Genomic DNA, 72,089 nt, shown 5'->3' on the forward strand with positions numbered 1-72,089 from the left:
AAGTCGCAATATCAAGTCGCCAACGCTGAGCATGAAATATAAACATTAGAATAAGCATTTTGAAAAACAATTGTCGCCTCCTAGAGCCATTTATATACACAACACTTTTGTAAATAAAATCAGTTCATATTTTGAATTCAAAGAATGAAAATCGTGTTTTATAGTTGTGGTACTAGATTCCCCTTCACATACTATAAACCTATTAGCATTCCACTAAGTATACCCTGCACTCTCTGCACTTGAATTCAAGGAATGAAGATCGTGTTTTATAGTTGTAGTACTAGATTCCCCTTCACATACTATAAACCTATTAGCATGCCATTACTAAGTGTACCCTGCACTCATTCCACACTCATCATAACGTTGCGAAAGCAAAAAGTCAAAGCTTATCACAGAGGGCACCGCCACAAATGTCATCCGATAACCCTTAGGCGCATAATTGCCATATGGACATTCTCCAGACTTAACATTCCTATAAAATGGTGTCGAGTTCGGTACATCAGATACCGAATCGCCAAATTCATTAATTTATATAAAAACCCTTCTGCAATATTGTATACATTAAAAAACCATAGACTTAAATGTGTAAACAATTGAGATAATTTGTTGTTTTCGATGCCCTCAAAAATTTCATAAAGATTGTATACTGCGAAATTTAATTGAACTTTTGTCCAGATTGGGCATACATTTTTTGACCGTTGCTCAATTGCTCGAAATTTCAAAACTTTCTGTTTGTTTTTTGCCATTGTTTATATTTTCGCTGTGAAATGCTCATTCGTTATAGTGAATGTGAAATTTTTAGCCTTGCATGTCGATAATATCAATAAAAAGGTTAATCAAGGCGCCATAGGAACGTCTCGTTTAGATGGTGATATTCAGTTCCACTCTAAACCTCTCGGAGACAAGACGTGTTACTTCTGCGATTACCTAGGTGCCGAAAGAGCAATCCAAGAAATCGCACCAACTAACAAACAAACATCAAACAAGTGCACAAAACAAAATACAACACACACAAAAATACAAAAACAACAAACACACTTCGTAGTGCAGGGCGCGAGCCCCAAAACAACAACAATGGACAAACCGCCTAAAATACACAGACTTACAACAACTCCAATTTCCAGTAAACATACAAACCTAGGCAACCCAAAATATATCGTGATTAACAGAAAAGACAACGCTTCATTTAAAAAAGTATCACCCTTTGTTATTAAAAAATCAATAGACTACACATGCGGAGGCGAAGTAGAAAGTTGCAGAAAAACCCACGCCGGTTTTTTGTTAGTTAAAACAAAAAAATACACACAAGCAACAAAACTACTTAAACTGAAAAATATGGCAGATATAGAAGTGACAGCCTCTGAGCACAAATCCCTTAACCATTCTAAAGGAGTTATATACAGCAACGAGTTACGCAACGTCGACGAAACAGAAATACTAAACGAATTACAATCACAAAACATAACCGAAGTGCGCAAAATACTAAAAAAACATAACAATCACGTTCGCATCGCATACTGTGTCAGAGTATATAAAAATTGGATACGAGAAAGTAAGAGTCCGCCACTACATCCCAATGCCTCTAAGGTGCAGAAAATACCTCCGTTTTGGCCACCCTACAACTATGTATATGCATTAACCCTGAGGAAATCTGCAAAAACTGCTCCAAAAAAACTCACACCGTGGAAAACGAAACCTGTACCAATCACAAAAGTTGCATTAATTGCATTAATAATCCAGAAGTCGACTACAAACACAGCTCACTAGATCGAAAATTTTTTTTAAATAACCTCCAAGCCGTTTTAGAAACTTCACTCACACCTACGTTAGTCACTGGGTACTTTAACAGCTGGCATAAAAACTGGGGCTCAAACGCCAACAATGCTAGGGGAAAACTTATAGAAAAATTCATCGCCCAATCAAACTACATCCTACGAAAAGACGGATCACCAACACATCTCAGCACCCACAACACACTAACAAACATCGACCTAATCTTTAGCAGCCCTATACTGAAAATTGACAGCTCATGGCGAACAGAAGACGATCTTTTTGGAAGCGACCACTTTCCAATAATAATATCCCTTTTCACCTCTACAACAACAAACACAGAATACACCACAGGCGAACCTAACTTTATCACGGACAAAGCACACTGGACACAATTCTCTAAATTAACAGAAGAATCAGTTAACAACACACATAATCACACCTATACCGCCAAAAAAAGAGCATTAGAAATAGAATAGCCAATAACCCTCATCGAATTTAGAGCAGCACTCAACACGCTAAAAGGCAGCACACCTGGGTTGGACAGAATAAACTACACAATGATAAAAAATCTCGACAAAAAAACAATTAAAAGAATCATAGACCTGCAGAACCTATACTAAACAACTTCATTCCCCAAGCCTACAAGAACAGCATAACTATTCCAATACCAAACCCCAATTCAGATAAAACTTCACTAGACTCCTACCGTCCTATATCACTTAACCCATACCTATCAAAAATCCTGGACAAAATAATAGCAAAGCGACTTTGGTGGTTTGTCTCTAATAACAAACTTATCCACAACAGTCAAACTGGTTTTACAAAGGGGAAATCGGCTGTCTACTACTAATCTACTTTTTGTAGACCATCGACTAGCCAGAAGCATCTCCAAAAAAACCATACATCCATTATTTCCCTTGACTTCGCTAGAGCTTTCGACAGAATAGGAATCCACGCAATCCTCGATTAACTAACAGAATCGAAAACTGGGAAAAAAAATTCTAAACTATGTCAAAAACTTTATGACCAACCGTAAAACAACAGTACGCATACGCACAGCCTTCTCCACTTTTCACCCCATCCCCAACGGCATTCCCCAGGGATCACCGCTTTCTGTAGTTCTATTTGTCATAGCCCATAACAAACTTACAATAATTCTTAACCAACATCCGAACATCAGCCTAAGTGCATACGCGGACGACTTCAACCTAATATTAAAACTAAAAAACAGGAAAAATTTAAATATTAACCTAATCCCCATTCATAGCACAATAACAAACTGGGGCGATTACTCAGGCGCTATGCTCTCCGACACTAAATGCAACTGCACCCTAACTACAGGACAAATACAAATTAAAAACGAGACAGCAATAAAAATACTTGGCCTGTATTTCAACAACAAATACAAATGGAAAACTCACGTAGAAATATCACACGCAACTGACATAATAAAATGCCTATCAAGCCAAAAATTTAACTGCAACACATCCACCTTGCTAGACATAGCCAAAGCAATCCTTATCTCCAAAGCAGACTACGGACTCCCCATATACGGTAATAGCCCAAAATCTTACTTACGCACTATCAAATCCGCTATTAACACAGGCTTCAGAATTTCTTTCGGAGCATTCAGAACAACTCCCACTCAAAACATCCTCTAAGAAGCACACGTTGCCACATTAAAGGATAGAAGAGAACTCATGACTGCCAACCTTATTAAATTCCTGCTCACAGCCAAAAACTCTCCTATCATTAAAATACTTAAAGCATACCGACCTCCAAAAAAAACAGAAACACAATTCTACAACAGACAATATAATAGAATACAGCAAAACCCACAACTTACCCTACCAGCCCCCACCCTAAAAAATCACTGCAAAAAAAATACATCTACAGAAAATTACCGGGCAAACTTCAAAGCAAAGAAATCAGAAGATAGCAACAAATACACATATACATATATATACCGACGGTTCCCAATCCTACTCAACTTCCACTCTTGCCATCACATATGAAGGAACGCACATAAAGTCGAGCCTTCTTCCACACTACTCGTCTGTCTTTTCTGCCGAAACGATTGCAATCGCAGAAGCTCTAGAAATTTTCAAAAACAAAAAGGGAAAATACTGCATATGCTCAGATTCCTTATCCGCCATAAACGCAATATACAACGCAAATAACTGCGATTACTACAGCTCACTCATACGGAATACCATACAAGCAACATTCCCAAAATTCAAACTGCTATGGGTACCCGGACACGTAGGAATACTAGGAAACGAACAGGCAGATACCGCCGCCAAAAATGCAGCCAAAGAACCTCTAATAATTAAAAACAATTATAACATAAAAGACATACTGAAATATATTAAAAAAACACATCAGTCTAAACTACACAGCTATTTATCAGAAACCTCCACCTGGTACAAAAATACAAATTACAGCAAACACAACAGCTACCACCTGTTCAAAAACAATCCACTTTCTCTTACACACAACGACGAAATCAAAATAACAAGACTTAGACTCGGACACACAAAGATTACCCACAAATACTACATTGACAGTACACCCAGAAAGTGCCCATATTGCAACCAAAACATCTCAATAGAACACATACTCGCATCCTGCAACTGCTTCGTAACAGAAAGACATGCAATATTTAATAACACCAACCCACTTGAATGCCTCTCACACCCACAAACACGCTAAAAATTCTACAATACCTAAAAAACACAAACCTGTACCACAACATATAAAACATGTAAAACATTAACATTAATCACACATACAATAAGTTAGCACTAAATTAAAACTAAGAAAACAATCTTTGTAAATATCTTTGTACATACATATCTAGACCTAGACAAGCACGAGCTGAAGGCCAACGCTGCCATAGCCATAAAAACACACGCTAGCCTAAATTTTCAATTATAAGTTAACTCTAAATATATAAATAAATAAATAAAGATGGTGATATTGATTGTAAATTTTCCTGTTCCTTGAATTGTGAAATATGTATGTGGCAATTGGGCTTTAATGCTAACAGTGTACCGAAGATGGATATTGTGGTAATCGTGTATAATACAATCATTTTATTTTCTTTAAAAAGAGTCAAGTTATCGATATTTTAGGAAAGAAATATCGACACATGTTCTTTAGTTCTTGTATATTTTCGTTCTGGAGTGTCCAGAAGTTGTACCATGTCAAGTTGGCAATGTTACACCAAAGCTGAACTATTGGCTATTACGTGCTTTGGAATGGCGTTGCGTTCAATAATTTCGTTGCATCCATTTTCTGGATTTGGTGTGCCACCAATGTTTGGTGATTATGAAGCGCAACGTCATTGGCAGGAGGTGACAATACATTTGAATGTTGACCACTGGTACAGAAATGGCACCCACAATGATCTACTCTACTGGGGCCTCGATTACCCTCCTTTAACTGCTTACCATAGTTACTTAATGGGAAGAGTAGCTAAATCGCTAGATCCACGTTTTGTTGAGCTACACACAAGTCGAGGTTTTGAGACTAAAGAACACAAAAGCTTTATGCGTTTTACAGTTCTCGCAGCGGACTTTCTAATATACTTGCCAGCACTTATATCTATGTGTGTCTGCATTAACAGCTCTTTCACAAGCAAACTTCCTATAATCATATTCATATTGACGATGATTTATCCAGGGCAAATTCTCATTGATAATGGCCATTTTCAGTATAATAATATATCGCTTGGTATGGCTGCTTTAGCAATTGCTGCTGCTCTGCGAGAGAAATATTCTTTGACTGCTTTTGTCTTTACATTAGCTTTGAACTACAAACAAATGGAACTTTATCACAGCCTACCTTTCTTTGTGTTTATTTTGGGCTCCTGTCTGGCACAACGCAGGTAATTAACATCGTAAACTTCGTAAAATTAAGAGCATTCTAACAAGCCGCATTTGGTTTGAAGCTCCCTCAAATATTTTCAAATAATGTATTAAAATGCCAAAAGCAAGTAATAACACTATGATAGTAGAAAAAAAGATGTCAAAATTCGATGGTTTCACCCTATTTCGGGTCCTGCGAATCGAACTGCATCATTAGTTTTTTAAGTTATCACGATGGTTTCATACAAAATTTTTTGCTGAAGTTTTTCATCAAAGTTGACATTTTTTCGAAAAGGGTCTTTTTTAATTTGCTCTTCCAAAATATTCATTTTTTTTTTTTACAAACTTTCGTCAGCAAAGTTTCTTAGAATTGAAAGGGCTACAAATATTGGAAAGACATGTAGCCTATAAATCCCCTTACATATTTAAATCTTTGTAGCCCTTTCAATTCTAAGAAACTTTGCTGAAGAAAGTTTGTAAAAAAATTAATATTTTAAAAGTTAGAAGAAATTTAAAAAAAGACCCTTTTCGAAAAAAAGGGCAACTTTGATGAAAAACTTCAGCAAAAAATTTTGTATGAAACCATCGTGATAACTTAAAAAACTAATGATGCAGTTCGATTCGCAGGACCCGAAATAGGGTAAAACCATTTTTTTTTTTTTTTTTTTTTTTTTTTTAAACTATCACAGTGTAATCGTGACCCAAAAAAAAAAAGGAAACTCAACATTGTCTTTTATAAGGTTCGTATACCTTTTTCCATAATACCATTAGAAAGCAGAAACACCCTTTCAATCGTTACCAATGCACAGTAGATCCGCTTATATGGAGCCGCGGCGAAAAATACTTCTAGTTGTGGTAGGATGAAATTTTTACCAAGGCTTACAAAAATTATTTAAATTTAGTCGTAAAAAGATGGAGGTGATTTAATGGAGCGCACGCCAGCCAAGCCCCTTCAAATCCCCACTTTCCAATTAATATAAAATTATCAACAGAACCCTCACAGGCTGTTTTGACAACATCAGCTTGAAGGTGCTGTGTTGATTTTGCAACTCGACTTCGGAGTAAGATTCGTACATAGAAATATTGTCCGGATATCTCTTTTTTTTCGCAGTGACTATACTTTGATAACTTGGAAAAAAATCAAAGGATATTTTGTTATTAACGAAGTCCCTTATCAGCAAATATTGGACTTTTGACATTCCATTAAAAGCAAAATAAATTCATTTGATTATCATTGCGTAAAGCAGAAACAACAGATTCATCGATCTAGCTCAGGAGGAGTGACAGGAGGATTCGCTGGGCAAATTTAACATTGACTTTTATTATCCAAAAACACAGATAAATAATGTGGCATAGATAATTTTTGGGGAATAGGGTAATACTACTAAAAGTTTAAGTTTAAAGTTTAAGTTAACATAAAATATCAAAGAAGTTAAATTCGGCCATGCCGAAGTTTATATACCCTTGCAGTCCTCTTTGTCTTGCGAAAACATCGGGTTAGAGGCATCAAAGCATTGGTATAACGAGACATAAACCCAAAAGGAAGATCAATGGTTACATCCAGAGTTGCAAGGAAGTTGTCTTCAGGGATATCTATAGTTGGTAGTTGGTATACCAACACAAATAATCAGAGCACACGCATTCACGCACAGACGCATTGCACCATAAACTGTAGGTGTATGCGTGTTAATCGCAGCATGCATGTAAAAGCTGATGGGGAAGAAGAAAAATAAATTGAAATGATATTTGGTTCTGTTTGTGCATTGATGAAATGAGTCACAGAAAATGTGCTTGGAACATGTAATAATATTATGGCTAAGGACTGCAAGGGTATAGAAACAATCAAGAATTTGTTTTTTGTAACTCCAGTACATATAAACCAGTTTTTATAAACCTATATGTTTGTACCGTTTTTGTGCATGTTTTTATACCCTTGCAGAGGGTATTATAAAATTGGTCAGATGTTTGTAACGCACAGAAGGAGACGTTTCCGAACCCATAAAGTATATATATTCTTGACCAGGATGAGAAGCTGAGTCGATATAGCCGTCCGTCTGTCGGTGCGTATGCCTTTTACTCAGCCATTTTATGAGCTATCGCGATGAAATTTTATGGGGGCTTTTTATTACCCGGGTGAGATAAAGTATGAAAATAAAAATAAAAGTTGGAGTATCCCCATGAAATTAACTACGATGATAGCATTGGATATAAAAACTCAGATTCCAAAATTTCAATCCGATCGGATAAATAGAACACAAGTTACAGTCAATATAAATCGGTTCAATAATCGCTGCCGGCAGCGCTGCTTGCTGCCTACTACGTCATCATCAAATCAACAGAGCACATGCATACACGCACAGACGCAACGCTACATGAACTGTATGTGTATGAGTGCGTTGCTTTGCTTAGGGAATGAGGAAAGAGAAGAACAAATTGTAGTATGAAGAGTAAAATTGTTTTGTTTGTTTATTGATGAATTAAGTTGCAGAAAACAAATTTTGAACATGTAAAATTATTATTGTTAGGACTGCAAGGGTATATAAACTTCGGCATAGCCGAATTTAGTAAACTGAAAATACTTTTGTTAACTTATGAATGGTCATATACAAGTGCATGCAAAAAAATAGTATCGCATGCCACTCGCCGATATTTATTACTATAACTCGCAAGATAGTATTCTGATCTGTGTAAAACCTCTATGCACCGTTATTTGCAATGTATAACACTTGTCATTGAATTGTGACCGGACTTGGGGACTTAACTTTTCTGCTATCGCGTGGACAAATACACAATAGAAAAAACAGACAAACAGATATTACTATAGCTATCTATTAACTAAATGGTATAGGATAGATGTTTTAAGCATATTAATAGAAAACTCTGGGCCGATTACAGGGAAAAGAAGGTTGTAATCAGAGCAGAGGACCCTAAAAGGTTCATGCAAGGCATAGTTAGAAAAACAACGACTAAGGGATAAAGGTATCAAAGGATGCCTACTCCGTCTACATGGTACCGACAGATTTACCTGATAACTCGGGCGAGTCGATATCACCAATTAGGAGCTTGGGCATAAAAATGACACCAAGCATAATTCTACGGTTAGTTATCGACGGAAGGTTATCTACTAGAATACGAAGGCAAATTGACATTGCGATCCCAGCTTAAGCCACGAAGATCAAATAGCAAGAACAGCTTTTGAACGGATACGAGTTTAATCTGGTGCGACTCATATTGAGGTGACCAAATGCAAGATCCATACTCTAAAATAGGACGGACAAGCGAAGTAAAAAGAATTTTAGTTGTATAGGGGTCGTCAAATTCTTTTGACCATCTTTTAATGAAACCCAGAACACTCATGACCTTTGCTACCGTGGTGGAAGTATGGGTGTTAAAATTTAACTTATGGTCCATAAGTACGCCCAAATCATTCATATTATTTAGACGTTGTAAAGGACTATTGTTTGGAAAGAAAGTGACCAGTTGAAAAGAGTTACGATAAAAAGTCATTACCTTACATTTGTTTGTGTAAGATTTAATAGATTAAACTGACACCAGAACTGAAAGTTTTTAAGATCAACTAAATGAATCTGTATCTTTCTAAGTAAGACAAAGCTTCACATCGTCAGCATACATAATAACACGCGCATGAACAAACTGATGGAAGATCGTTAATGAATAATGTGAAAAGCAGATGGCCAAGACGAAAAAAAAAGACTTAAAAAGTACCCACTGTTTTCTATTTGTTAAATATTCTCGAACCCATGAAAGGAAAAGGTGTGGAAACCCAATGTCGCTCAGCTTAGGAAGTAATAGAGTATGATTAACGGAATCAAAGGCTTTGCTGAAGTCAGTGTATATGACATCAGTTTGTTTAGCATTTTTGAACCCCTTGATAATTATAGAGGTAAATTCTAAAAGGTTAGTGGTTGTAGACCTACGTTTTACAAACCCATGTTGGGATGGCGAAATAATACAGCTGCAAAAATGTTCCAATTGTAAAGTTATAATTTTCTCAAAAGCTTTCGGAATAGCGGACAATTTTGAGATACCCCTGTAGTTAGAGGCTTCGGACTTTTTGCCATTTTTATGCAGAGGAATGATATACGACTCTTTCCAAATAGATGGAAAAGAGGAAGATTCGACAGACAATAAAAACAATTTTAAAATGGGTTTACATAATGCGTTTGCACAGAACCTGAGTAAACATCCAGGAAGACCATCTGGCCCCGGAGAATAATTAGGTTTAACTAGTTTAAGTTCGCTAAGAAGAGAACTTTCATCAATCACTTGATTGAAAATGCAATTAGCCTTTTCTAAATGACAAGGATACGGACTTTCTCGATATTCCGTTGAGGAATAGGTTGTTTTGAAAAAACTCGCAAACATATCCGCAATTGCCTGATCAGTGCTCGCTTTTTTATTTTGAAAAGACAAAAAAGATGGGTGCACAGAGGTCTTACGTTAGAATTAACAAAATTATAAAATTGTTTAGGGTCAGAAGAAAACTGAAGCTTACACCGCTGAAGATAATTCGTATAGCATTTTGTATTAAGCATCATGAATTTTGAACGAGCGACTGTATACAGAGCATAATCTGATGAACGCCGTGTTTTTTGAAACTTCTAATAATATCGTGTCTTCACATTTTTCAAATTGGATAACTCACGAGAGAACCAGGGAGGTTTGTTAAGCCGCTCCAGCCTACCAAGAGGCACACAAATATCAAAGAGTGAATTCAGAGTATCATAGAAAAAACGAACAGCTGAGTTCATATCTCTACAATTGTACAGATAAGACCAATCGGTAGTGGTAATGTTTTTATTAAGGCTGGCAAAGTCAGTCTTACGAAAGCACCAAGTTAGAGGTAACTCATTTGAACCAAGTAATGGTGAAAGCAAGGGCAGTTCAATTTTTAAATTTAATTCAATCCTAGAAACATCACAATAAGAAGAATCCAATACAAAAATAAGATCTAACGATTTTACATTAGAATTTAAGACAGGATTGACTTGGGATAAAGATAAGCCTAGAAGGCCATCAATAAAGGCATGTGACAAAGAGGGCAGCAACATGGTACATTCATCTGTTGGTGACCATGCTAAAGCGGGTAAATTAAAATCACCTACAATTATGAGCATGTCTTGACTGGAAACTAAAGAGGAGACAAACTGAATCGCCTCTAAATGATTTAAATATACCACCATGTCTGACAATGGTTGAATATAGGAACAAGTAATGAAAGCATTAAAAGATTTAAAATTTACTTTAACACCGACAAACTCAATCTCCTGGGTACTAGAAAATTTAATCATTTCAGATGATAAAGCAGCATCAACAGCTATCAGAACGCCACCACCTATGCGAGAAATCCGGTCACGTCTGAATATAGAAAAGTTTGTGGAAAAAACCGATGCATCAGCAATATCAGGTCTTAGCCACGTCTCTGTAAAAGCTAGAATGTTATGCTCAAAAGAAAGACTATCTACAAAGAGATTAGAAAGTTTAGATTTCAGTCCTCTAACGTTCTGGTAACCCAGGCTAAGGGATGAAGCTAGTTTTTTGACACACCAGCAGATGCTGATGTGACAGGAATAGTATTAGTTGTTGTTGTTGGCAAGCGAATCGGTTGCCGATTTTTTTTTTACAGTATATTCCTTAACTATTATATGTTTCGGCCAAAAGTCTTCTCGACATATAGTGTCGAAGATATTGGCAGAAACACTAATTTTAAAGGACGAAATGTCCCGAGAACAAGAAAATTTAAACTTCTTCTATTCGAGACGTTAACTTTCTTCCGAATATAGGCTATTACATCATCAGATGTGACAACAGGGTCTAGCCTAGAAACAAATATATGTTTCTTTGGTGGTGGATATCGGCAATATCCATTGGAATGGGTGATTGCCCGGAACCATCGGACACTACAATAGGCATCGTTTTTAAGAGAGCAAAATAATAGTAGTGAAGGAACTTTCCATGCAGGAAACTTAAACTATTGCTAGAAGGTTGGATTTTTTAAATCTATTTCTTGTGTCAAGTGTTCCCGATAGAAGATTCATTAAAATATTTCAATTTGCCTATTTAAATGGGCCGTGATATCCAAATATTTTTTAAATCTATTTCTTGTGTCAAGTGTTCCCGATAGAAGATTCATTAAAATATTTCAATTTGCCTATTTAAATGGGCCGTGATATCCAAATATCTTTTGAGAAGAGCATTCACAACAAAAACCTTATAACTGACGGCAAAACTTACAGAGAAGTCCGAAAAATGTTTAAAGGTTTTACAACTGCAGTTCAAAATGCATTAACAGATGAGAAAAAATAATAGTAAGAAGTGGCCGAAAGCTTAAAATCTCTTTAATTTGCAGTTCAAAATGCATAAACAGATGAGAAAAAATAATAGTACGAAGTGGCCGAAAGCTTAAAGAGATTTTAGAAAAAGAATAGTGCGAGCCTCAAGGCTTCGTCAGTTTGCATCTGCTGTGGAGATCTAGGAAGAGCTTAACGGACAGTGCGGGAAGACTTAACACTAAATACCTTGAATGCTCGCAGCCCTCGGAAAGAAAGAAGAACATAAAAAAACGAATTGAATACTCAAAATTGCACATAAATTAGCCTGTGGCGAAATGACACAACATACTGAGGTCAGATGACTCCAAAGTTGTGTTGTTTGTGAAATCTAGACTAAATGTTCGTCGACCGAAAAACACGGAGTAAAGTCCACCAAGACTATTAAACATGGTGAATGAAGTGTGTTGGTGTCGGGATGTTTTTATACCCTTGTAGAGGGAATTATAAAATTGGTCAGCTGTTTGTAACGCACAGAAGGAGTTGTTTCCGACCCCTTAAAGTATATATTATTGATCAGAATGAGAAGCTGAGTCGATATAGCCATGTCCGTCTGTCTGCCCGCCCGTCAGTGAAAATCAACTTTTGCCATCTTAGGAGCTATCGGGATGAAACTGATATTTGAGCTAAAGCAGATAAATTATGAAAATTGTCAGGAACGGACCACCACACCATAAAGTTATAGAAGAAACATAGATGTTGAAACTGGAGTATCTCTATGAAATTTTCTTATAAGATAGTTTTGAATATAAAACATCATGTGTCGAAATTTCAATCAGATCGAATACTACTTCGTCGTTGCTTGAAACCCATAGAGCAGCTGAGCACACGCATATGCGTGCCAATCGCAGAATGCATGGGGAAGAAGAAGAAAAAGAAATGTAAATGGTACTTGGAATGTTTTGTCTGTGCAGTGATGAATTGAGTTACAGAAAAAGAGTTTGGAACATTTTAAAATATTATGGACAAGGAGGAAGAGAGTAGCTGCTACACAGCCAATCGCCGGTAGTCTTCAGTAGACATGCCACTAATTATTAATGGGCTGATATTGAATTGGTCTTTGTTATTTTTTCCCTAAAATAATATTCTATACTTTGAAACTTTGTTGTGTTTAAATTATGTGCTACTATTATTTTGCTAGCCTCAACTTAGCACTATTGACACAAAATCTTCATTATTTTCGAAAAATCAAAATGGAGTGGTTTTTTTTTTACAATATAAATAATAACATGTCCAATAATAAATTTGCATACTAAAAAATCTTGGTCTAGCGCCGGTAACATAACTTTCTATGCTTTAAGTAAAATGGGCGATGCAACAACTATTTTTTTGCTCACAGCTGTATACATGTATATGTATACATGTATATGTATGTATGTATATAAAATAATTAAAACAAAAATTTTTAATTTTATTTTCAGCTTTTCATGGGTTGCAATTAAGTTTATACTAATTGCAACAATTGTTTTATCGACATTTGGACTTGTTTGGTACCCTTGGCTACGATCATTAAAAACCTTCATGGAAGTTATCAGTCGCCTTTTTCCAGTGAATCGTGGAGTATTTGAAGACAAAGTTGCCAGCTTTTGGTGTTCAGTGAACATTATTTTTAAATTAAAGTATGGTATATTTGAAGGAGTTCAATGACTTTTAATCAACTTAACCATCTTTTATAGAAAATATTTTTCAAATCATCATATGGCGTTAATTTGTTTGGGTACTACACTTTTTGCTTCGCTACCTACAAATTTGGCAGTTCTTCACCGAAGAAGCCAACTTGGATTCTTACTATCTCTATTCAACACTGCTGCTAGTTTTTTTTTTATTCTCATATCAAGTATGTATTTGTAGGCTGTTTTTTTATACCCTTGCAGAGGCTATTAGAAAATTGGTCCGATGCACACGCATACACTCAAACGCAACGCTACATCACCTGTATGGGTATGCGTGCCTATCGCAGTGTGCTACATGCACACATGCAAGGGAATGTGGAAGAAGACGAACAAAAAATATAAATGATATGTGGAATGTTTTGTCTGTGCATTGATGAATTAAGTTACAGTAAAGAAGTTTGGAACATATAGAAATACATATTATGGCCAAGAACTGCAAGTGTATATAAACTGCGGCACAGCCGAAGTAAGCCTCTTTGATATTTTTATACCATGCACCCATAGGGTGAAATAGTATATTAAAATCGCCAAAATGTATGTAACAGGCAGAAAGAAGCTTTTCCGACCCCATAAAGTATATTTATTTTTGATCAGCACTAACAGCTGAGACGATCTAGCCATGTCCACCCGTCCGTTTGAACCAGTAGATCTCGGAGACTATAAAAGCTGGAGACACTAAATTTGGTATGTAGACTCGTGCAGTATGTACAGTTATCGAGGTTGTTTCAAATTTTTACCAAGCCCCCATTCGCCCCCGCAAATTGAATAAAATCAATTTTTATAAAGACTATACTAGCTAGTGACACCGAATTTAATATGTATACTGGATTAGCATGCGCGAGGATTTTGTTTAGTTCAAAATTCAAAATTTCTTTAATTCAAAAAGGCAGGAGTTGGCCGTAGGCTACTGGCGGCGCTAAAATCCGCGTGTGTTTGTAAGAATGAGCGAGATTGCATATGCTACGATGAGTCATGTAAAATAATTTAATAAACATACATTTGGTCTTTCGAAATTTAAAATATTTGTTTCACCTGATGCATGGTATACCAAAGTTGGCGAAACGACTTACTTACTTCATTTTGTCTATTTTCATACTTTCTTCTCTTAAATTGTTCAGGTACACGAAAAAACAGTTTTGCTTATTACGTTGCCAGCACTCTGTTTATTAAAGTGGTGGCCAAATGAAATGTTTCTGTTTCTGGAGGTGTCGGCCTTTAGCATGTTACCACTTTTAGCTAAAGACAAATTATTAGCACCGTCAATAGCGACTATTATTATTTTCCACTTAACATTTAAATGTATTCGCTTTCAGTATAAAAGCAGTAATATATATTCGTATTATTTAAAGCGCGTTTTTAATATTTCTGAAATTGTTTTAAGTTTCGTTGTATATGGTTATGTATTTTTTGATCCTCCGCTTAAATATCCAGACTTTTGGGCTTCAATTATTTCGTTCATAAGCTCCGTTTATTTCTTTTTGTTTTTAATATGGGGAAATATAAAGCAAACACAATACATATAATAAATAAATACTGACATACAAATAAAAATTTGCAAATTTATGTGTATTCATGTAGGAAATGAAGTGTCAGGCAGGCATAATCATTGCAATCGTTTAGTACCGAGTGAGCGAGACAGAACGACACGCAGCGGCCGAACCTATCTGGTCGACTCACTCATGGAAAAATAAAGCAGAAGCGTCGATCGAAAGCACTCGCAATCGTACTCTCTCCTCGATCACATCGCACACCCAAATTTGTCGCTAAGGCCATCACAATAATTAATAAATATATGTTTTCTTAACACAAAGAAACATTGTTAATAAAATAAGTTTAAATAAGGAAATCACATCCTTAAATAATATTGAAATAAATTTTTTTTTTTTTTTAAAACGTTTAATATATATTTGTTGAATCTACTCTTAAATTAGAGCCTAACAACAAGTTTGAGATATTTTTCTTAATCTAGTACTTAAGATAAATCCTGGGGATATGGCAGGCGGACCGAATCACTTGTTATTGGGTTGGTCTGTCATTTCTTTTAAGACGAGTTCTATTATTAGTTCGCGTAAGGGAATTGGCAAGAACATTTGGGTGTGCATCCAGTTTCGCAGAATACTTTAGTTGTTGACTACCTATTTCAGGTTTTACGCTAGGTATATTTAGATCTTTTTGAATGTTGTCGTTCCGTATGTACCACGGGGCCCCCGTGATTGATCTTAAAATTTTCGACTGCGCTCTTTGTATAATATCGACATTGCTAATACTTGCCTTCTTATATTCCAGACGTAGAGGGGACCGAGCATTGATGATCCAATGTAGGCTACTTGCTTTCAGTTTAAGCTGTGACTTTTATGCTTCGATGTGCTTGCGCCAAGTTAGTCTTCTGTCTAGGTGGATGCCAAGGTAAGTGACATCCTCGGCTTGAGGAACTGGTACGTTGTTTAGCATTAGAGCTGGACAGTTTCTTCTGTTAAGCGTAAATGTAACATGTTTGCATTTCTGCTCGTTGACCCGGATACGCCAGGTTGCTAGCCATTCCTCTACCACCTTGAGGTGTTCCTCTAATTTTGCAGAGGCTTGTATTGGGCATTTGGATCTGCTGAGGATTCCCGTGTCATCGGCAAAAGTGGACGTTGTAAGTCCTAAACTCGTTGGTAAGTCTGCAGTGTACAGTAGGTAGAGCAATGGGCCGAGTACACTGCCTTGCGGTACACCAGCTTTGATTTCAAAATCAGCCGAGACGGAGCCATTACATCTTACAGCGAATTGCCTATTGTAAAGGTAAGATTCCATGAGTTTGTGGGTGTAGTGTAGCAGTTTTTGCCGGATTTTGAACATCAGACCCTCCAGCCAAACTCTATCGAAAGCCTGGGCAACGTCGAGAAAGACAGCCGCACAGTATTCTTTTAGTTCGAATGCTGTTCGTATTTCGGATGTTATGCGATTGACTTGTTCAATTGTACCATGTTTTTCGCGAAAGCCGAACTGGTGTGAAGGGATTGTGTTCTCCGATGCCAAAAATGAGTTTAGTCGGATCTGCAGGACCTTTTCAAAAAGCTTCGAAAGACATGGCAGCAAACTAATTGGCCTATAGGATGATGGCTGGGTTTTGTCCTTTCCCACTTTAGGAATCATGATGATAGTGGACCTTTTCCATGTTCTTGGGAAGTAGCCAATTCTTATTATAGCGTTGAACAGTTTGCAGATGTATTGTATGGCAATGATAGGGAGTTCCAGGATCATTTTCGGTGTGATTAGGTCATGGCCAGGGGCTTTTTTTGGCTTTATGTGGTTTTTAATAACTGCAGTGATCTCGTCCGATTGGAGTTCCGAGTACTCACTATCCGTTAATGTGCTCGAAGGGGGAAGTACAGATGAGTTTGATGTTGGATTTGGCTGGAAAACCATTTTAAGATGTGTGGCAAATACGGATGCCCTCTCTTCGTCACTGCGGGCCCATCCACCGGTTGGACTCCTTATCGGTGAAATTGTCTCTGCAGGAGCGCTTAAAGTTGGGTGGGCTTTCCACAGAGCATGTTTAGTGCTGGTTGGGCTGAGCTTTTCTATGTATTTTCTTTGAGCCCAGCTTTCCTCTTGTCTTAACGCCTTGGAGAGGTTGCGATTAGCATGCCTTAGGCGAAGTTTTGCTGCTGGTGAGCGAGTAATCTGCCATTCTCTTCTTAGACGTCGTTTTTCCGTTACTAATTGTTCTATCCGCCGGTTCGTAGGCCTGTCAACAGGTTTAGTGTAAGAAGAGGCAGGTGGAGAAGATACTTTTGCTGCAGCTGCCATCATAGACTCAAGTGCAGAGACGCACATATCAATTTCTTCTGCAGCATTCAGTTTCGGCGAACAGTCAATGTGGGCACTCATGTACATTTTAAATTTAAGCCAATTTGTTTTGTTGTTTGTAAGCCTATATGGGCGATCAAGTACTTGAGGTCTTGTTAATAGTGTGAATAGCACTGGAGAGTGATCGGAGGTTAAATCTAACAGTGTATCCGCAGTGATCCGATTACGCGGAATCCTCTTGGTTATTGCGAAATCAATCAAATCAGGAACTTTCTGTGAATCTGTGGGCCAATAAGTAGGCCTACTCGGTAAGACGTAATCCATCTTATTGAGGGTTGACTATTGTGTTGTACAACTGCTTGCCCTTATGATTCACCAGGCGAGACCTCCAGTGCGTATGTTTGGCGTTATAGTCCCCTGCTGCAATGAAGCGATCTCCGAGTGTGTTAAAGAAATCGGTAAATTCCTTTTCAGAGATTGAGAAGCGTGGTGGGCAGTACAGGGCAACCAATGTAGTGTTGCCGCAGCTGGTTTGGACGGTTATAGCAGTTGCTTGTAGGTGCTGTGTTTCAAATCTGTTGAGGAACGAGTGTTTTATACGGTTTTTGATTAGGATACCAGTCCCGCCATGAGCTTTTCCGTCTGGATGGTTTGTTGCATAGAAGGTATATTTTGGTATTTGAAAATTATTTTTTGATGTTAAATGTGTTTTCGAAATCAGCAAAACGTCGATTTCAATTGAGTCTAGGAATAGTTGCAGTTCATTTTTGTGCTTGGAGATGCCGTTAGCATTCCAAAGACATAGACGTAGCGAAGCCATTATTTATTCTCGATAAGCTTCTGGATAATCAGGTTTTGATTCCGTATCAGTTCTTGCATACAGTTTTGCATGAACGTCATAAAAGTGGTCATGTTTTGATTGAGTGAGATCAATAGGGCTTCTAAGCCACTTGGAGTTTGCTGGCCAAGCTCTGGTGCGCTAGATTGCGAATTCTGTAGATGGTGGAGTGACGGGGTCTCTTTTGCGGGCTCCGTCTGTCCAGTTCGGAGCACACTAGCGAAGGATACACTAGGACTGTATGTAGCAGGCATGTTAGATGATCTAACAGCCTTGGCGAAGAATACCTCCGGTGTAGTTTTAGAGGCGTTGACGGTGATTTTTGGTCCAGCTGGGGGTTTGCGCCCTTTTAGGTGAGATTTAAGATCCTTGAAGACAGGACATCCTCTGTAGTTGGCCGTGTGGTTCCCTCCACAGTTACTGCATAATCTTAGTGCGACATTGTTTCTGTCCTTGGTGCAAATGCCATCTTTATGATGTTCGCCACAGCCAACACACACTGACCTGAGATTGCAGTTGTTAGAGGTGTGGTTGTATTCCTGGCAGTTTTTACACTGCGGTGGTTGGTGTCTCTTATGGGGCTCCTCTACGGTGATTCTTCTGTGCAATAGGAGCTGTAGGTTGTAGATTGGGTGCACTTCATTTGGCTTCGACCGCTTTGCATCTGGTTGGAGCTCGATTTTAAAGAGCGACTTTGTTCCTGTTGATGATGTTGACAACGGATTTGACCGCAAACCCTTCTTCGACCAACGCGTCTGCTATTTCTTGAGTAGGGACCGATGGCTCAATCCCCTTTAACACAACCTGGAGCCCTTTACTGCTTTTTAGTTGGTAGGTATAGAAGTTGATGTTAGCATTACGGAGGTACTTTTCGATGATGCGGAAATTGTCCTCAGTTTGGGTTTGACATATAATTTCTTTAATGTTACCCCTATTGAGAGGGGTTACAACAAAGTTATTTGCCCCTACTGTTTCTACTAGCTTCGAAATCAGGGCGCTGCAGTTGGCTCCACGGATGTATAAGGGGGGTGGTCTAGCCGATTTAACTTTATCTACAGCGCCGGCTTGATCATCTTGCTGATCGGCAAGAATTTCATTTGGTTTGGTTATTTTCGGCGTGTTGCCACTTTTTTTTCTTTTGCGGGCTTAGCTTCCGCTTAGTTATTTTAATATATCTATCCATTCCAGTTTGGACAGAAGTCGTTGGGTTTACTATTGTGGCTGACTCAGGGCGACTTGTCGTTGGCGGCTTGAGGCAGGTCAATACTTCGACAGACGTTGCAGTAGTTGCTGTCAACGAGATGACGGTGCTGGTCGGTGCAATCAGTGACCCAGTTATCGTTATTGATGGAGAAACACACTGCTCTCTCCACGGTCTTTTGATTGCTGAGTGGCTGGCACTTTCGGTGTTATTGCTTACGTTAGCATTCAGTGGGGTCGGCGACACCACCGAAAAGTACGCGTTTTTGCGTTGGACCGAGAGTCGACGCTCACGTTGTTGTTGTACAATTAGTTCTTGTAGCTGTTGCTGTTGGGGATCGAGAGAGCTTGGGCCCGAATTGGTGGACATGGCTTTTGTAAAAATTACGCACTTTATTGTTGCAACTTAGATAGGGAAAGGTCATGGTTCACACTAAAAGATGTGGAGGGAAGCGTTTCAGAGTTTTGCGGTTTACGTTTGATTGATGTTGTACAATGGATTAGGGAGCTAGAAGAATGCGCTTTAACCGTACAGTGGAGTCAGTTACAGCTTTTTGTGTATGCAAAACAATTGTTAAAGGGAGCTCCATAATCGTTTATACGTAGTAAAAGAGATATTTGTAGTTAGGAGTCCCTGAAAGTAGCTTTGAAAAACGAATTTAGAGTAAAGGTTTCATCAGCAGAAGTTCATAGAAGACTGGGCAATCGACAGTTAAAGAGAGGCGAGAACTTGTATGAGTTTTTGTATTCGTTAATGGAAATCGCAAAGCCGATCGATTTGGATGACGAAAGTTTAATCGAGTATTTCATAGAAGGTATACCAGACATGAGAGCAAATAAGGCATTATTGTATCAGGCCAGAACAGTGGATGCGTTGAAAGTTCAAATAGAGACCTACTTAAAATCCTAGGATCCTAGAAAGTCGTCAAAGAAAACAACATTCGAGTCATCTGTTCACAAGCAAGGTAGAGATAATAGAGAGAAAAATTGGATAGCAAAAGGTGATCGCAAATGTTTTAAGTGTTGTGATCCTTCACACATGATGAGAGACTGTAACAAAAAAACGTTTACTTGTTCTAAATGTGGCAAAACAGGCCATCGTTCGTTTGAATGTAAAGATATAGATACCACCAAAGTTGAAAGCACCAATGTTGTAGATGATAAATTAATAAAAGCATCAGGTAAATTTACTGATTCGGTTTGTGAGCATCAACAGAAAAGAATCACTGTTTAACGCGAATAAATCTTGTGCTGAGTTGTTTAAGGAATTTGAAAGTATGTGTATCACAGTGCAGAACAGAATAAAGTGGAAATCAAGAGTGACTTGTCACATATCAGTGCAGAAATCGGTAGTGAAGTCAAGAAGTTGATTAAAAGTTAGAAACCTATTAGAAATACAAACACTCCTATAGAAATGAAGATTGTACTAACGGATGAGTTGCCAGTTTATCAGCATCCAAGGCGTCTAGCAGAGTCTGATCAGAAAATCGTTGATAGTACAGTACAAGAATGGTTGGAGGAGAAGATAATAAGGCCAAGTTTTTCCGAATATGTTTCGCCTGTTGTACTTGTAACAAAGAAGAATGGGAAAAAACGTCTGTGCTGCGATTACAGAAAGCTAAATGAGAAAGTGGTCCGAGATAATTTTCCTATGCCACAGATGGACACCGTATTAGAAAAACTTCAAAGTGCGTTGGTTTACACTACTTTAGATCTTACAAACGTGTTTTTCCATGGTCCTGTTGAGGAAAAATCTCAGAAGTACACAGCATTCGTAACTCAGAATGGTCAGTATGAATTCCTGTACGTACCATTTGGAATTTCCAACTCTCCAGCAGTTTTTACCAGATTTATAATGGCAGTAATGAGAGAATCAGTGAAGAATGGATCTCCAGTGGTGTATATGGACGATATAATTATACCAAGTGTTAGCGTGAATGATGGTCTAATTAAACTTAAAAGGGTGTTGAAGATAGCTGCGGAAAATGGGTTGAGAATAAACTGGGAGAAATGTCAGATACTGCAGAGTAAAGTAAATTTTTTGGGCTATATAGTTAAAAATGGAAGTATTAAGCCAAGTAAGGAGAAGACTGATGCCGTTACAAAATTCCCGATCCCACATGATAAGAAGTCAGTTCAACGATTTTTAGGGTTAACATCGTATTTCCGTAAATTTATCGAAGGATACGCAATAACACCTAAGCCCTTGACTGACATTTTGCGAAAGGACAACAAGTTTGAGTTTAAAGAATTGCAAATGGTAGCGTTTGAGCAATTGAAGTTAGCATTGATCAAAGGTCCTGTTTTAAAGTTATACAATCCTAAGCTAGAGACTGAAATTCAGACTGATGCCTCGAAACACGGTTTCGGACTGCGCTTTTACAGAAAGATTCAGAAGATGGTTTATTCCATCCGGTACAATATATGAGTCGGAAAACTAAACCTTGCGAAGAGAAGTATGATTCATATGAACTTGAGGTTTTAGCAGTTATTGGAGCATTAATAAAGTGGCGTATATATGTGTTAGGATTGAGATTTAAGATTGTCACAGATTGTAATGCGTTCACGATGACAATGAAAAAGAAAGAGGTTCCGTTGCGTGTAGCACGTTGGGCAATGTACCTACAAGATTTCGATTATTAGATCGAACATCGTTCAGGTTCAAAGATGCGGCATGTGGATGCCTTGAGCCGTTTATCTTGTTTTCTGCTAACTGACACTATAACCCATAAATTAAGGAAAGCACAGTTGTCAGATGATTGGACTAAATTGATTAGGAGCTTAGTTCAAGAGAAAGGATATGAAGATTTTTACATTGAAAACGAAATATTGTTAAAGGACTCCAATCGAGAACTTATTGTCGTTCCCTCGCAGATGGAAAAGGAAATAATACAGATTGCACACAAACAAGGACATTTTGGAGTTAGAAAGACTCAGGATATCGTAGAAAAATCGTATTATATTCCAAAATTAAAAGAGAAGGTAGTCCATGTTGTTGAGTGTTGCGTGGAATGTCTTATTGTTAATGCCAAGACCGGTAAAAAGGAAGGGTATTTGATGCCTTTACTTATTGGTAAAGAATTCTTTACCAATCCTATCCTTTACTTATCTCCTGATCAGCCATTGATAACATAGCACATTGATTACGTTGGCCCGATGGAGGTCACAACAAAGCGTTACAATCATATACTTGTTATTGTTGATGGGTTCTCTAAGTTTGTATGGTTGTATCCGACTCGTGGAACAGGAGTCGAGGAAGTACTTAGTTCTCTTGAAAGGCAGGCCATTTTTTTTGGTAACCCGATAAGAATAATTTCTGACAGGGGAGCAGCAATCACGTCCAATGCGTTTAAGGAATATTGTAACAGACAGGATATACAGCATTTACTGATAGCAACTGGTTTACCCCGTAGCAACGGCCAAGAAGAAAGGATGCATAAGATAATAGTTCCAATGATTTCAAAGTTAAGTCAAGAGAATAAGGGAAACTGGTACAAGTATGTAGGTCGTGTGCAACAATTTGTTAATAATACTGCTCCAAGAAGTACAAGAGTACTTTTAAGATTTTGACAGGAATAGAGATGCGTAGTCCTGATGATCCCAAAATGAGAAAGCTGATAACCGATTCGTTAATAGAAGAATTAGACTGTGGTCATGATGAGATTAGAGCGGATGCTCGAAAGAATATCGATGAAATACAGCAGGAAATGAAAAGAACGTTCGACAAAAACAGGAAATGTGAAAGAAAATACAATTTAAACGAGTTAGTGGCGATTAAACGTACGCAGTATGGGACAGGTCTAAAGTTAAGAGGTAAATACTTAGGACCATATAAAGTCATGACGGTGAATAGGCACGGTCGATACGACGTTGAGAAGGTTGGCGACGGTGAAGGACCTTGTAAGACCTCAACAGTGGCTGAGTTCATGAAACCTTGGCTAGGAGCACTCGGGTCGAATGACTTGTCAGGACAGCCGATTGTAGGAAATGAAGTGTCAGGCGGGCATTATCATTGCAATCGTTTAGTACCGAGTGAGCGAGACAGAACGACACGCAGCGGCCGTACCTATCTGGTCGACTCACTCATGGAAAAATAAAGCAGAAGCGTCGATCGAAAGCACTCGCAATCGTACTTTCGCCTCGATCACATCGCACACCCAAATTTGTCGCTAATAATCCTCGGCGGATACAGTCACTCCAAAAAACGTGACTTGAATTCTGATGGGAATCGCTATTGGCATTCTAATTCGAGAATTTTCCATGACCACCAACACTTTTTATATTAACTCCAGTTTTTCTTGAATTACTTGTACCAACTCATCATACCAGAAGAAATTGGCAACCGCCAAGTGTTGGTATTTATTTGGATTTTTCCGGATTTAACCGCCCTTCCACGAACAAATGGTCGTTCGGGATATCCTTCCGCTCCTCCAGTTTTCATCGGCGGAATTCTGGATAAGTACAACATTTATTATTATCAATATTTTTATCGTACCACATGACATACCAATAAAAGTGTGAGGTTTCCCGCTCTTCCAGCGACTTGCACACTTTTATACACTTGTGCATATGGGCATATTGTATTGTTTCTTCCGACCCATTTTGTGTTTGTCCAGTGTTTTTATATTTGCAATAAACTTACTTTCAAATTTACTCCACCCACATACATACATATGTAAATTTTCTTCCCCACATGTACATTTATTTCCACAGCTAGCTGTTCGCTAAAACTGCACAAAAATTGAATAGTGGCATGTCCATTGTTCCCCAGCTTAAAATCTCGCTCAAATTAGAAAAAATAGTGCGAGCCTCAAGGCTTCGTCCGTTTGCTCAGCTGTGGAGATCCACGAAGCGCTTAAAGTGCCGGCCCGAGTGCGGACGTGTAACTTGAACGCTCGCAGCCCTCGGAAAGTTCCGCTTCTCTCACAAAAGAACATAAAAAAAAGAATTGAATACTCAAAATAACTTTCTATGCTTTAAGTAAAATGGGCGATGCCACTACTATTTTTTTGCTCACATGCTTATGTATATATGTATGTATGTATAAAAAATAATTAAAACAAAAATTATTAATTTTATTTTCAGCTTTTTATGAGTTGCAATTAAGTTTATACTAATTGCAATATTGTTTTATCGACATTTGGACTTGTTTGGTACCCTTGGCTACGATCATTAAAAACCTTCATGGAAGTTATCAGTCGTCTTTTTCAGTGAATCGTGGTTTTTTTTTTTTTTTTAGTCTAGCGGACGTTGACGATAATATGCGCAGTACGTTCAAGAGGGGTGCAGTCGTATAACGCACGGCACAAATCGCGTGGTCAAATATTACTATAGCTATCTATTAACTAAATGGTATAGGATAGATGTTTTAAGCATATTAATAGAAAACTCCGTCTACATGGTACCGACAGATTTACTTGAGCTAATAACTCGGGCGAGTCGATATCACCAATTAGGAGCTTGTGCACAAAAATGACACCAAGCATAATTCTACGGTTAGTTAGGGACGGAAGGTTAATCAAGAGAAGTCTACTAGAATACGAAGGCAAATGGACATTGCGATCCCAGCTTAAGCCACGAAGATCAAATAGCAAGAACTGCTTTTGAACGGATTTAAGTTTAATCTGGTGCGACTCATATTGAGGTGACCAAATGCAAGACCCATACTCTAAAATAGGACGGACAAGCGAAGTGAAATAGGCGAAGGCAAGGTTTGACTTGAAGTAATTTATTGGGGCCGCAAGCCCGGTATTTATAGGAGAATGTTTACATTGGTCTTATGGCTAGTGTCCTTAACGGTACTTAAAGCTAGACATGCTTAAGTTCTACTTATACTCTATCCTTATAATCTATCCCTAAAAGTATGTGGCCTAATCTTATCCCTAAAAGTATACTACACCTCCTTTTTTTTAAAAAGAAAAATTTATATTTTTCTCATATCCTGTTTATATTATTTTTATTCTATCTAAATGTACTGTTTGCTTTTTGTTTTTATCATCCGCTATTACTATATTATTGTTAGGACCTATGCTCTGTATTGTATATTTGCCTGTGTATTTGTTATCTAATTTATGTCCTGTATCATTTTTTAAAAGTATTTCTTGTCCTTCAGTTAGCGATACTTTTTTTGTGTTTTATCATATGTTTCTTTTTGTAATGTTTTAAATTTTTCGATAAGCAGTTTCGCTCTATTTTGTGCTATTTGTAATTTAAATTTTATTTCTTTATTGAAATCATCAATGTTGTAAATGGGTTCTACCGTTTCAGACGAGAATGGGACAGTTTTAGGATGTTTTGCAAAGACTAGTTCAAAAGGTGCATAACCATGTACGGTGGATGGAGTGGTGTTAAAGCAATATGTGAAGTTTGCTAGATATTCATCCCAATCGTCTTTTTTTATGGATATATATGACCTGATGTATTCATTGAAAGTTCTATGACTTCTTTCTACTGTTCCAAGAGTTTGATGATGGTGCGCCGTGGAGTTAATTTTAGTTATGTTAAAATTTTTGCAAAGTTCTATTAGTATTGAATTCATATATTCTGTTCCCATGTCTGTTAGAATTGTTTTCACTGAACCGTAAATTAAAATGAATTTTTCAAATATTGCCTTTGCAACCGCTTTTGCACTTCCGGATTCGAACTGCACAGCGGATTCGAACTGCGAGCCTTGGTCTGTTGTTATTGTTTTGGGCGTTCCAAAACGTGATATCCACTGGGCGTAGAAGGTATTTGCAATTGTCTCTGCAGTGATGTCAGTGAGAGCGACAGCTTCGGGCCAACGTGAAAATCGGTCGATCATCGTTAGGCAGTAGCGGAAGTTTTGATAGTAAGGCATTACTATGATGTCCAAGTGCACGTGGTCGAATCTGTTATCCGGAACGGGTATCTTCTCTGGTAGTACGTGGTTGTGCTTGTTGATTTTCGCACGCTGACAAGGGAGGCAGTTTCGGCACCATTGGGTGATGTTTTTGTTCATTGATGGCCAAACGAACTTCTGGCGAATTTGTTTTAACGTAGCCCGACCACTTGGATGTGATAAACTATGGAAGAAGGAGAAAATTTTGTACCGATGAGATTTAGGTACATACGGTCGGTTGTGTCCCAATGAAACATCGCAATATAATGACACATTGTTGTCGAATCTAATGTTTTTTAGAGTTAGCGATGAATTTCCTTTTAACAACTCCGATAATTCAAGGTCTGTGGCCTGTGCCTCTTCGATTTCAGACAAGTTTACTGAAGTGGGCATCCGAATGGCACATAATCTTGAGAAGGCATCTGCGACAATGTTATGTTGGCCTTTTACGTGCAGGATTGTCGTGGAGAACTGCCAAATATAGCTTAAGTGTCGAAGCTGACGAGGCGATGCTTTTTCAGGTTTTTGATTGAAGGCATAAACAAGCGGCTTATGATCAGTCCTGATGATAAAGGCTCGTGTCTCTACCAGGTGTTTAAAGTATTTAATTGCCTCGAAGACTGCTAAGAGTTCTCTATCGTACGTGCTGTAATTTCGTTCCGTGATGCTGAGTTTTTTAGAGAAAAACCCTAGTGGCTTCCAGATGTCATCTGTCTGTTGTTCGAGGGCCGCGCCGATGGCCGAGTCAGAAGCGTCGCAGGTTAAACTGAGTTTTGCGTCTGGTGACGGAAACGATAAAGGTGTTGCATTAGCCATGCTTTGCTTACAGTTCTCAAAGGTAGCAATGAGTGTCGGTGTCCATTCGATCCTTCGTTGGTCGTTCTTCTTCACATCTCTGAGCAATTCAGTTAATGGTGCTTGTATGTCTGACGCATGTTGAAGGCATTTTCGATAGTAGTTGATCACACCCAGAAATCGGCCAAGTTGGCATATTGTTTGAGGTCTCGGATAGTTAAGGATAGCATTTATCCGATCAGTTGGCGGCTTTATTCCACAGTCGTTGATTGTGTATCCAAGAAAGTTGACCTCTCGTTTTTCAAATTGGCATTTACTAAGGTTAATACTTAGACCATGGTTTTGAAGAATTTGAAAAACCGAGCGAAGATGTTCTTTGTGCTCTTCCAAAGAGCTCGACATGACGAGAATGTCGTCGATATAGCAGAATACAAAGTTGATGCCACGAAAAATGTTGTCCATGAATCTTTGAAAGGTTTGGGTCGCATTTTTTAACCCAAAGGGCATGTACAAAAATTCGAAGAGTCCAAAAGGCGTGCAGACAGCTGTCTTTGGGACGTCGCTTGGCTCCATGGGGATTTGATAGTAAGCTTTTACCAAATCGAGCGTCGAAAAAACTTTTTCCCATATAGTTGATCGCTGAAATCGTTGATATGAGCGATAGGATAACGATCCGGAACCGTTATTGAGTTTAGTTTCCGATAATCGCCGCAGGCACGCCAACCTCCATCTTTCTTAATTACCAAATGAAGTGGGCTTGACCATGGACTTTTCGACGGACGACAAATTCCCTGTTCGATTAGAAGATTGAATTCCTGTTTCGCTGAGACTAGCTTATCACCCGATAGGCGACGAGGCCGATCCGCAACAGGTCTACCATGCGTTTCGATAACATGAGAGACGTCGTTATGGATATTAGTTTTCATTGACGGTTTCGTTATGTCAATAAATTCGTGAAGGATTTCCGGATATTTGCGTGGGTCTTCTACTGTCGATATGGAATGTTGTCGCGTTGCAGCTAAGCATCCAGGCGTCGAAAGACCTGTAATCGAGTCAATGAGAAGTTTATTTGCCAAATCAATGAGTAATTCGTTTTTGGTTAGAAAGTCAGCTCCAATGATGGCTACTTGGACATCTGCGATGATGAAAGGCCAGGTGAAACTGCGGCGTAGGCCAAGATTGAGCTCTGCAACGTATTGACCGTACGTGTTGATGATTGATTGATTGGCAGCATATAAAATGAGATCGCAAGGTTTGGTTTTTTGCTTGCAGAATGATCGTGGAACAACGGAAATCACAGACCCTGAGTCAATGAGAAAACGTATGTTGGATGTGCGATCAGTTATGTGCAGGCGTGGTTCGATACTGGAGTTGTGTTGTGGTTTGGGATCGCCGGTGTTGAGTGTGCTGTCGCCGACCAGCCCTTTAGACGACAGCTTTTTTAGTTTGACGACTGGAAATGTGCACAAGGAGAACGACATTTCTTGGCATCATCCCCAAATTTAAGATGGTAGAAACAAAGTTTGGATTGTTGTTCCTCCGTTTTTTTGGGCGATGAGTTGCTCCATTGCGGTCGGCCACTTGATGCGCTACGTGAGCGAGACTGAGCATCATGTTTAGGTGATCGAAATTGTTTTAGCTCCTTTTGAAGATTCTCAAACTTTACGTTGAGCAAACGTATGCTCTCTATAACATCTGAAGTTGAATCGTTAGGTGTCACAGAGCAAATGGCATTGTTGGGTTCCATCGAATAAAGCGATTTGCTTTCCACTGCATCAATCATTTTGTCTGCTATTTTGGCAAGCTTGTCTAAGTTGGTCTCCTCCCACACTGTCAGCATTGGACGTATTGACTGAGGCATCTCTGCAAGAAAGAGTGTGCGAATTAAGCTTTCACTTGCCGGATCCGGAGCGAGGCGTCGCATATTTGCCAGAATTTCGGATGGTTTTGATCCAGATGCTCCATCGCCGTGAAGGAGACGTCTAAATTTTGATTCAGCCGATTCGGCGAATTTCTCAAGCAGACGATTCTTGATGGCGAGATATTTGTCAGTCGCAGGTGGTCGTAAAACCAAATCTTCTACAGCAATGATGATCTCCTCGTCTATATGCACTGTGATCAGATCAAATTTGTCTGTGTCGTCGTCAATGTTGTGCAAGCGAATAAGCGTTCGATTTGAGCGAACCACAAATGGGGGTTGTTTCTTGCGAATCGTGGTAAGCGCATGGGCGCACGTTGGCCGGTTGCCGCATTATTTGTGGTGGCGTTGCCAGTTGCATGCAGAAGCTCCAATTGGCTTCTGAGATCGTCTAGTTCCCTTTTCATTTCGTCCATCGTGAAATTTTCAAAGGGCGACTCTTGTTGAAATTCTAGTCGTCTTTTTGGGAGCGCGCGCAAGTCGTAGCGTCTCTGTGTCATAAACCCGCCAAAAAAAATTTATGACCAGTTTGACGTCGGATGACGAAATTTGCTAGTAGATCGGATAGATTCCCAGGAACGTTGTGTGATGCATAATATCACGTCGGGGTCACCACTTTGGCTACTCTGTTATTTACAAGGCAGCCATTTATCTTAAAATATATATACGTTTATTGGAAGTCGGATCAAAGCGTCTTGACGCGTATAGACAAGTTTTAGAAGAGACATTAGTAGTGTTGACTAACTTAATAATACTAGCAATTCCGTTCAGAATTGGTAAACGACAAACAGAGGGCGAACCAGTATTTTCGGTGTCGCCACATGTTAATGGCTGATGGTCAGTTCTGATTAGGAATTTTTTTCCGTATATGTATGGTTTAAAATATTGAATTGCCCAATGTATTGCTGTTAATTCTTGCTCGATTGTTGACTTATTGCTTTCGCCTTTAGTAAATGCCTTAGATGCGTATGATATGGGTAATTGGAGTCCATCAAATTCTTGGCTGAGGACGGCTCCACATGCGATCTTGCTTGCATCAGTTGTGATACAGAATTTTTTATTAAAATCTGGATATTGGAGTATTTGTGGGCTTAATAATTTGTTTTTTAAGTATTCAAAAGCGGCTTGACAGTTTGCATCCCAGATAAATTCTACATTTTTCCTAGATAATCTATTGATAAATTGTGCATGGTATGCAAAGTTTGGAATGAATCTACGGTAGTAGTTACAGAATGCTACAAATCTTTTGGCTTCGTCGCCATTTTTGGGAGTCGGGTAATCTTGAATCGTTTTGAACTTGCTTTCGTCTGGTAAAATTCCTTTATTTGTGCATTTGTGTTCTAGAAAAGTAACTTCATGTCTGAAGAAAGAGCATTTGTCTGGGTGCAAATTTAAGTTATATTTTCGGCAAGTTTCAAAAACAGCCCTTAAGTTTCTGATCATGTGACTTTCAGAGCACCCAATTACAATTAGATCATCCATATAAAGGAATGTTTGGGATGGTGATAGACCCGTGAATGCAAGGGACATCATTCTTTGAAACGAGTTTGGTGCAATTTTTAATCCGTATGATAATCGCTTGAATCTGAATGAGCCCTTATCTGTGGAAAATGATGTTATGTCCCGAGATTTTTCTTCTAATTCTACTTGATGAAATCCTGACATTAAGTCTAAACAAGAGAAGTATTTAGCGCGTCCTAGCTGGTCAAGGGTATCGTCCATTCTCGGTAGTGGGAATGTATCCGCTACTAGTTGTTTGTTAATTTTTCTATAATCAATTACCAATCTCCACCGTTTTTCCTTGCTGCCAGGTAGCGACTTTTTAGGAACCAATAAAATCGGACTATTGAACTCAGACATGGATGGTTCAATAATATCATCATTGATCAATTTGTCCACTTGTTTATTGATTTCGTTTTTTTGACTGTGTGCTATCCTGTAGTTTTTGGTGTAGACTGGTGTTGTGTCTTTGAGTCTTAATTTTTGTTTATAGAAATTGTTGGACGATATTTGTTCAGATTCTTTTGCGAATACATCATCAAATTCTGAGCATAATTTATGTAGAGGTTCTTTCACGAAATCGGGAAAATGGGGTGCTAGTTTGTTCATTATTGTGGATTTATGTTTTGAATTATGTTGTTTGTCTATTTTTAAGATTTCATAATCGGACAGTTTTTCATTTAATAGGTTTATATTTGTAATTTGCACGTCTGTGTTGTTAGTATTTAATATGCGGACATATGGGTTAGTCTTAGAAGCAATAGTGTTTGCGACGAATACCCCCGGGTGTAATTCTTGATTAGGGATAAAGATGTTATTATTGTTTGATGATATTGTAATGCGTACAATTTTTTCTGTTCTAGGTGGGATATGGAATACATGTGTGTTTTGACTGATCCCTATATTGATTATAATTTTATACCTTGATTTATATGGATCTATTATCAATTTGTTGGTGGAATAATTGAGTGTGCAATTGAATTTTTTTATAAAGTCAAGCCCCAAGATTCCGTCACATGGGATGGGGAAATCATTTTCTATTACTTGGCAGGTGTGTACCGTTGAGAGGTTGCTGATCTTTAGTTTGGTTTCGCCTATTGTAAATAGGACGTCTTTGCCTATTCCACTAAGTTTTGTCCGTTTTTGTATGTTAACTGTATTGTCTTTTCTTAATATTTCTTGTTTTATTAGTGATACATCAGCTCCTGTGTCTAATAGTAATTTTATTGTCCCTACATCGTCAAAGTTTAAAGTTATGTAGCTATTAAGGTTGCAATTTAAATTATATATTTTATTTGTTCGATTTTTTACACCAGGGGACTTTTGCAGTTTTCCGAATTTTCTTCTACATTTGTAAATCTGACATTATTATTTTGTTGTGTTTTAGGAGGATAATTAGTTTTGGTATTTCTATTGTTATAATTTCTTCGATTATAATTATTACTATAGTTATTGTAATTCCTAGTATTGTTATAGTTAGTATTATCATTTGGGTTTCTATTTTGGTAATTATTGTTATAATTTCTATTATTATTGTACGAGTTCCTATTTGTGTAATTGTTTCTTTTAGTATAAAACACGCTGTGATCTTGTTTTGTATTTGTAGATGTATTTACAAATTTAGCTATAACATCATTCATTTCAGTAAAATTGCCTGCTTCTATTATTGTTCTGACCTTTTCGTTATCGCAGTTCTTTATGATTGATTTCACTGCTGTTTGAGTTGCATATTTCTTTGCTGTTTCAAGGTTTACGTTGTCTGTTATGAATGCGCGTTTCAATGATTTAGTAAGATTTTCTATTTCGGACATAAATAAACTTGCGTTCTTGCCATTTTGTTTTAAATTCATTAATCTTGCCTCTGCTACCTGAACTGTTTCACCCTTAATTTCTTTCTTTAATGTTTGGATTATACCATTTATAGTGTTTTCATTAGTAACTAGTAGTCTAACGTCCCCTTTTAGTTTTGTTTTTGTGACTTTAATAGCTGTTTCTTCATGTTCTGCTTTTATTTCATTGATTAATTCCAGTGAATCTATGAAACTTTGAATTGTTTCTACTCCACCATCATACTCCTGAATCAGCTTAAAAGCTGTATTAAGAAATTCAATCTTTGTTTGCACCATCTTTGGTTTTGTATTGTCTTGAATGTTTGCTGGGTTATCTTTTACACCTGATATATCTTGAATGTCTCCTGGGTTATCTTTTAAAGCTGGTTCTTCTGTGTCTTTTGCTACTAGAGGTTCAAAAGTTGCTTCTAGTTTCGAATCTACCGGTATTGTGAATTTTATATTATGTTTTGTTGCTATACTTATTAGTTGTTTATTTAAACTGTATATTAGCTCAGTAAAGCTTTTACTGCTAGATTCATTGCATATGTCTGTACTGCTACTCTTTATTCTATTGTAACTGTTGCTGTTGGTTCTGCTGCTTTGCTTCTTTTTGTTGTTGCTGTTGCTCTTCAAGTCGGTATATTTTAATCCAAATTTGGCATGCCTCCGCCCATGGTGGTGGTGGGTCGCTGTTTACTTGGGCCAGCAGGGCCGCTCGCTGCCTCCTAAATCTGACGAGAAGGCCACCTCGCCGCTTTGTTTGGGGAATGGTCCTGGTCATCGGTATTTGAGCCTGCTTCCTTTTTTTTCACTTTTGCCCTCTTTGTATGGCAAGGATTTTTTTTCTTCTTATTGCCTTTTTTTTTTATTGCCAATGTTAGGCAGGATCGCCATGAAATAGGCGAAGGCAAGGTTTGACTTGAAGTAATTTATGGGGGCCGCAAGCCCGGTATTTATAGGAGAATGTTTACATTGGTCTTATGGCTAGTGTCCTTAACGGTACTTAAAGCTAGACATTATGCTTAAGTTCTAATTACTTATAATCTATCCCTAAAAGTATGTGGCCTAATCTTATCCCTAAAAGTATACTACAGAAGTAAAAAGAATTTAGTTGTATAGGGGTCATCAAATTCTTATGACCATCTTTTAATGAAACCCAGGACACTCATGGCCTTTGCGACCGTGGTGGAAATTATGGTGTTAAAATTTAACTTATGATCCATAACTACTTCATATTGTTTAGACGTTTTAAAGGGCTATTGTTTAGAAAATAAGTGACCAGTTGAGGAGACTTACGAAAAAAAATCATTACCTTACATTTGGTAGTGTTAAGATTTAATAGATTAAACTGGCACCAGGATTGAAAGTTTTTAAGATCAGCTTGTAGCCGACTTAATGAATTTGTATCTTTATAAGTAAGACAAAGCTTGACATTGTCAGCACACGCGAATGAACAATGACTGATGGAAGATCGTTAATGAATAGTGTGAAAAGCAGAGGGCCAAGATGACTATCTTGAGGTACACCAGAAGTCACGGAAAAAGAAGACTTAACAAGTACCCACTGTTTTCTATTTGTTAAATATTCTCGAACCCAAGAAAGGAAAAGGTGTGGAAACCCAATGTCGCTCAGCTTAGGAAGTAATAGAGTATGATTAACGGAATCAAAGGCTTTGCTGAAGTCAGTGTATATGACATCAGTTTGTTTAGCATTTTTGAACCCCTTGATAATTATAGAGGTAAATTCTAAAAGGTTAGTGGTTGTAGACCTACGTTTTACAAACCCATGTTGGGATGGCGAAATAATAGAGCTGCAAAAATGTTGCAATTGTGAAATTATAATTTTCTCAAAAGCTTTCGGAATAGCGGACAATTTTGAGATACCCCTGTAGTTAGAGGCTTCGGACTTTTTGCCATTTTTATGCAGAGGAATGATATACGAGCATTCACGGGCATCACATTTCCACACGTTTGTGGCTAATCGATTGACAAAAAATACTACGGAAACTTCATGAAGAGAATCTTCATTGTGGACATGAGGCACTACGCGGAATAGCTCGGCAACAGTACCACATCATTAAGGTGAAACGGATGGTCCGGAATGTGATCCAGGGCTGCGTAGTATGCACCAAGTACCGGCCTCAGTTCTTTAAACAAGTCATGGGCGACTTACCTGAGCATCGGGTATCTTAGAATAGACCCTTTCTTAATGCCGGAGTAGACTATTGTGGACCAGTCTGGATCCACCATAAGGCTTTTTGGATCGTCCCGACAAAGCGTACATTGCAGTAATTGTATGCTTTGCATCCAAGGCAGTGCACTTGGAGTTGGTCGGAGACCTGTCCACCTCCTCAATTGTAGGCGCGCTGCAGCGCTTTATTGGCCGCAGAGGAAGATGCCAGACATTATACTACGATAATGCAACAAACTTTGTTGGAGCAAACAACCAACTTAAGGAGCTGACCGACAATACACTCAGAAACGGCAGCAGGTAGTATCAAGGAATTTACGTTAAAAAACGTATCGACAGCAAACTTAACGTTTGAACAACTGTCTACCATAATTGTCAATATTGAAGCAGTGCTGAACTCTCGTCCGCCAAACTCAGACGATCCCAACGACTTGACAGCTCTAACCCCAGGCCATCTATTGATCGGAGAACCATTAGTAGCCCAACCAGATGCAGAGCCAGTAACACAGCGATCGATTCCAGAACAGTGGGAATTAGTGCAACGGCTTAAGCATACATTCTGGACACAATGGTCTCAAGACTACCTACAAGAATTGCAGGGTACATCCAAGTGGAAAAAACCATATAACAATGTCAAAAAAGGCATGATGGTAATTCTAAAGGAGGATAATGTGCCAATTTTGCAATGGCCAATTGGACGAATTGTTAAATTATATCCAGGCCTGGATGGATACGTCCGTGTGGTGGACGTTAAAACAGCCAGAGCCAACTACAAGCGGGCTATCCATAAATTGGCTCCCTTGCTTAGAGAGACGGCGACAAAACGTAAAATCGAGGCAGATGACACAGAATCGAATTCCCAAGAAGACCCTGGTATCGAGGACACCGCAGAACCAGAGACAAAAAGACGTTTGTCGATCGGTCTGCCACCGTTGGCAATGACGATCTGCCTAATGCTGTTGTTACTTCCTAAAGCATTGGCTCAAAGAACTAATATAACTCGATTCAACCCCAAACCCCATACTATGAAAGTATTGGCACAGGAAGGATGACAACGTCTGACTGGACTATTGTGGCATTTTACGATCTCGAACCATATTGGGCCGACCTGAAGACATTTTCAGACGGAGTAGTAAAGGTTGGAGAAATATGCGTGCTAATGTCCAGAGGCATGCACCGCAATGCAGAGACATTTCGAGCATATCAACTCAGAGCTACGGACAGGAAATGATCTCCTTCACATAGAACGCCAACGACGATCGCCTTTAGATATAATTGGGAACATTGCGAACATTATGATTGCAGCCATTTTCCACTGCTTAGGAAAGTGCTGCACTCTTAAAATAGCGTTAAATATTAGTGCTATGTATATAAGAGCCCGTGTTGGCAGGGCTTTTAGAGTGGCATTGCACATCCGGTCTATGCCAGGAGCTTTATTTCTCGGAAGGTCCTTGATGACTTCAGCAATCTCTTCCGTTCTTGCAGGCTTGATGGGTAAAGACATTTGCAGTGCTGTCTGCAGGCTTTCACTAGTCTCGCTAAACTGGTCGTCTGTGGTATATTGGTAGTGCGTGAAACGAGCTTCTTCTTCTAAACGAATTGGCCTGCTCATCTTCGCCTTTAGCAAGCTCACCGCTGGGACATCGGATAGGAACTTGTCTAAATGGTTGCCTCTTGAGTGATTTTGTGCACTTCCATAGTGAATAATTAGCATCCACTGTGTAATCCATGGAAGCCAGTTTCTGCTCAAAGAATTTGCTACGCAGATCCCTTATTACGATTCGCAATTGTTTTGCAGCTCGATTCCACAGGATACGGTCCCAAGGGTTCTAATTGCGCGCCTTCTGAGCCTCCTTTTCTGCACCAGAAGCTCTCTGGCCTCTATGGTTAGTGCAACACCATATTTATTGCCTCTAACATTAGTGTCAATAGGCGTTGAAGCGGCAGCAGACCTGTGTATACACTCTGTTATGTGATCTACAGCCATTTAGATATCTTCCCCAGAATTAAATGTAGTGTTTAGCTGGATTGAGTTTTCCAAATGCTGTCCGAAGGCTCGCAAGTCGGTGTTTTTGGTAATAAGGCGAGGGCTTACATTGGCATTATAGCAGTCTGTGTGTTTACTGGCGATTAGAGCCAGATGGTCCGATTCCAGATCCCAACTCTGGGTTATGTTTACTTGACAGTTCGGTATTCCGTGGTAGACTGCAAAGTCAATACAGGAGGGCGTATGATGAGGCACATATGGGTACCTGGTTGGTGACCCAGTAGCAAGGATCTTGGCACTAGTTGCAGATATGGCCTCTGCTAGTTCACGACCCCTGGGTGAGTTGTATGTGTCTCCCCACAACCAATGTCGGGCGTTCCAGTCACCACCAACGAAATATCTTTGGCCACCGGCTCTTAGTATGTTAAGAAAGTGCTGTTCCAGAATCCTAATGTTTGGGGGGCAGTAGATAGCACTGAATTCTATGTCACCCATCTCTGTGGCCACTTTAACTGAGGACACTTGTATGCTACGTGTCTCAATAACTTTTCGTGGGAAATGGCGAACAGAATTCTTCACCAGTACTACTGCCCCTCCAACGCTGTTATTGTTCCGCGAAGGTTTGTAAGCAGGGTTGAAGGCGTAGCCAAATATTTTTACTATATCACCCCTTTTCATCCTAATCTCCGACAAAAGAAGAATGTCAACGCTGTTGTTGTGTACGAAGAGTTCTACTTCTTTTGCCTTCCCTGAAATGCCATTAGCATTCCAGATAAGAACCTTCAGCGGGATCATTGTAGGGCTGAAGCGTTGTTTTGGAACTGAGGATTAGGTCCGTCCTCCGTCCGTTGTTTAATTATGTTAGCTTATTCCAGTACCATATTTTCCAGCTTTTGAATGCGTTGGTTGTTTTGTAGAGCTGCTGTTGTTGTTCCTGCTGCTGCTGTAGCCATGAAAGAAACTGCTGTTGCCGCTGTTGTTGGAGCTGTTGTTGCCATTGCATAAACTGATCCTGCTGTTGTTGAAGTAGAGCCTGAACTTGGGAAAAGCTCTGATGTTGGTTAGGCTGGTCATGTTGCTGATGTTTGTTGTGTCCCAGGTAGTCCACACGTTGCTGTGCAGGTCCATCTTTGCTTGTACTTGCATTTAAATTGCGTTTTGTTATATCAGCATAAGACACACCTGTGTTGTTACGCTGGGTTTGATGTAGTTGCTGCTGTTGCTGTATGTTTTATCTTGTAGTTCTGCTGTTCGATCGTAAAGTGGGAAACTGTTGGTGTTCGATGTTATTAAGCCTGAATGGAGGGGCCGAATCAACTGGGTACCTAACGAAGCTTGACCCAGCCTGTTTGGGTTATTCTTCTTATTTTTTGTGGATCCGGTTGATCTGCGAAGAAATTCCTCATACCTCTGGCAACCTTTGTAGCTTGCCATGTGGGCACCAGAGCAGTGGTAGCAGGTTGGTTGTGCATCAGGGGGCAGCATACACTGTGAAGTGAAATGATCTTCACCACATCTTGCACAATTGGGATGTCGGTGGCAGTACTTAGCTGTGTGACAGTAGTCTTGGCATCGCCGGCATTGGGCGATTTCAGTGGCTTTCCGCATCCTTTCAATCCTAACTTTTTGACCGCAAAGGTATTTAACTTGATAGATGTCATTTATTTTGGCACTCGGCTATATGTTGATAAAAAATAAATTAAGTTTTTCATCTTTATTGATTCTAGAACTTGGGCAATGTATGTGGAGAACCTCAAAACCTAGTCTTTTAAGATCAGCAGTAATGTTATGATTCAGTGTGCTATGGTTTAAATTTTTTACAACAATTCTATGTGGCTTTTCAGTTACCATTTGATAAGTGTGAGATTCAAGTCCAATATTGTCCATATGGCTGATAATGGCTCTGTAAGTTTCGCTGTCTTTGGGGAAAATTCGGATCGTTTCCCCTTGGTTGCATTGAACAGTGACTTTGTTCACATCTGCTACTTCCTTAATTACTTCAAATAGGTCATTTATATTGCTGTCTGTGACGACAATTTGCGGTGGTTTTGTAAGGCCCTTAAGCGGATTACTAGGGTTTGCTGTCTCATTTTGCGACTTCTGGCCACTAATAGTTCCTTCGTCGATGGTCGATATTTTTGTTTTGATAAACAAACGACGTTTACGGCTAATAGCAACTGTGAGTTCCAGCTATTAAAAAATGCAAAATCATCAACTTGTCAAATACAACACACAAACAGGTCATTCGTGTGGTACGACATGTATCACAAAAATCAATGGATTTTTGCCACCACTAGACCAGTTGAACTCGCAGTGATCTGAGACGATAATATACAAAGTGCCACTATTAAGAAGACTGGATTGTTAACTCTATACCCGACGTGCACAGCAAGGAGTTCTGCTATACGAATAACAGGACACCGTATAACTACGACAGACACAATGAAATTCTCATATGTCCGATTTGGCAATTACAGCATTGGCCCAACAAAAGTTGATCCAACAACAAAATTCACAAAGATGCAGCTAAGCTACGACGAACTAAGCAACATTCAAGGAAACCTGGAAACAAAGCAAAATTGGAAATTACCAGAAGACCCCATCCAGCCGGCTCACCATGTTATCGTCTCCTTGTGATGGTATATGGAATAAGAAGATGCTCACAACCTCCAAGACACAATGGTCCAGAGCAGACAACCGTGAGGATCGTCAATCCCATACCGACTCCTGCTGCGGTAAGCCCAGCCCCCAGCAATTTTGTGGTCAACGTTGGATAACGTTGAACAGGTGTTCAAACGGCCGGGAGTATGTTGGTGTTTAGGTTATATAAAATAAGATAAGAACTTTGTTGGTGTTTAGATTATATAAAATAAGATAACATTAAGCCAATTATAATATAGAACAAATGGAAATGTATGTCAATGTTAAGTATGTAACCCGATTATAGATATCGATGGCTCATCAGTCATAAGTAGATCTGATATGGTCAGCAGTAAACAATAAAGACCTAGTTAATTGAGCTGCTATGGTTAGCTATTATCAATAAATACGTATTTTGCTGACCTAACACTATGTCGAACTATGCACTGGTGAGCTCGCTATTTTGTACTATAAAGGAAATGCATTATTCTTAGTAAGATCAGATACCAATTGTAGCTACATCGGGTGTGCATCGCTGTGTATTTGGCCCCCATCTCTACCTTTGTAATCTCACTCCGAGGTCCACCCAATTTATGTGTTGGTTGCGACAACCTTTAGTCACTGGTTTATGTGCTAGTGCCTATATATATATATATAAATAAATAAACATTTAATAACTTCAAGAAATACTAACGTCTTTCATTGAACACACTTGTACATATGTACATATTGTATTGTTTCTTCAGACCCATTTTGTGTTTGTCCAGTGTTTTTATATTTGAAATAAACTCACTTTCAAATTTACTCCATCCACATACATACATATGTAAATTTTTATCTTCTACACACGTACATTTATTTCCACAGCTAGCTGTTCGCTGAAACTGCACAAAAATTGAATAGTGGCATGTCCATTGTTCCCCAACTTAAAATATCGCTCAAATTAGAAAGAGGAATAGTGCGAGCCTCAAGGCTTCGTGCCTTTGCATCTGCTGTGGAGATTCAGGAAGAGCTTAAAGTGCCGGCCCGTTTACGGACTTGTAACTTGAACGCTCGAAGCCTTCTGTTCCCTCACAGAAGAACATAAAAAACGAATTCAATACTCAAAATTCCACATAATTTAGCCTGTGGCGAAATGGCACAACATACTGAGGTCAGATGACTCCAACGTTGTGATGTTTGTGAAATCTAGACTAAATGTTCGTCGACCGAAAAACACGGAGTAAAGTCCACCAAGACTATTAAACATGGCGAATGAAGTGGGTTGGTGTCGGGTTGTTTTTATACCCTTGTAGGGGGAATTATAAAATTGGTCAGCTGTTTGTAACGCACAGAAGGAGTTGTTTCCGACCCCTTAAAGTATATATTATTGATCAGAATGAGAAGCTGAGTCGATATAGCCATGTCCGTCTGTCCTTCCGTCTTAAGAGCTATCGAGGTGAAACTTGGTATTTGAGCTACTTATAGCTACGGAGCAGATAAATTATGAAAATTGTCAGGATCGGACCACTATATCATATAGCTCTAGAAGAAACATTTTCATGAAAATTGGAGTATCCCCATGAAATTTACTACGATGATAGTATTGGATATAAAAACTCTGATTGCAAAATTTGAATCTAATCGGATAAATAGAACTCAAGGTACAGTCAATATAAATCGGTTCAATCGCTGCCGGCAGCGCTGCTTGCTGCCTACTACGTCATCATCAAATCAACAGAGCACATGCATACACACACAGGCGCAGCGCTACATAAACTGTAAGTGTATGCGTGCGTTGCTTTGCTTAGGGAATGAGGGAAGAAGAACAAATTTTGGTATAAAGAGTAAAATTGTTTTGTTTGTATATTGATGAATTGAGTTGCAGGGAAAGAAATTTCAAAAAGTAAAAATATTAAGTTTATACTAATTGCAACAATTGTTTTATCGACATTTGGACTTGTTTGGTACCCGGCTACGATCATTAAAAACCTTTATGGAAGTTATCAGTGGCCTTTTTCCAGTGAATCGTGGAGTATTTGAAGACAAAGTTGCCAGCTTTTGGTGTTCAGTGAACATTATTTTTAAATTAAAGTATGGTATATTTGAAGGAGTTCAATGACTTTTAATCAACTTAACCAACTTTTATAGAAAATATTTTTCAAATCATCATATGGCGTTAATTTGTTTGGGTACTATACTTTTTGCTTCGCTACCTACAAAATTTGGCAGTTCTTCACCGAAGAAGCCAACTTGGATTCTTACTATCTCTCTTCAACACTGCTGCTAGATTTTTTTTTATTCTCATATCAAGTATGTATTTGTAGGCTGTTTTTTTATACCCTTGCAGAGACTATTAGAAAATTGGTCCGATGCACACGCATACACTCAAACGCAACGCTACATCACCTGTTTGGGTGTGCGTGCCTATCGCAGTGTGCTACATGCACACATGCAAGGGAATGTGGAAGAAGACGAAAAAGAATATAAATGATATGTGGAATGTTTTGTCTGTGCATTGATGAATTAAGTGACAGTAAAGAAGTTTGGAACATATAGAAATATTATGGCCAAGAACTGCAAGTATATAAATTAAACACTTCCTTCACTCACGGTATAAAAAAATAAAGTTTTTATTTAAAGTCACTTTACAATTACAACTTAATGATAACTGAAAGATTCTGACTGAGTGAATTCCGCGGAGCTAAAGCGAAGTTTCCGGATGGTTTGGACTTAGGCTTAAGACTGATTTTCTATGATTTGATTATGTTGGATGAAGGCTTGGATAATTGACGTCGTCGCAGGCGGCGGCGTTGGCTGAGTCTATTAGTCCACTAAGAGCGTGGGACCATTCTTTGTTTACACAAGTGTTCAAGACCATTCTTTGTTTATTGCCGAAATTTGTGGAGTGGTTCTGGGTATCAGGCTTGTTGTTTATCCTAGCGATCGGACTGTTACTTGGGATAGGCGATCATGCGACAAATTGGCATGTGACGATTGAGTGGGGTGGCTTGTTGTTTATCCTAGCGATCGGACTGTTATTTGAGACAGGCGATCATGGGACAAATGGGCATGTGACAACTGAATGGGGTGACCGATGGGTATTGCATGTGATGATGAAATAGGGTCGGCCAATGAGCAAGCGGTTAATGGGCATGTGTTGACGGACTTGGGTTTATGTCTTCCTTGTTATGGTATAAGTACTTGACTTCTTGTTATGATAGAAGTGCTTAATTCCTTCCCCTTTAAGTGCGGACGTCCTCGGTCGCAACAACATATTGAACTGGCGCGATTGAGACTTCCATTGGTGGACCATGGTTGCCTGTTCCGTGGCTGCAGAATTTTTTGATGATGTAATATGTTATCATTGCAGCTGCCAGAAGGGTTAGAATAATCCAGTTTGACGAAGACATAATCAAGTTGTTTCTTTGGATTCTCTCCAGAATATTAGTTTTATTGATGTGTAGTTCCTTGATCATTTCCAGTGATAACCTTTCACCTCTTTGCTGCTTATCTGATAGTAATTGCAGCAGCGGCGGTTGAACCTCGACTTCAAAGCGTGTCTTCACAATATAGCAGGAGTCTTCTATGATGACTGTCGCGTTTTCCGCTTGAATTATGAAGGTGCCTTCTAGGGTAATGTTTTCTCCATTGATGTTGATGTCCCCTTGAAATTGGTTCAGCAGTAAGGTACCGGGCATTATTTCTGAATGGGATTTTACGTGCTGGTTGTTAATGACCTTACATTGTGAATTCCTTCTTTGCAAGTAGGCTCCTACACATTTACTGTTTTCTAAATTAGTCAGATCTTCCAGTTTACAGATTGTCTTATCATTATAAATTTTACATTTATTCTTATTGATTATCCCGAAGTATTTCTTGTTACATTTCATGATATTCTCATAGTCTATTTCTTCTATAAATTTGACCTCGGAAAACTCTATTAGTTCTTCAATGTTTACAAATGTTAGGTTCTCTTCTTTAATTGTGTCAATAAAATCTATTGCAGCAGATGACAGTATTAATGAGTTTACGGTATTGGCCTTAGCCCAATCAATTGCGTAAATAATATTTGTTATTTCTTCTCTTAAAAGACTCAATTTAAATTTGGTTATTTCAATTTCTTCTGACTTATTATTGTATTCCGGTTTACATTTAATTTATATAGTATTAGTTATCTTAATTAAATCGTTTTTCTTATTTTCTATTAGGTTATTAATTATGACCTGCCGATTATTGTTTTCCAATTGTTCATTGATCTTATCTACCACAATCTTATGATCCTCGTGATCAGGTGTGCCCGCTAACCATTTCCAAGCCGTGCCAAGTATATCAAGCGATCTTTTGCTTCTGAATTTCATCGGCTGAAGCCTCCTCAATTCGTTCTGTATCCGAGTTATCTCATAGGCCAAAAAAGGTTGATACGGACTAATGTTTGATGAATTCTTAACGACTACTTTTAAAACGGATATGGCCATTTGATATTTTTCTAATTCGATGACGTGAATGATTTTAAAAGTTCCGTTCTGGCGCGCGGCTAACCCCGTTTCCAACATGACCACTCTGGACCTAGTATAGTCTAGTATGGTTGTGTGACCCCAGCAAAGTGGTAACATGAGCAATCTGTCGGAAGAGGATGTTTATCAATACCTCAAGTGGTTTTTATGAACTATCCTACCTGACCTGGTTTTAATCTTGGTATAAAGATCTTCGGCTACTATTTCTTTTTTATATCTAGACGTTAGTTTCGAGCCTAGCCGTTTATTAATTCTAACGTAGATGATTTCACCTGGATCGTAAATTTTGACGTGTTTTTTTGTTTTATTATGGTACCCTAGGTCCTTATTTTGCTTCTTTAAAATGGTTTCTGAAATCTTTTCCCTTTCAAGTGCTAATTTTTCTGGAGTATGGATTAAATTTGTTCCAAAAAATGCTTCTATTGGCTTTTTGTTGGTGGATGGTTTTATTGTACTCGTCCACGGCTGTGAATATTAAATCCTCGAATTCCATTTCGGGGTGCTCTAGCTTCAAGAATCTTATTATTTCTGTATATGTTGAATGAAATCTTTCTATTTGGCCGTTGCTAGACGAAGTATATGGTGGAGTAGTGTGGACTTGCATATCTAACTGATTATTCAAAAGAAATTTTATTGATGCAGAATTTAAAGCCTTTTCGTTATCCATCACCACGGTTTTTGTCATACCGAAGGCTATTAACAACTCACGTAAGGGTACTTTAAGGTGTTCTGCTGCTTTTGAGTTTACGAGTTTAACTTGCGCGTATTTAGAAAATTTGTCTATTGCGGTTAAAATGATCTTATTTTGGGTGGAATATAAATCTATATGAATAATTTCACCTGGATATGTCGGAATAGGGGTTGGTTGTATTTCTTGATTCGGAGGGTGTCTTTGGTATTTAGAGAGTTTGCACGTTTGGCAAGAGTTTACTATTGCTTTTACCTTTTCTTCATACCGGGAAAAAAATATTCAGATAAAATTTGTTTTTTATTTTCAACGGAATTTCTATGTGCTCTGAGGTGTTCTTTTATTATGATATCTTGTTGTTGAATCTAATCATGGACATCTATAGTTTGAATATGTGTGAATCTTGCCTTGTAATTCGTAAAATGCTCCGGAAATATTTGTTAAATTTTTTCCATGATACTTTCGGAAGTGAAAATACCATTAACTATTCTAGGATCCATTTTTTCTTTCAAGATGGTTAGAAGATCTTCTTCGGAATAATTGCTTCTCACTATTGTATGTCTATGATATGTAGGGAACGGTATTTCAAAGGTGGTGGATTCGTTATCACCAGTGAGGATAAACAATTGGTTTTTAAAGACATTGATGGGGATTTCCATTGCTGGAATGAGTTCATGACCTGAGCTTTCATCACTATGGACTGTAGCTGACGTACTGCTAGCATTTATGCTGGTAGGGTTCCTAGAGAGTGCTTCTGCTACCACATTTGAGCTACCCGGTTTATATTTCAACTCGTAGTTATATTCCTGCAGGTAACTTTTCCATTTCTTCAGCTTTGTGTTGTTATTTTTCGGGCTGAGAGCATAAGTGAGAGTTTGGTGGTCAGTGTAAATGATCACCTTGGATTTGCCGTATACATACATCCTTAACTTATCCAATGCCCATACTATTGCTAGCATTTCTCTTTCATTTGTAGCATAATTTTCTTCGGCCTTGGATAACGCACGGGAAAGAAATGTAATGGGTCTACCGTTCTGTTCTGGAGAAGCTCTTAATGCAAAGTTTGAGGCATCAGTGGTTAGATGGAACTCTTGATTAAAATCGGGGTATGCTAACATCACGTCTTGTGATACTAATGCATTTTTTACTTTCTCAAAGGCATCGAGTTCGGCTTCACCGAATCGGTTTGCGATCTTGCTTGAGACATTCTTTTTAGCTCTGCCATGTTCTCCTCTCAATAACGCGGTCAAGGGTCTAGCTAACTTAGCAAAATCTTTGATAAATCTTCTGTAATAACTAGCTAATCCCAGGAAGGGATTAGTTGTTTTAAGTTCTTTGGTATGGGGAACTTTTTAATGGCTTGAATTTTCTCTGGATTGGTTTTAACTCCCTCCCCTGAGATAACTACGCCTAGGAAATCAACGCTGTGTCTTGGGAATTTGCATTTATCTACTTGGACCTTCATATTTGCTTTGGACAAGGTAGAAAATACTAGAGCTAGATGTCGGAAATGCTCTTCCTCAGATTTATATTGTCTGGACGTTGACGCGTACAATGCGAAGTACGTTCAAGTGGCCCATACGACACCAGGACATAGCCTGTTTCGCGCGAGCTCAAGCAGAGCGCTGTCCACCTCCCGGCCGACCAACCGTGGGGCGCAGCCGCATATCGGACGGCACGATCGCGTAGACAAATACAAATAAAACGGACAAACAATTAAAAATATGATTAACTACAGCTAATTACGAGCTAAATGTGCTAAAATAGAAGTTTTCACAAGGGAAAGAGAGGCTTCTGATTAATTACGGGATACAGAAGATTGTAATCAGAACATAGAACTCGAAAAGGTTCATGCAAAGAATAGTTAGAACTACAGTGTTTTAAGGATAGAGGAATAAAATTTCTAGTAGGTCTACGGGGTACAGATAGGTTTAACTGGTTCAATAGCTCAGGAGAGTCTATTTCACCTATTAAAAGTTTATGAATAAAGATAGCACCAAGCATTACTCTACGATTAATTAAAGAAGGAAGATTGATTAAAAGAAGCCTACTGGAGTATGATGGCAAATTGACATTGCGATCCCAATTTAGACCGCGAAGAGCAAAAAGCAGAAATTGCTTTTGAACGCACCAATTTTACTTTGCCTCTCATATTGAGGTGACTATATGCAAGATCCGTACTCTAAGATAGGACGGATTAAAGAAGTATACAAAATTTTGGTTGTGTACGGATCGTCAAACTCTTTCGACCATCGTTTCACAAACCCAAGAACATTCATAGCTTTACTAACTGTAGCAGAAATATGAGGATTAAAAGTTAATTTGTGGTCCATAAGAACACCTAAGTCATTGATAATATCTAACCGCTCTAAGGCAGTGTCGTTAAGATAATAAGTTGCTAAGTATGGAGTGCATCTATAAAAAGACATAACTTTACATTTAGAGCCGTTAAGGTTTAATAGGTTTGTTTCACACCAACTCTGAACATCATTAAGATCCGATTGAAGTAGGCAAGAAGATGATATGTCTTTAAAACTGAGGTAAAGCTTGACATCATCCGCGTACATAAGCACCCGAGAATGTGACACTACCAATGGAAGATCATTTATAAAAAGAGTGAATAGCAATGGACCCAAATGACTACCCTGAGGTACTCCAGAGGTCACTTGGATGGTCTTAGAAAATGAAGACTTAAAGAGGACCTTTTGTGTACGCTTAGAAAGATATTGAAGAATCCAATCTAGCAAAAGGCTGGGGATGCCAAGTGCGTTTAATTTATATAAAAGCAGAGTATGATTAACGGAGTCAAAGGCCTTGCTGAAGTCAGTATAAATGACGTCAGTTTGCACGGCAGTCTTGAACCCTTTGATTGAGTGAGATGTAAATTCTAATAGGTTAGTAGTTGTCGATCTACGTTTTATAAACACATGTTGGGATGACGAAATGATTGAGCTACAAAAATGCTGCAATTGAGATGTTATTATTTTCTCAAATGCTTTGGGTATGGCAGACAATTTAGAAATACCCCTATAATTGGAGGCTTCGGACTTCTTCCCCTTTTTATGAAGAGGAATAATATATGATTCCTTCCAGATAGGCGGGAAGGCGGAAGATGTGACGGACAGTGTAAACAACTTAAGTATTGGCTTACATAGGGCCTCCGCGCAAAACCTTAATCCGCAGCCTGGTATTCCATCAAGGCCAGGTGAATATATTGGTTTGACGGAACTGAGCACGCTAAGAACCGAACCTTCATCAAACACAGGGTGTAAAATGCAATTAGACGATTGCAAGTGATGAGGATAAGGAGGATTTGCTTGATAAATCGAAGAGCAATTTACTGAATATTATTATATCATCAATGTAGACATAGCAAATTTTTCCAATGAGGTCTCTCAAAATGTCATCGAGAGCTCTTTGGAATATTGATGGGGAATTTTTTAGTCCGAAGGGGAGTCTTGTGAACTCGAATTTCCCTCCATTTACAGAAAATGCCGTTTTTTCAAGAACAGAGAAAAACTTATTGTTGCCCAACTGCGCAACCATTTCTCCGATTTCGGGGATAGGATACTTATCCGAAACTGTAAATCAATGCAGTTACATGCTTTCTGTAATCAATGACCATCCTATATTTCTTATTCCCAAGGCTGATTATAGGGGAATTATAGGGCGACCGTGAGGGTCGTATTATACCATCTCGTAGTAGTTCTTGTAGCTGGTCTTCTACTACTTCTTTGAGAGAAGCTGGGTACGGGTAATGATTGGTGTAGACTGGAAAGTCTGTTGTCGTTCGGATTTCTCCTCCTGTGATTGTGATCCGGTTTCCTCTTTATTCTGCGGGACTAACTCTGAGTTGTCCCCTTGTGAGGTGAAATATTCCTCCTGCTGTTGATATTCACGAACCTCAGAATATGGGACTAATTCGAAAAGGTCTTCTTGGCCTTGGTAAGCAGACTGATAATCGGACATATCGGGGTAATGCTCTTCTTGAGGCGGTATGGTGATATATTGTTCACCTGACATACCGGTTTCGATATGGAATTGCCTCTGTACTTTATTGGGAAAATTTCCGGTCGACTGGTTGATTCTTTTGAGAGCAAATTGTTGTGGTGAATTAGCGTTTGGCTTGTTCATGTAGTCAACTTTTTTTGTTAAAATAGAGCCGTCGACATCCATAGGAGTTGGTGCCGGCTGAGGCTTCGGGGCAAATGGCCTCGGTGGTGCATTGAAAAACATGGGGTTTTTCGTTTGACGGAATTTATTTTGGGGAATGAACACGTTTTGCATTGGTTTTTGATTATAAAAGTTGTTGTTATTATAAGGTTTGGGTGGAATTGCCGGTATGTATTATTGTTGAGGTTGCAAGTTATTTGTTGCATAATGCAGGGGTTTTGGTCCTACTGGTGGACGAGTGTCACGATGGCTGATAATGTTCCTAGCCCTTTTATTGTCCAACATCTCGCACAATCGCAATGCATGCCTCAGATCTCTGGGTTGAGCTAAGCTCATTCTGTCTGAAAGATCTCCGTTAAGACCTCTGATGAAGGTATCTAGAGCCCTATCTCTGACCTGTTTGCCATGGCTTCCATAGTCTCGGGAGTATAACCCAGTGTTTCGATTTGGTCTAGTATTAAAGACATCTGTTGGTAAACGGCGAAGTAAAATTGATGAATGGATGCGCCTTTCTGGGTCATGGTGAATAGCTGATATTCTAAAGTGCTTAAATCTCGTTTGTCTGAGTACTCAGATAACAGACACTGCGAGATTGCACCCCAATGTAATGCGGTGCGATATACTTTCAACAGTGTATTTGCATGGCCTGTAATTTTGCCTCGAATGGTCACAAGAATTGCAAAGTATTTGGGTGTTCCCTGAATGGGGGCGTACAATTCCATCAAACGTGTGGCGGAAGCAAACCATGTTGAGAATTCTTCACGACTACCTGAGAATTTGTCAAGATTTTTTACGATATCTGGCACTTTGTCTAATTCATGCCAGTTATCCTGGACGCTAGCTGTCTGGTCCCTAAAGGGAATGTGTCCTGGCTGAGAACAATTTAATTGCTTCACTATTTCCTGTAGCTGACAAAATTGTTTGGATAGCTACATCTAATCCTTGTATCGACCCATTTTGTGTTTGTCCAGTGGTTTTATATTTGAAATAAACTCACTTTCAAATTTACTTCATCCACATACATGTAGGAAATAAAGTGTCAGGCAGCCATAATTATTGCAATCGTTTGGTACCTGGTGAGCGAAACAGAATGACACGCAGCGGCCATTTCTATCTGGTCGACTCACTCATTGAAAAAAAAAGCAGAAGCGTCGATCGAAAAGCACTCGCAATCGTACTCTCGCCTCGATCACATCGCACACCCAAAATAATTGCTAAGGCCATTATAATAATAAATAAATATATGTAAGAGATAGAGATACCAGATAGCTGGCAATGCACCATACTACACTGTTTGCTGGGTAGTCTGGCTCGGGAGCAAGTGTTCGTTGGGTAATCGGCTCACAGTTGGCAGTCTCTCTCGTTGGTCGTTAGCCGAAGTACGAAGTTGTCTCAAAGTTGTGTAAAAAGTCGATTTAAAACTATTAAATGCATCATTTATATTGACTCTGTATTTACATGAACCTATTAAATAACCATTATAATAAACATTAAATTAATCTAAACCTTACATTTGGGGGATCGCCCGTGTCGAATACAGAGACTTAAACATATGTGATCGCGAAAAGTCGAGTGTAGTTTTGTTAAAAGTTGCTAAGTTGTTATATGCTGCTGAAAAGTTGTTAAAGTTGTTACAAGTAGCTAAAAACATTAAGTTGTACTATTCAAAACAGAACATTCTTTGCATCCACGTGGTCTTAAAATCAGTTGCATAAAGTTGTGAAATTCGAAGCCGCCTTAGCGTCGCCAGAAAATTCCCGAAGTTAGGCAAAAAAAAAAAAAAAAAAAGAGGAAAAGAGACAGAACAAAAAAAAAAAGCGCGAAATATCATGTCGACGCATCCGGCGAGGAAAAAAGGTGCGAAGCCGGTAGTAAAACGTGCGAGTCAAAAAGAGATAGCAGATACTAAATCTAAAACAACAAGTAAGAGCGAGAAAGCTGAACCCGCAACGCCGATTCCAATTCAAAACAAGATGACAGATGAACTTGAAATGTGCCCAAGTGAATTTCATATAGAGGAAGCTGGACAGTCTGGAGAGGCGAAAATGGAACAAATAATACAGCTGCTGAGCCTAAAAATTCTGTCCGATGAGAAACGTGATGGTCAAATGAAAATTTCTGCGGAAAACTTTGGAAAAGTTGTGGGCGAATATGATGGAAAATCTATACAAGTGGAAAAATGGTTGGAAGTATTTGAAAGAAATGCCGAAGTTTATGATCTTAGTGAGAAGCAGAAATATTGCTATGCCAGAGCTAAAATGAGTGGTACAGCCCAACTGTTTCTAGAATCCGAGAATATTTGCAATTATGAAGAACTTAAAAGCGCCCTGGTGGAGGAATTTGCATGTAACTACAATAGTGCTGACATTCATCAGCTGTTGCAAGAAAGAAAGAGAAAGAACAGTGAGACACTGCATGAGTACTTACTTCAAATGAAAAAGATAGCTTCACTTGGTTATATTGAAGATGCCGCTGTTATAAGCCACGTTGTCAATGGTCTGGATATAAAAAATGAGTATAAGTTTGCAATGTATCGTTGTAAGTCTTTTAAGGCTTTAAAAGAAGAGTTTGATATCTATGATCGTTTAAATATATCGGAAAGAAAAGGCAATAAAGAACAACAAAAACCATTTTTCAAGCAAACAACGGGCAAATAGCTAAAAAAGAGTATTGTTTCAACTGCGGATCGGGAAATCATAAGCGCAATCAATGTGACGCCGGAACAAAATGCTTTAAGTGCAACCAAAACGGACATATATCCCGTGACTGTCCTCAGAATGCTGATAAAGTTCGTGTTATTTCCAATCGCAGTCGTTTAAAGAAAATCAGTATAAATGGTGTAGAAGTCGAATGTCTGGTAGATACAGGATCAGACGTCTCAGTGATCAAGGAGAGTATTTTCAAGAAGTTAAAAAACGTGGCACTAATTGAAGATGTACGTATGTTGCACGGTCTAGGCAATGGCACAGCAAAGCCTATTGGACACTTCACTGCAGATGTGGTCGTGGATAAGTTGAACACAAACCAAAAGTTCATAGTACTTCCGAATAGCCAGATTGATTACGATGGATGCTGGGGGATGATTTGATCAAAAAATTCCGTTTGGTGGGCAGCAAACAAGTATATACATTCCTGGAGGGGAATTCAGATGAAATTCCAATAAACGAGTTTGCACTTATATATAATGTCACAGAAGAATCTTCTTTTATGGCTCCGCCAGAATATATCAAAGAGGTTGAACAGATGATTGAAAGCAGTTATCATGGGTCATCAGTGGTTGTAAAGCAGTGCCCGATTCAATTGCAGATTATCCCAGATGGAGTGATCAAGCCGTTTCATCACTCACCGAGTCGCTTAGCAGCAGATGAAGCCAACGAGGTAAGGAAGCAAGTCAAGCAATGGATTCGTTCGAAAATCATCTTCAAATGTCGCCAGCAGAGAAGTCGTCGTGAAAAAAAGATGGAACACTTCGTGTTTGCGTGGATTACAGAAAGCTGAATAATATGGTATTGGTTGATTGTTTTCCTGTGCCGATTATAGAGGAGGTGTTGGAAAAGCTACAACCGGCGAAATGGTTTACCATAATGGATCTGGAAAATGGATTTTTTCATGTCCCTATTGAGGAGCAAAGCAAGCCGTATACAGCATTTGTCACAAAAGAGGGGTTGTTCGAGTTCAATCAAGCGCCTTTTGGTTTTAAAAACTCTCCAGCGGCGTTTATAAGGTTCGTTAATCATATTTTTCAAGAACTGATTAACTCTGGTGTAATGCAGCTCTACATGGACGACATAATTGTGTATGCCGAGACGCCCGACGTTTGTATGCAAAGGACAAAGATGGTACTCGAAACGGCAGCCCAATTTGGCTTAAAGATGAAATGGAAGAAGAGCAGTTTCATGCAGCCACGCATAAGTTTTCTTGGCCATATTATTGAAAACGGACGTATTTGGCCTGGCAAGGAGAAAACAGCAGCCGTCAGTCGATTTGCTACGCCGAAGGACGTAAAATCAGTTCAAGCTTTTCTGGGACTTACGGGTTTTTTTCGAAAATTTATCCCTGGGTATGCACAAGTCGCACGTCCACTGACGAACTTACTCCTTGAGTAGGAGGAAGCTGTTTTTAATATTGGAGAAGCAGAGCAGCAATCGCTGCAAACACTAAAGAATTTACTGGTAATGAAGCCGGTGTTGCACATCTACTCAAGGGAAGCGTTAACCGAACTCCATACGGATGCGTCCAAAGACGGATTTGGAGCAGTTTTGCTGCAGCATTTTGATGGTCATCTTCATCCAGTTTATTATTGGAGCAGAAAAAGCACAGAAGCAGAGTCCAAACGTCATAGCTATTACCTATCTCGCTCTCAAGAAGTTAGTGTCGAAACTTCTTAGGTTTGAAATTTGATCTTGTCACTGACTGTGCAGCGTTTAAGCAGACAACTACTAAGAGCGATGTACCAAGAGAAGTCTCGCAATGGATTTTGTATATGGAAGACTTCACTTTTAAAGCAGTTCACCGGCCGGGTTATAAGATGAGACACGTGGACTTCCTCAGCCGTTTTCCGCTCAGAAGCATGGTCGTAACAACGGAATTGACTACTCGCATAAGAAAGGCCCAGCTAGAAGACAACTTCATCAAGGCAGTATTGGAAATTTTAAAACAACATCCATATCAAGATTTCAAGCTGAAAGGAGGTCTCCTTTATAAAGTCGTAAAGGGCAATGATTTGTTGGCTATTCCAAAACTGATGGAACGAGACGTCATCCAAGGTGGGGCATTTCTCGACAGCAAAGACGATGCACTCGATCCAACAGCAATATTGGATCCCACATCTTGAAAGGAAAGTAGCTAGAGTGATTGCTAATTGTATAAGCTGTATTATTTTCAGTAAAAAGTTGGGCAAACAAGAGGGCTATCTTCAGTGCATAGAGAAAGGGGATACGCCACTGCATACGCTTCACATAGATCATTTGGGTCCGATGGACGCGACGGCGAAGCAATACAAATATATTCTGACGGCTGTGGATGCTTTTTCTAAATTTGTATGGCTTTTCCCTACTAAGTCAACCGGCTATGAAGAAGTTATTAAAGAGATCACAGACTGGTCTGCTGTGTTCGGTTTCTCAAGGCGTATAATCAGCGACAGAGGAGTGGCGTTTACATCCAATGCCTTTGCTGAGTTTCTTAATGAAAACAAAGTGGACCACGTGTGGACAACAACAGGTGTAGCCAGAGGTAATGGCCAAGTCGAAAGAGTAAACCGTTCGATCTTGAGTATCAATGCAAAGCTGTCGGCTCATGATTCCGCAAAATGGTACAAGTTTGTGCACCAATTCCAGAAAGCTATTAATTCCCACGTGCATGCATCGTTGAAGTCATCACCGTTTGAAGTAATGTTTGGGACCAAAATGCACAACAACGCGGATGGAAGATTAAATGAAGAGCTCATTTCGCAGTTTAACATCGAGCGCGAAGAGTTGCGTCGTCGAACAAAAGAAAACATTGAAAACGCCCAACAAGCTTATAAAAAGAATTTTGATAAAAGACGTCGGCCTGAGCACGGCTATAGAGTGAGAGATATGGTAGCGGTCAAGAGGACACAGTTCGTCGCAGGACGTAAGCTGGCGAGCGAGTATCTAGGCCCCTATGAAGTCACCGAGGTAAAACGAAATTGCCGTATGACGTGAGAAAAGCGGCAAGCGTCGAAGGACCAAATATCACATCAACAAGTTGTGATAATATGAAGTTATGGCGTTTTGTTTCCGGAAATGGCGTTTTGTTTCCGAAATTATCTGGGACAGATAAGGATGAACAGGAGGGCCGAATGTAAGAGATAGAAATACCAGATAGCTGGCAATGCACCATACTACACTGTTTGCTGGGTAGTCTGGCTCGGGAGCAAGTGTTGGTTGGGTAATCGGCTCACAGTTGGCAGTCTCTCTCGTTGGTCGTTAGCCGAAGTACGAAGTTGTCTCAAAGTTGTGTAAAAAGTCGACTTAAAACTATTAAATGCATCATATATATTGACTCTGTATTTACATAACCCTATTAAATAACCATTATAATAAACATTAAATTAATCCAAACCTTACATATATGTATTCTTAACACAAAGAAATATTGTTAATAAAATAAGTTTAAATAAGGAAATCACATCCTTAAATAATATTGAAATAAATAACTAGAATATTACAATTCTACAAACAGGGGGCTCAACAGCGATTTCTGGCCCAAGACAATTAGTGAAAATTGTGTGTGTGTGTGTGTGTGTGTGTTAAGTTCGCAAATGAACAGAAAATTGTTAAAATTGCATGCATTAACGTGTAATACATATACAAAGTCAAGGTTGTTGGCGAACGAATTTCAAAAGACGCAAGTTCAAAAACTAGTGGAAGTTGGCGTGACTGTACGAGAGTGGACGGTGAGACGGTGAGCGGTCGGACGACGCAAGAAGAGCGTCATCCAGAATATTGGCGCCGTTCAGGCAAAAAGTCGGCGGCTGAAGTGGAAGCAGACAGACGGAGAGAGCAGACAGCGGACACGAAATTGATGATAATTAGTGTTCACTGTGGAAGCAGACAGACGGAGATAATTAGTGGTCACTGTGGAAGCAGACAGACGGAGAGAGGAGACAGCGGACACGAAGTTGATGATAACCAGTGTTCACTGTGGAAGCAGACAGACGGAGAGAGTAGACAGCGGACACGAAGTTGATGATAATTAGTGGTCACTGTGGAAGCAGACAGACGGAAAGAGCAGACAGCGGACACGAAGTTGATGATAATTAGTGGTCACTGTGGAAGCAGACAGACGGAGAGAGCAGACAGCGGACACGAAGCTGATGGTAATTAGTGGTCACTGTGGAAGCAGACAGACGGAGAGAGCAGACAGAGGGCACGAAGTTGGTGATAACCAGTGTTCACAGTGGAAGCAGACAGAAAGGTAATCGCTTGAAACGAAGCGAGCCGTTGTTCGTTGAAAATGACGTTATATCTCTTGAACTTTTTTCGAGTTCAATTTGGTGGAATCCTGACATAAGGTCAAGACACGAAAAATATTTTGCTCGCCCTAGTTGATCTAAAATGTCATCAATTCTAGGGAGTGGAAATTCATCGGACAATAATTTTTTGTTTATTTAACGATAGTCAATCACTAATCGCCATTTTTTTGAAGCTGAAGTCGGAGATGATTTTTTGGGGACAAGTAATAATGGGCTATTATATTCAGATACAGAAGGTTCGACTATTCCGTCGGTTATCAATTTTCCGACTTGCTTCTGTATCTCGTTCACCTGACTGTGTGGGCTTCGATAATTTTCGACATATACTGGTTCATCATCCTTTAATCTCAGTTTCTGTTTGTAGAAATTATTTGTAGTGATTGGTTCTGTTTCCAATCCGAATATATCGCTGTATTTGGTGCATAAGCTTGAGAGCTGTGACTTAAATTGTGAAGGAAAGTTCTTTGATAGTTGAGATAATACACACTTTTCTCTAGTTTCATTATTAGTTTTGTCTACCTCGTAGTTCGTATGCCAAGTTATTTGTATTGACTACTTGATCTCTATTTGTAGTATTAAGTTGTCTTATGAATGCATTTTTTGTTGTTGCTATTGTACTAGCTATGTAAATACCATCATTAATTTCCTGGTTTAGAATCAATACACTGTCTTTTTGGGAATTTAATTGAATTTTTCTAATAACTTGGTATCTTGCTGGTAACAGTATTGAGTTGTTGCCAGAACTGTATGTTATTGGTACATAAATTTGATATTTAAGGTTATCGGGTCTGATTATAAACCAATCTTCAGACGGCTTGAAGTCTAATTGACAGTTGTATTTCTTTATGAAGTCGATTCCTAAAATGCCATCGCATGGAATAGCGAAATGTAAATCCACGGTATGAAAGTCGTGTTGGATTATATATTTAGTTGTCTGTATCTCAATAGAGGTTAAACCTTTTGATTTTGTTACCTCCTGACTTATTCCTTTTATATCTATTATGTAGTTAATGTTTATGTCATGATAGACATCAGAATTTTCTTTGACCTATGAAATGTCTGCACCTGTGTCTACTATAAAAACTAGTTCTTTTCCTGTGGTAGCAAAAGTGACAAATATATTCTGACTGAGATTAATTGCATGAACCATTACATTTTCTACTGTTGGGCACTTAAAGGGGCTTGAGAGTTTCCCGATGCATTTTGGGCTATTCTCACGTTGTTATTGTTATTGTGGCCTCGATTTGAGTTACCACGTCCTCGATTATTTCCTCTGTATTGACCTCTTCCATTATTATTATAGTTGGTACCATTGTAGTTGTTGTGATTATTATTACGACCACGATAGTTACCTCTGGAATTTCCACGTCCGCGGTTTCCACCACGCTGAAGATAATTTTCATAATAAAGGACAGTATTTGGTTGTCCAGTTGCTACTGTGCAACTGTTTACGAATTTGGATATGGCATCATTCATGGTGTTGAAGGTGCCAGCCTGCATGACAAGTTTTACCTTATCAATTGCGCAATTCTTCGTCATTGCCTTAACTGCAAACTGTGTAGAATAACTTCTGGCTAACGCAAGGGGTAGTCCATCCGTTATGTACGCACTTTCTAGAGCTTTTGTCATCTGCTCAACCTCTGAAGTATATTGGTTAGCTGTTTTGTTGCGTTGCTGTAGATTCATCAGCTTAGCTGATAATACTTCTACAGTTTCGCCTTTGACATTGCTTCTTAGTCCGGATATGACTTCTGATATAGTTGTCTCATTTCCAACTAGGTTTCTGGCGACACCTTTTAGCTTTGTTTTTATGCAAAAAGGGTATTTTAATTTTAGTCAGAAGTGTGCAACGCATAGAACGAAGCATCTCCGACCATACAAATGCTTTACGAACTATTTTTGGTCGTCTTAAAGATCGTGATGATCTTATAGTTTTAGGTGATTTTAACTTGCCTAATATTTCTTGGCTTGTTGATGATAATCTATCTTTCTTAATTTCTTCATCTCAACATGTTTTTCTTGATAGCCTACTTGAATGTCCACTAGATCAGTTGAATTCTTTCCTTAACTGTTCTAAAAGAATCCTTGATCTTGTTTTTGTCTCTGATCCCACTGTTAGTGCTGTATCGCAAACACAGCCACTAGTGAAACCTGAAGATCCTTATCATCCTACCATTGAAGTTACTATTTCTTACAATTCCGTTACTAATTTATTTAAAAACATCTCAAATTCTCGTCGTAGATGTTTTCGTAAAACAAATTTCAATCTTCTTAACAGCCTTATTTTCTCTTTTGATTGGTCGTTTCTATTTGAGTGCTGTGATATAGATTGTGCAGTGAAGTTTTTCTATTCTGCTCTTAATTCTCTAATTGATAAATGCGTTCCTTATGTGAATGTCTCTACCGTCTCCAGCTCGCCAGTCTGGTTCACACGTAGGCTCTCTAATCTTCGTAACATTAAATCGAGATATTTTAAAAGATTTAAAAAAACTGGTTCGCGACTTGAATATGCAAATCATTGTATAGCCAAATCTCAATTTTGTCTTTTAAATACTCAATGCTACAACAATTATCTCGTTCGCTGTAAGGCTAAATTTTATAATAACCCCAAAAGATTTTACAACTTTGTCAATTCCAAAAGACGCTCTAATGTCCAACCTTCCACCTTCAGACTTAACGACCAGTCTGCTAATAATGATTTAGATATTGCAGATCTGTTTGCTAAATTTTTTCAGTCGACATATTCTACTACTGTTTCGGATCCCACACCCTATCCCTTTTGAATCCCACATCTAAATTGTATGTTTTTTCCCAGTATTACTGAAGACTGTATTCTCTATAGCTTGTCATCTATTAAGTCTTCCTTCGTTCCCGGGCCTGATGATATACCTAGTTGCATCCTTAAAATGTGTTCTATTTCCCTATCTAAGCCTTTAGCTCGGTTATTCTTTATATCGAGTGAGACTTGTAGATTTCCTGATATTTGGAAGGAGTCATTAATTATTCCGCTTTTTAAAAAGGGTAGCAAATCGGATGTTTCCAACTACCGTGGCATTGCCAAACTTTCGGCAATACCTAAACTGTTTGAGAAAATTATTACGTCTTCTCTTCAACATCTATCCAGAACCACTATTTCTCCTTGTCAGCATGGTTTCATGAAAGGTCGTTCGTCGCTTACCAACCTTTTAGAATTGACTACCCTTGTACACCATGGCTTCCGTAAAAAGTGTCAAACTGATGTTATTTATACTGACTTCAGTAAGGCTTTTGATACGGTTGATCATTCTTTGCTTCTCGCGAAACTTAACATCATGGGTTTTTCACCAAAATATAGCGAGTAAAACACGTCTATCTCTGGTGAGCTCTCCATAAAAACTGCCCCGCTCTCATTCTTTTTATTTGAACCTCTCTGTTCTTTTCTTAAAAGTGAGACAGCACGCTTCTCGTACTGTACCACTGCATAAAACTTAAAACTAATTTGTAACAAAGAAAAGAGTAAGATATACTTAATTCTAAACATATTGCACTGGGGGAAAGAGTAAGATATACTTAATATTAATACATATTGCTACAATTCGGCCATTCTGACAGTAAGGATCACCTGATCCTAGTCTTCTTTATGACGACCTTTGCTTCTCGTATTATAGTTGTGTGTACTGTTGTCATTCTTAGCGCTTTCCAATTTACTTATTTCTTTGCTTAACATACTGACTTTTTCTTTAATAGAATTTCCATTTACATTTAGGTTTGTATTTATTTTTATCTGTTCATTCGTATTTTCATCTTTCTCTATATTTACGTTAACTTTATTAGTTTCATCTGACCAATTGAACCATGGCTTCATATTTGCGATAGACCAAATTCCAGTATAAGGAATCTTCGACTGCTGAAATCCGTCGACGTCACTTACAACGTATCGATCATTTTCGAGGCACTTAACGATTTTAAAAGGCCCTTTGAATCTCGGCACTAATTTTTTGGATACCCCTTTGTGAGTGTCAAAATTTTTAACTACCACATAGTCGCCTGGCTTAAAAACTTTTGGCCCTCGTCTTTTTCGATTCGCTAGACATTCATTATACTCTTGAAGTTTCTTTTCTTTTTCTTTAGCTTTCGCTCGTACCGACTCCAAATTTCTTTCTACAGACCTGTCTTCTAACAAGTAGTCTTTTAATTCATCTACTTGTCGTCCTTTTTGTCCGACGCCAAATAGTACGACACTTGGATGCTGTCCCAATGACCTATGAATAGTGTTATTCATGGTATACTCTACTATCTCTATGGCCTGACCAAAACTAACATTTTCTTCTGAGGCTAATAATTTTGCCAACATAGGGCCTAGACTTCTATTTATTCTTTCAACCTGGCCATTAGCTTGCGGAGAACCAGTTGCAATTTTGACATGTTGTATATTACAAGACTCTAAAAAGCTAGAAAATTCGTTAGACGTAAAACACGTTCCACGATCCGACACTATGCACTTTGGCCTACTATAGGATCTAAAATACTCTTTAAGTGCTTCTATTGCTTCCTTAGATTTTGTGGTTTTCGCTAAGTAAAGTCTGACAAATTTCGTACACGCGTCAACCACCACTAACACGTGTTTCTTTGTGCTTCCTTTGACATCGATTGGTCCGAAGTGATCGATATGAACCACTTCGAATGGCACATCAGGTTTAGATATATTGTGGATATGACCCTCTTGTTTTCCATTTTTTGACGAAAAGACTATACACTTTAGGCAATTATTTACATGTTGTTCTACTTTTTTCCGTAACTTTGGAAACCAATACGACTTTGTGATAACTTCTACAACTTTGTCTATGCCTGTGTGGCCTAACTCATTATGATATTTAAACAGGACATGTGACTCCATATTTTTCGGTACGTAAAAAGCAAGGCAACCATTTTGTAGTTTTTTATAAATTAAACCGTTTCGCATTTCATACGAACTGTGTTCAGACCTTTCTAACATTGACTTTAATCTTAAAATTTCATCATCTTGGTTCTGACATATTACTAAGTTATCTTCAAATGAGTTAGTTTCCACAACCATAATGTTAGTATTTCTACTTAAAGCATCTACATGTTGCATTCTCGTTGCCGGCCTATGCTCTAGCACATAATCGTAGTTTTCTAACTCTAGAGCCCAACGGGCTATTCTGGGGTTAACTTCTCTTTTGCTAAGTGTCAATGTAAGCGAGTTACAATCTGTCGCGATCTTGAAATGCTTTCCCTGCAAATATACACGAAATCGTTTTAACGAATAAATTATCGCCAACGTTTCTAACTCAAAGCTATGATATCTAGATTCCACATCGGTAGTTCTTTTAGAAAAATAGAAAACTGGATGCCATTTACCATCGCTTTTCCTTTGTAGCAAAATCGATCCGAAACCAATAGAACTTGCGTCACAATGCAGTTCGGTTTCATCATTTGGGCTATAAAGCGCAAGTATTGGGGCCTCTGTTAACTTAGACTTTAGATTTTCAAACGTACTAAGTTCGATGTTCCCAAACATGAACTTTTTGTCTTTTCTAACTAGGTCATATAATGGCTTGGCAATAGTAGCAAAATCTTTAATAAACCTACGAAAATAGGAACATAGTCCTAAAAAACTTTGAACCTCGCTGACTTTAGTCGGAACTGGAAAATCCTTTACTGCTTGTATACCCTTATCGTCAGCTTTGATGCCTTTGCCTGTAATCGAATACCCTAGGTACTTAACACTCGTCTGCAGAAATTCGCACTTATCTAATCTCAACTCCAATTTATTGTCAACCAATCGGTCAAATACTTCTTTTAAAATTTCTAGATGCGTATCAAAATCTTTTGTTGCTACCATAATATCGTCTAAATATATAATAACTTTTTCATCCCTGATCATATCGGCAAATATCCTGTTTATAAACCTTTGAAATGTAGACGGCGCATTTCTGAGGCCAAATGGCATACGAAGAAATTCAAACTGACCAAGCGTTGTCGTGAATGACGTAAACTTCACTGAATCCTCATGCATGTATACATGGAAAAACCCATTCTTTAAGTCGAGTTTCGAAAATAAGGTTTTTCCTGCAAGTCTATCTAACAGATCATCAATAAGTGGAATAGGATAACTATCTTTTGAAGTCGCCTTGTTTAATTTTCTAAAATCAACGCACATTCTAAGTTCACCTGTAGTCTTTTTTACGAGCACGATTGGGGAAACATATTCTGACTCACTCGGCCTAATATATTCTTTGCTTAAGTATTCGTCAATTATTTTTTGCAATTCAGCCTTTTCGCTATAAGAAAGTCGTCTTGGATTACAGCTAAACGGACTTATGTCATTGATTGTGAGTTTCATTTCGCATTTAACCTTTGGTTCATTTGGTCGATTTCTTTCCAGATAAAATTTAGAAAAAATATTTTCAAACATTGTCGTTTCATTGAAACTTAAACTTTTGCCAACAGAATATTTTGAATTTACCACGTCACAATCAATATTTAGCATTTGGTTTTCAAAATTATCTTCTTTGCTCAAGTCATGGCTTAACTTAATACTTTCGGCCATTGACTCTTTACACAGATCATCGTCAAGCTGCAGTACAATTTTAGCTTTACATATTTTCATAAAATCTCTACCTAACAGTATTGGACTTCCCATAGACTCGTTGGAAACAATCAGTAGTCGAACGTAAACATTTTTATTCAATATTTCAACGTAACATAAAATACTTCCAAAGACTTCAAGTTTACTTTTATTTAAACCAAAATATGTATGTTCAGGACCGGGTTCCAATTTAATTTCATCTGAAACAAACTCCTTTTTAATTAAGCTAACTGCGCTTCCCGAGTCTATGAGGCATCCTAGGGAAAATACATCATTACCTATGTGAACTTTTACAATTCTTATATTATCCAAACTTACTGATATTGCTGCGGGCTTCTTCTTATTTTGACTGCAATCTGCCACTCGGTGACCCATTTCACCACATCCAAAGCAAGCACCAGTTGCTCTTATTGGTTTGTTACAGTCGGCTGCTAGGTGACCCAGGCAGTTACAGTTGAAGCACCTGAATGTGGGCTTCTTCTTTGCGGAAACATTTGGCAGAGATACAGGTTTTTCCCGCTGCAGCACTATGTTGACAAATGCTGCCAACACGTCATCCTTAGACCCAAAACGCTGCATACAAGCCATCTCTCGCAAGTGACGGTCTGGTATCCCGTCAACAATATACTCGACCATCTCGTCCTCCGGCAAACGCAAGCCGCCAGCCAAGCCAACTTTGTCGTTAAAGTAATTCAGGAACGGTTCGCCGACGCACCACTTGCGTGCCTCAAACTCTCTTCGAATTATTACATTGGTCTTCTTTGATCCGAAGACTTTTCCCATGGCATCGAATATGGTTTTCACAGGCTGACACAAACACTCAGGGTTTGAGTGTATCCAATCCAAAGCTTTGCCCTTTAGTTTACCGAAGACAAGCAAACGTAAATTATTTTCGTTCAAGTTGAATGATCTTTCCAAATGAAGCACGGAAGATATCCAACTATAAACATTTCCATTACCGTCAAAATCGACTACAAAATCTTTCACATCTTTGGCCAAGACCTGGTCACCTGTCTTCGTCGCCAGACAGCTGCTTGAGTGGCCAGACTCAGGGTTGCCAGCAAGGCGCAAAAACTCGTTCTCTCTACGAACCAGTTCGATTTCTTTGCAAAGTAGTTCCAGCTTTTTTTCCAAAGTGTTCTTTACTATGTTTTCTTCTTTTTGGCTCTCTTCATTCGACTTCTCATTTGTTCCGTTGCGCTCTCCGTTGTTACTCTTTTCATTTGACTTCTCATTTGTTCCGTTGCGCTCTCCGTTGTTACTCTTTTGATTTGACTTCTCATTTGTTGCGTTGCGCTCTCCGTTGTTGCTCTTTTCATTTGACTTCTCATTTGTTGCTTTTGATATTTCTTGCGGTTCATTCGTAATGCTCTCGTTTTCTGTCTGCGTCTCGCTTTCTGCATCGTTTTGATCATTTTCTGCTTCGTTCTGTCCATTTTCTGCTTCGATCTGTTCGTTTGCCGTTACTTCTTGCTGCTGTTGACCTTGGAACATGTCTGCCTCGAAATTTTGCGTCTGACCGGCGCCATCGTCCGATGAATACAAAATGCTCTTTAGGTGCTCCAAGCAATCTTTTTCAGGGGGGATCCGCGCGTTTACTTAGGCCTCCGTTAGGAGCAGCTCCATCTTTTGGATGTTGCCCTCTCGCTACAGGGCTAAGTTGGTTTAAATTTTCGGCTAGCACATTTTTAGTGCCAGTATCTGGTAAACCTAGGTTTTTGCACCAGATTTGTAACTGGGACTTCGAAAAATCGTCAGGATTTATTGAATCCATTATTGTTTTTTAATACATATTTTTTCTTTGCTAAATTATAGCTATTTCACTGTTTTTTCACTGGGTTAACTATGACCACTTCTGAAATTATAGCGAGTAAAACACGTCTATCTCTGGTGAGCTCTCCATAAAAACTGCCCCGCTCTCATTCTTTTTATTTGAACCTCTCTGTTCTTTTCTTTAAAGTGAGACAGCACGCTTCTCGTACTGTACCACTGCATAAAACTTAAAACTAATTTGTAACAAAGAAAAGAGTAAGATATACTTAATTCTAAACATATTGCACTGGGGGAAAGAGTAAGATATACTTAATATTAATAAATATTGCTACAAAAATTATTGGGTTGGTTAAAGTCCTATCTTACTGGCAGAACCCAAAAGGTGTCTTTTCGTTCCTCGATATCTAAAACTGTTCGAGCTACGTCAGGTGTACCCCAAGGCAGTCATCTGGGCCCACTATTATTTACATTGTTTATAAATGATTTGCCTTTGGCCTTGGCTCATTCACGCGTGCTCATGTTTGCGGATGACGTCAAGATTTGTTATTCCTATAATGATCCTTCTTTCCAACAGTACTTGCAATCAGATCTCGATGCGTTCTGTGATTGGTGCCACGTTAATAAATTACACCTTAATGCCTCTAAGTGTTCTTTTATGACTTTCAGTCGTTTGTCTCCGCTCCTAGCTCATTACTCTATTAAGTCTGTTCTGTTAGATTGTGTTCCATCATTCAAAGACTTAGGCGTTATGTTTGACCCTAAACTTTCATTTAATGTTCATATTTCTTCAATTGTCAACAGAGCAAGCAGCCTTCTCGGCTTCATTAAACGTTGGGCCAAAGAATTTGATGATCCCTATGTAACAAAGGTTTTATACACTTCATTAGTTCGCCCTACTCTAGAATATTGCTCGCCAGTGTGGAACCCGCAATATGATGTTCACCAGCGTAGTATTGAATCGGTACAGAAGCAATTCCTTAAGTTTGCGCTACGCGGTCTAAATTGGGACCCGGGTCTTCGCCTACCTTCTTATTCTGACAGACTTCTTCTTATTAATCTTCCTTCACTTTATAACCGTAGGCTTGTTTTTGGCATTCTCTTTCTCCATAAACTAGTCAACGGCGAAGTCATTTCTACCAATTTACTAGATACGCTGTATTTTTGTGTTCCCTCACGTCGGACCAAAAACTTTTTTCCTATTCACCTTAGTAGATGTCTGACTAACTACTCTCTTCACGAACCTCTTCGTGTTCTTTGCCAATCTTTTAACAACCTTTCTCACCTTATCTCTCCTCATCTTTCTGTCACTTCTCTTCGCGCTATACTTTTTAATCATCTACAGCGAAACCAATGAAAATATTCTGGACTTGGATTGGCTGCAACTCATCCCTGGCCACATTGGCTGTGAATCGGGGCATAGCGGGCACCTTGTGCAAATAAAACACCTCCACCGGGCCGGGGATGTTTAGTTGTGTATAAAGCTAAGCTACCTTCTTCATTTAATTACTATCTGTCTTTAGCTTAAGCTTTTTCGTCGACTGCTGTGTTAGTTGACGTAAATAAATAAATAAATAAATAAATAAATAAATAAATAAATAAATAAATATATATTCTTGATCAGCACGACGAGACGAGTTCAAATAGCCATGTCCGTCCGTCCGTCCGTCTGGATCAACGCAAACTCCTCCTAGACCGTAAGAGCTACAGAGCTGAAATTTTGCACATAGGCTTGTATATACTGGGTTGTATATCTCGGATTCAGCCGGATCGGACCACTATATCATATAGCTCCCATACAAACCCCAAAGTCACGAACAGTGACTTTTCTCAATAACTTCGTTATTTTATATGCTATTATCGTGAAACTTAATATTAGAAAGTTTTTTAACGACTGTGCCAAATTTGATCAAGATCGGATGACTATATCATATAGTTCCCATAGAAGCAATCGGTCGAAAACAGTGACTTTTGTAAATAACTTCGTTACTTTTTCCGCGATTGCTTTCAATTTAAACATTTGTTAGTTTAATATATCTGTTAATGACTGTGCCGAATTCGATAAAGATCGGGTGACTATATCATATAGCTCCCATAGGAACGATCGGTGGAAAACAGTGACTTTGATCAATATCTTCGTTATTTCCTATTATTGTAGTCCATTCTTTCGCAAACATAAGCCTTTTTATATAAAACGTTCTTCCACATTGATGGCTAATAGGTAAGGAAAGAGTTACCAAAAAAGTTGCAAGGGTATACAAACTTTGACGCGGTCGAAGTTAGCCCCGGCCCTCTGGGGCGCAGATTTCGCCTCGGCTAGAATAATTCGAGAAGTCCCGAACACAGATGGGCAAAGGTCATGGTTCACACTAAAAGATGTGGAGGGAAGCATTTCCGAATTTCGCGGTTTAGGTTCGATTGATGTTGTACAATGGATTAGGGAGCTAGAAGAATGCGCTTTAACCGTACAGTGGAGTCAGTTACAGCTTTTTGTGTATGCAAAACAATTGTTAAAGGGAGCTGCATTACGTAGTAAAAGAGATATTTGTAGTTAGGAGTCCCTGAAAGTAGCTTTGAAAAACGAATTTAGAGTAAAGGTTTCATCAGCAGAAGTTCATAGAAGACTGGGCAATCGACAGTTAAAGAGAGGTGAGAACTTGTATGAGTTTTTGTATTCGTTAATGGAAATCGCAAAGCCGATCGATTTGGATGACGAAAGTTTAATCGAGTATTTCGTAGAAGGTATACCAGACATGAGAGCAAATAAGGCATTATTGTATCAGGCCAGAACAGTGGATACGTTGAAAGTTCAAATAGAGACCTACTTAAAATCCTATGATCCTAGAAAGTCGTCAAAGAAAACAACATTCGAGTCATCTTTTTACAAGCAAAATAGATATAATAGAGAGCAATATTTGATAACAACAGGTGATCGCAAATGTTTTAAATATGGTGATCCTTCACACATGATGAGAGACTGTAACAAGAAAACGTTTACTTGTTTTAAATGTGGCAAAACAGGCCATCGTTCGTTTGAATGTAAAGATAAAGATACCACCATAGTTGAAAGCACCAATGTTGTAGATGATAAATTAATAAAAGCATCAGGTAAATTTACTGATTCGGGCTTGGTGTTGAAAGAAGTAATTGATACAGGAGCAAATTTGAGTCTCATACGTAAAAGCGTGTTTGTTAAACTCGGAATTAAGTCATTAACTGGATATTCGAAGACCCTTACAGGAATTTGTGGAAGGTCATGTGATGACCTTTGGTAGTTTTAGTATAACTGTCAAGATAGATGGCATTAAGATGGAAGTCGAGTTTCATATCGTTCCTGATGAAGACATGGCATATGAGGCAATTTTAGGTAGAACCATATTAGACCACGTCGATTTGGTTGTTACAAAGAAAGGTACAAAGTTTGTGAGCATCAACAGAAAAGAATCACTGTGTAACGCGAATAATCCTTGTGCTGAGTTGTTTAAGGAATTTGAAAGTATATGTATGCACAGTGCAGATCAGAATAAAGTGGGAATCAAGAGTGACTTGTCACATATCAGTGCAGAAATCGGTAGTGAAGTCGAGAAGTTGATTAAAAGTTAGAAACCTATTAGAAATACAAACACTCCTATAGAAATGAAGATTGTACTAACGGATGAGTTGCCAGTTTATCAGCATCCAAGGCGTCTAGCAGAGTCTGATCAGAAAATCGTTGATAGTACAGTACAAGAATGGTTGGAGGAGAAGATAATAAGGCCAAGTTTTTCCGAATATGCTTCGCCTGCTGTACTTGTAACAAAGAAAAATGGGAAAAAGCGTCTGTGCTGCGATTACAGAAAGCTAAATGAGAAAGTGGTCCGAGATAATTTTCCTACGCCACAGATGGACACCGTATTAGAAAAACTTCAAAGTGCGTTGGTTTACACTACTTTAGATCTAACAAACGGGTTTTTCCATGTTCCTGTTGAGGAAAAAACTCAGAAGTACACAGCATTCGTAACTCATAACGGTCAGTATGAATTCCTATATGTACCATTCGGAATTTCCAGGACTTATAATGGCAGTAATGAGAGAATCAGTGAAGAATGGAGATGCAGTGGTGTATATGGACGATATAGTTATACCAAGTGTTAGCGTGAATGATGGTCTAATTAAACTTAAAAGGGTTGTGATGTTTGTGAAATCTAGACTAAATGTTCGTCGAACGAAAAACACGGAGTAAAGTCTACCAAGACCATTAAACATGGCGAATGAAGTGTGTTGGTGTCGGGCTGTTTTTATACCCTTGCAGAGGGTATTATAAAATTGGTCAGCTGTTTGTAACGCACAGAAGGAGACGTTTTCAAGCTCTCTCCTCATCTCATCCAATTTATTAAACATACAATATCTGGTCTTATTTCACCTTTTAATAATTAGGATTATTCAATGGAATATAAACGGATTAATTAATAACTACAACGAACTACTGCTACTTATAAGGGAACATAATCCAGATATTTTATGTTTACAAGAAACGCATTTACCGTATAATTATAGTAACTTCATCTGCCCTAAGCCCTACGTGGGATATTTTTCCAACCACTCTCACATTCTAACCGCCAAACAAGGCATAGGCACACTGATCAAGCAACATATTCCCCACGAATGTACTTTACCTTCCAGTAATCTTCTCTACTCATCTCTTTTATTAAAGCTTAATAATCATGTCACTATTATTAATATCTATATACCACCCTGCCAAAGCTTTTCAATAAATGAGATTTTGAACATAATCAACCCTGTTTCAAGCAGTCTCCTATTACTTGGTGACTTTAACTCTTGGAGCCCTTTATGGGGATCCCAACAACTCTCGTGGGAAAAATAATCGAAAGTGTCCTTTCGTTATCTAGCTTGCTTCTGCTAAATGATGGCTCTCCTACTCATTTCTCCTCACATGCGTCTTTTACTCATATAGATCTTTCTCTTGCTTCAGCCCAAATTCTACACAAATGCAAATGGTCCATAGCAGATAACCTGCATGGCACGACCACTATCCAATTTTCATATCGGTTTCCTTGATTTTTCAGACTGTCAAAACTCTAACCCTACCGAAATACAAAACGGACTCCGCCAACTGGGCCGGCTTTCAGGCTTACTACTGCGAAATCGCAAAAAACTGGGTGCCCCGCTCGCTAAACCATCAGATTGCATATCTAACTAAAAGTGTTCAAGCAGCGGCTAATTGTAATATTCCCCAAAGTAAGAGAGTGCCTCACAAAACCATAATTCCGTGGTGGACTAAAGAGTTACAAGAACTACGTAGTAAGAAACAAAAACTCTGGCATAACTTTAGAAGAAATGTTTCGCAAAACAATCTAATATCGTATAAAAAAGCTAACGCTATCTTTAAAAAGAGCATACTTACATCTAGGCGCAGCACTCTTCAATCTTTCACCTCAAAAATCTGGCCATCATCTTCCCCAAAAAAGCTGTGGGCTGATGTACGAAGCATAGCTGGTTCCCCACCCACTCAAATAAAATGCTTGAACTTAAATAATAATGTAATCACATCTTCATTTGACTTGGCAGAATTATTCAGTAAACACTGGTCTAATTATTCAAGCGACGATAACTTTTCGTACGAGTACGTACAACAAAAAAATGTGTTTAAACACAAAATCTATTGTCTGTCATTACTATCCAGTTTTGCAAAGCTGCTTGAATACCCATTCTCACTAATAGAACTCGAAGTTTTATTTCAATCTGCTAAAGGTAAAACTCCTGGAGCGGACAGGATTTCTTATCCCATGCTTTAAAACAGGCCCCTATCAATGAAAAATATATTACTTCATATTTACAACACCATGCTTCAGACAGGCTCCGCATATGTGACGCAGCGCCACAATAATTCCGATTCCCAAACCAAACCAGCCTGCTAACGAAGTCAGGAGTTTTCATCCAATACTTTCCTGCGCAGGGAAGATAGTTGAAAAAATAATTGCCACTCGTCTAATGTGGTTCATTACCCGCAACAACTTAATCTCACCGAACCAAGTAGCTTTCAAGCGACAGCAGAGCACCTCTGATGCTTTGCTGCAAATCCAACACTTCGTGTCGAACGCCCTTTCCGCCAAAAATCACGTCTCTATTTTAGCGACAGATTTTGAAAGGGCATTCGACCGCGTGGGATTGCATGCAGTCTTAAGCCAACTTGAGTTCTGGGGAGTTGGTCATAATCTTTACTCGCTTGTAAAGGCCTTTATGACTAACCGCACATTCAGGACGAGAGTTAATAATATCACTTCAGACGCAAGGGAGTGGCCTTGCTAATGGTTTTCCACAAGTCTCCCCACTGTCGGTCGTTCTATTCATAAAAGCTTTTGACAAAATTAATGGTATTATCTGCAAACATAAAAATGTACTCACATAAGTCTACGCAGACGACACTCACTTGGGCCTCTGCTCGGATAGCGTTGCAAAAATTCGTTTTTTCATGATCGCGTTTGGCAAAAATGTTATATGCAATCGATAGGAAATACTTCAGAGATTTTGAATCCGAAATTTTTGAAATCGGTTGAGATTCATGGGTGCTAGAGGCGCCCAAAGTTGAGACATTTTTAGTGAAAAGGAAAAAATGATAATTTAAAAAAAAAAAAATCGCAACTTAAAACTGAATATTGGGCGATTTCAACAATCGATCTTGGATATTATGATGGTTTTGTCTGAAAAGTATGTTCTTTATTAATAGCATGTTTCATAAATTTTAATAATTACTTAAATCGTTATTGAACTAGAAGCGTTTAAAAAATGTACTAAATATTGTCATTTTTGAACTTTGAAGGAATAAAACTAGCAGGACTCAACGAGTATCAATACCGGACTACATACACTAGGTAGGTGAAATATTTACCTATGAGATGTATATGGTACCAATATGCGGAGACCTGCGTATTGGCCTGTAGCTTCTTTGTATTTAAATGATAACATTGCGTAATGCTGTTTTGCAAATACTTCCTGCTTTGGAAAAAATGAAAAGACAGGTAAATGTTATTTAAGTTGATGAAAAGTTTGTCCTGTTTGTGGGTTGGTCGTTTTTATTTCCTTTTACCCAATTGTGTGTAAATATTAAGTTGTATACCTAATTAATACAAAAAGGGTAATACCGATTTTTCGTTCTACCTAGTTAATTCAAAAAATATAACTTAAAGACCTACTTATTCCTCTCGTTTGCGACAGTTTATTTTTAACTTCATAAGTGGAAACACCTTAAATCAGTTTTATTTAATTGTGCAAAAATGTTGTTAAAGAATGAAAGAGGAGTATACGACATTCGTAGTTTTGGAGCACGAGGATGATCAACCATCAACTAGCCGAGGAAGAGGAAGGCCGCATAAAGATGTGGAAGATTGTTCAACGTTTACAAGGAAACGAAAGCTTCAGGGTGCTACTGAAAGCATTACAACGAAGCATCTTTCAGAAGCACTTTCTTCAAAGTATGAAAAGGAACAAGAGATGGCAAAGGCGAGCATTACGAAAGCTAAGGAAAGTATTCCAACCCCACCAAACTTAGTCCCCACTAAGTACACTGAGGAAGAGGCGTTTTCCTTATTTATGGACCTAGGATTGACGAAGAAGAAGTACCAAATTTTAAGGAGTTCCTTAAAAAGTCATAAAGTCGACGTTCTTCCCGGATACAAAAAAATTGGGTTCGCCAAGAAGGAAGCAGTACCGGCAAATAAAATTATAACAGAGGTATCTGTAGAAATAAAACTCCAGGATTTAATGGATCACACTGCGAGACGTCTTGTTGAAAGTATGCCTGATGGAGAGGTGGATCTTCTTCCCGAAAATTGGATATTACTCAACAAATGGGGATGTGATGGATCGTCTGGACAAAGCGCCTACAAGCAGATTATACATACAGAAGACGAAGCTATTTCTGATGAAAATATGTTCATGGCTTCTGTATCTTTATTGTCGGCCTTTGTTATTCAAATATGCAAAGGAGTCCTCGGAATTAATCAAATCAAATGTTGGCGACATAAAAAATCAAATAAGCCAACTGAAACCTGCTGTTATGCAAACCAAGAGTGGAAAAACATTTACGGTTAACTTTGAGTTTTTCCTGACAATGATTGATGAAAAAGTGTTAAAAGAAATTACAAAACACTTCCT

General features: G+C 38.6%; 1 protein-coding gene across 1 annotated transcript; it reads left to right on the forward strand.

Moving 5' to 3' along the window:
- The first annotated feature begins 4,935 nt into the window (after positions 1–4,935).
- On the forward strand, positions 4,936–15,529 carry gny (garnysstan). Its single transcript, XM_068283754.1, is given in 5 exon segments — positions 4,936–5,662; positions 13,414–13,611; positions 13,669–13,801; positions 13,803–13,829; positions 14,784–15,529. Coding segments are annotated over 5 exon segments (1,449 nt in total). The 5' UTR covers positions 4,936–4,976; the 3' UTR covers positions 15,189–15,529.
- Positions 15,530–72,089: the final 56,560 nt, after the last annotated feature.

Source organism: Drosophila tropicalis, unplaced genomic scaffold, assembly GCF_018151085.1.
Source record: "Drosophila tropicalis isolate 14030-0801.00 unplaced genomic scaffold, ASM1815108v1 contig_1002, whole genome shotgun sequence".
Taxonomy (NCBI): Eukaryota; Metazoa; Arthropoda; class Insecta; order Diptera; family Drosophilidae; genus Drosophila; species Drosophila tropicalis.